This window comes from Saccopteryx leptura, chromosome 2, assembly GCF_036850995.1.
Source record: "Saccopteryx leptura isolate mSacLep1 chromosome 2, mSacLep1_pri_phased_curated, whole genome shotgun sequence".
Lineage (NCBI taxonomy): Eukaryota > Metazoa > Chordata > Mammalia > Chiroptera > Emballonuridae > Saccopteryx > Saccopteryx leptura.
In genome coordinates this window covers 249,370,069-249,441,506 of record NC_089504.1, presented here as the reverse complement: position 1 = coordinate 249,441,506, position 71,438 = coordinate 249,370,069, and the positions used below count along the sequence as shown (strand labels likewise).

The 71,438-nt window shown below is 51.8% G+C and overlaps 1 long non-coding RNA gene across 2 annotated transcripts; it reads left to right on the top strand.

The window, feature by feature from the left end:
• Positions 1-18,784: 18,784 nt before the first annotated feature.
• Positions 18,785-59,283, top strand: LOC136393374 (uncharacterized). Of its 2 annotated transcripts, XR_010749086.1 has the most exons (4): positions 18,785-18,872; positions 19,268-19,317; positions 39,961-40,073; positions 57,827-59,283. It is a non-coding gene; the product is annotated as an uncharacterized lncRNA (long non-coding RNA). The 2 variants fall into 2 exon arrangements; XR_010749085.1 differs by lacking the exon at positions 19,268-19,317.
• Positions 59,284-71,438: the final 12,155 nt, after the last annotated feature.

Here is a 71,438-nt window from a genome sequence, read left to right as displayed (position 1 = left end):
CGGCAGAGGGGCTTTGCAGACGTGACCGGGATCATGGCCCCTGAGATGGGGAGGTTATCTTAGACAGTCTGAGCAGAACCGTGTAACCAGTGAGCCCGTCACAGCACAGAATGCTCCCTGGAAGGGAGTCAGGGTTGGGGAGGATGGGAACGCGGAGGAGAGATGCAGCAATTGCAAAGGGAAGGCCGGACCTGCCGTCACGATGGAGGGAGGAGCCCATGCCATGAACTGAGGGCTGTGTGAGGCCCCTTGAGGCTAGAAAGACCCCCCAGAAGACAGCTGTCCCATTCACAGCCTCAGGGAACTCAGTTCTGCCAACAGTATACATGAACTCCAATGCCGACTCGTGCTCTGAACTTCAAGGAGCACAGCCCGCCAACACCTCGACCATAGTCAGGTGACGTCTGCGGAGAGAGCTCTGAGATCTTGAGTTTGTGTTGTTTAAGCTTCTGCGTTTGTGGGGGTCGGTGACAACGGCCTCAGCAAACAGGGCCCTCACACCTCACAGAGCTGTCACGAGAATTCAAGAGAGCATCCGTGTGTGTGCCCACTCCACACGAGTGTGTCAGCGTGTGTGCCCACCCCACGCAACTCCTCTGCCACCATCAGCCGCAGCCGTTGGCCGTGGTGCTGGGGGGTGAGTGAGAAGGTGTCCTGGAACTCCTGAGACACAGCCTGGCACTTGGGAGGCCCCTGACCGGTGGTGACCATTACCGCAGGGAGGGGTGTTTGCACGGGAGCTATCAGAGAGCATGGGGCTCCGTGAAGATATACCCTAGGACCCTTGGCCTTGCTTCCCTGTTTTTATAGAGAGAACATCTATTGAGGAGTGCAAATTAGCTGAAATACTTTTCGGTTTAAAGAAATACCGGAAATAATTCTTGTTTGCATTTCCATGATTAGATTTTTCAGAATAGAATTTTGTTTTTTGTTTTTTAAAAAAAGGTCCCTTTCTCTTTAAGTCAAATTCAGACCTCCCCGACCTTGAGCTCCCTCCCCTGAAAGCTGCAGGCCTCTTCTCTTCCTGAGACGTTTAACTGTGCCCCCTCTCTATCAGCAATGGTGCGGTAATGGGGGCACGCAGGGCCAGCGGGGGCAGGATGAAGGCGGGGGCAGGAGTCCTGGCCTTCCACCTTGGGTGTCACTCCATAAAACCCCAGCATCAATTTCTGAATGTCAAGTCAACTAACATGTCAGACCTGGGAACATTTGCCTTATAACAGCTAGATAATTAAGCACGACAACAGCTCAGCCCCGTGCTAGGCGCTCCAATGTCAGGATGCCCGTCCTTCTACCCAGGGGCACCTTGGTCAGCAGCCATCAGCCCTCACAGTAACGGGATGTGCTGGCCGGCCCCCGTGCACACAGCGCTGAAGCCCATCAGCTCCGGGAACAAATGTGTTTAGCCAGAATGAAATGCACATCGCCAAGCGAGGATGAATCACCATTTAATGGAGCCTGAAATGACTTGGGTCTGCGGAGCGCGGTGGGAAGATGTGTTTCAGCTGCCTGCCTGTCCCCACTGTTTGTGCCGGAACTCAGAGGCCAGGCACGACCCATCTGTTACACAGCGAGCTGGTCAAGAGCCCCGGTGTTTGGTTTCTTGCTTTTGCCCATTGTTACAGGGGTCACGGGTCCAAATAACACATTATTCATGAAATTTTGTGGAGGTCACAGTCAGCAAAGAAGTGACAGGAATACGTGAAGCAGGTAGACCTAGGAGGCTGGAGGACAAGTGCCATCAGCCCATGTGATACAGCTGTCACTTGAGGTCCCACTGTCTAGGTAAATAGAAGTTCCGAAATGGGTTACCCCTGCTCTCAGAATATTGGCGTTATCATTCACACGTGTGGTCTGACAAGCGAATACCGGTCTCTAATCGGAGTTGGTAATTTCCTAAAGCAGAAAGCATGTTCTAAGGTTTGAAATATTCATGGCACGCCACACCTGTCACCCATAAGACAGTGTCAGGAGCTTTGACATCTGCTACTGTTCAGCCACCCAATGAGCAATGCTACCTATAAAATCGTGCCTGCCACCTACTGACACACACTAAGTGCAGTCTGTCACTTGTCTTTTGTTGTTCACGTGTGCAACTCACACACCGGGGATTTGTTATGTCACACCTTCAGAAAGACTGGGACAAGTCATGCCTGTGTTTTCTAGGAGTTTGCTACCTAGGAGAGAGGAAGTAGGTACTTTTAATACAAGGTAGAGAAGTCCCAAATGAAAGAACAGGAGAAATCTCCAGAAAAAGAACTTAACAAAAAGGAGGCAAACAAAACTACTAGATACAGGATTCGAAGTAATGGTTATAAGAATGCTCAGAACTTCAACAGAGAAATAATAAGCACAAAAAGGGACATGGAAACCGTAAAAAAAGAACCAGCCGGAAATGAAGGCTACACTAACTGAAACGAAGGGTAACATACAGGGAATCAACACTGGAGTACATCAAGCAGAGAATCAGAGCAGCAATTTGGAATATAAGGGAGTGAAAAACAACCCAGTCGTAACAGTGAAAAGAACAAAGAACGTATGGACGGCTCCGTGTGGTCTCCTGGTGTTGGGGAGCAGGGGTGATGGCCTGCTTAAGGAAACCTTCTGATGACACTTCAGAGCAATAGGTGACATCAGAATGGAAGAACGTGATGGATTTTAATGACCTTCCCTATGCGAGTGCTCCAGCAACAGCCATGACAGAGAGATCACCGTGCTGCTTGGAACTGGACAGTCCACTTTGCCCAGGGACACCACCGGTAGGGACCCAGGAACACAATGCTGAAGACAGAGGACTGGCCAGTCTTGTCACTATTCCTATACTTTCTAAAAGGAGCATGGATTTACATCTCATAGTCACCCCTCGCCGTCACGGCCAGAACCTCGTATTTGTGTTGGTGCCATCCCAGTGAGAAGGACAGAGGCTGCTAGACGTGCCTCTGGGCTGATTGATTTCCCCTTGCTAGCATACTCAGAAGTACACTGATCAGAAAATAGATCAGAATGGGGACAAAGCATATGGATAATTAACTTTATAAGAAACCAAGAAAGTTAAATAAGAGGCACATGCTCTGTACTTGTAATTGGGCCAACGCTCATTGAACACAGCTAGAGATAGATGGAGAAAGTAAACAAAGGAGTAATTGAAACACAGTCAAAAACAAAACCCCCGAGTCCTGGCTGGTTGGCTCAGCGATAGAGCATCAGCTGGGTGTATGGAAGTTCTGGGTTCAATTCCCTGCCAGGGCACACAGGAGAAGCACCCATCTGCTTCTCCACCCTTCCTCTCTATCTCTCTCTTCCTCTCCCACAGCCAAGGCTCCACTGGAGCAAAGTTGGTCCAGGCACTGAGGATGGCTCCATGGCCTCTGCCTCAGGTGCTAGAATGGCTCCAGCTGCAACAGAGCAACGCCCCAGATGGGCAGAGCATCGCCCCCTGGTGGGCATGCCAGGTGGATCCGGGTTGGGCGCATGTGGGAGTCTGTCTCTCTGCCTCCTCACTTCTCATTTCGGAAAAATATGAACAAACAAACAAACAAACAAAACCCCCGACTTCCACCCGTGTGCACTGCGGAGAACTAAGACGTTGGTAATAAACTCTCCAGTCCAGGCTCCCGGGCAACATAGATGGTAGGGGGAAGCACCACATTTTAGACGCCTTTCCCTGGAAGAGAATTCTGGAAAGCATGGCTGAGCATGCAGTTTTCAGCCGGGCAAGACAAGGGTCAGCGGTGAGAGTGTAGGGACTGACTTGACTGGTGTACTGAGTGTGCGCCCCGTGTTTCCCGGGGTCCCCTGGGAGAGCGCATCCTCGGGGTAAGGGGGAGCAGGAGCACTCACACTGCCATTCTGTCCCAGCTGTGACTCACACCGCCATTCTGTCCCAGCTGTGAACCCCCTCCCTACTGCTGCCGTGCTCAGAAACGAGGATGGCTCTGGCAGGTGACCGTCCCTGTCAAGCTGTCAGCAGAAGTATTTATTACCCCATTTAGTTTCATTGGTCACCATTAATTGTTTAGACTGCTTTTCCAGAGCCATTAGCTGAGATTCTCCAGTCCACTCGGCGATACTTCCAATTAATCCGCCAAAGAGTTTTTTGTATCACAACGAACATGTGCTCGTTAATGGACGATTAGGAGGTAGCATCCAATTTCCTCTTCTCCCGACAGTGCCACTAAGTGGGGCGGGGTGATTTCTACGCAACCAGAGTGGACTGTGGGAATAATAAAGGCCTTCCCAGCTGTCTTTCTATCGAAGCCTTCCTACGGTTGAGGGGAGGAAGAAGTTGGCAGAGAAGGGACACATGAATTCATTTCCCAAGCTCTCTGCAGTCGTCATGCAGGAACTTGGGGAGGAACATAATAAAACTGGACAGAAAAACAGAAATAGCCCCCATTGGCCACTTTGAAATTTCCTCACGTAGAAGTGAGATGCATCTCCTACGGACTTCTGTGCCCACCACTGATTAGTGCTCCATCAGCAGGCCCTTGTCTCTAAGGGTATTTTAGACATCAGACTCTTGACCTTCCTGAGGGTGGGCAGACAGAGCACTACAGCCTGACAAGAGTGGGGCTGAGCTGACCATGGTCAGGCATATGGGGACCGCAGCCCAGAAGCAATCCTGCAGGTGGCCACATGTGAAGCTGACCCGTGTAGCAGGGTCATTGAGCACCAGGTTCTGGAAGGAAGACACAGTCTTAATTGAATTCCTTCTTCACTCGTGTATTAGGAAGGTACTAACCTCTCTACACTGCAGCCTCTCTATTTTTATTGAGATTGTATTTTTTAGATTTTTTGAGATTTTTTAGCCACAGTCTGTGGCTTTGGACAGACGTGTAATGACATGTATCCATCGATATGGTCTCATGCAGAGTAGTTTCACTGCTCTAAACATCCTCTGTGCTCTGTCTGTTCACCCTCCTCTCATCAAACCGTGGCAATCACAGATCTTCTTACTGTCTGCCTGGTTTTACCTTTCTCCGGATACCACAGAGCTGGCACACCACCAGCCTAGGGCCTTGACAGTTTGGCTTCTTTCACTTAATGATATGCATTTAAGGTTCCTCCATGTCTTTTCATTTCTTCTTAGTGCTGAATGATATTCCATTGTCTGGACATACCACAGTTTATTGATCCATTCATGTGGCTTCTGAGGCTGGAGCTTTCTGTTTGGGAGGTTATCAATTCTGATTCAGTTTATTTTATAGATATAAGCCTATCCAGGCGGCCTGTTTCTACTTGTTTGAGCTTTGGTAAATTGTGTATTTCCAGGAATTGGTTCATTTTATCTGGGTTATCATGTTCCTCAGCATGAAGCTGTTCATAGCATTCCAGTGTTAGCCTTTTAATTCCATGAGATCTGTAGCAATACTCTCTTATTCATTTCTGATACTAGTAATTTGTGTTCTTCCTTTTTTTTTTTTTTTCATTAGCCTGGCTAAAGGCTTATCAATTTTATTGACCTTTCAAAGAACCAGCTTTTGGTTTCAATGATTTTTTTTTTTTTTTACTGATTTCCTGTTTGTGATTTCATTGATTTCTGCCCTGATTCTTATTATTTCTTTTCTTCTTCTTACTTTAGATTTAATTTGCTCTTTCTAGTTTTCTAAGGTGAAAACTTGGATTACTGGTTTTAGATATTTTTCTTCTCTAATATATACTTTTTTTTTTGTATTTTTCCAATGTTAGAAGCAGGGAGTCAGAGAGACAGACTCCCACATGTGCCCGACCGGGATCCATCCGGTATGCCCACCAAGGGGTGATGCTCTGCCCATCTGGGGCATTGCTCCATTGCAACTGGAGCCATTCTAGTGCCTGAGGTGGAGGCCATGGAGCCATCCTCAGCATTCAGGCCAACTTTGCTCCAATAGAGCCTTGGCTGTGGGAGGGGAAGAGAGAGACAGAGAGGAAGGAGAGGGAGAAGGGTGCAGAAGCAGATGGGCGCTTCTCCTGTGTGCTTTGGCTGGGAATTGAACCCAGGACTTCCACATGCCAGGCTGACACTCTACCATTGAGCCAGCTAGCCAGAGCTGAATATATACATTTTAATGCTATAAATTTTCCTCTAGGTACTGCCTCTGCTGCACTGTACAAATTTTGGTATGTGTTTTCATTTTCATTTAGTTGAAAATATTTTATTTCTCCTGCAATTTTTTTTCTTTGACCCATGTATTATTTAAAAAGTGTTTTTGTTTAATCTCTACATGTTTGGGGATTTTTCAACTATCTCTCTGTTATTGATTTCTGGTTTAATTACATCGTGGTCTGAGGATAGGTGTTGTATGATTTCTGTCCTGTTAAATTTGTTTATGTGTGTCATGGCCCAGAATGTAGTCGATCTGGGTGACTGTATGAGCTAGAGAAGGATGTGTATTCATCCCTCAATCTCTTCACCCTGAAAGAGGAGAAGAGTAACACCTGTCCCATTGAGTTCCTTGACCGACTGTGTGGGGTGATTAATGCTGCCACCCTCCCAGTCGGCCCTCTGGTCTGTGAGCATGCCTAGTCCCAACCTCGGGGCCTTTGCCCTTTGTGGCAACCACATCTGCCTAGAGCTCTCTGTGCAAGCATTTCCACATGACTTTCCCTCAGCATTGAGGTTTCTCTCCCTTGAAAGGATCTTCCTAAAACCCTTTTCTAATCTGGAAATACTGACCCAGGCCTGTATTTGTAATGACACTTTCCAGTACCTGAAATGGCAGTGTTGGTTTGTTTGCTGCAGTCTCCAAACCCCGCGAGTGAGCTGCCCTGAGGATCGGCACCGTGTTGATCCCATTCGCCTCCATGAACCCAAGTGCACGCGTGACTATATTATTTCATTTGTGCTGTTGTGAGACTGATCTGTAGGATGCAGAAGGAGGTGGGGTCAGCAGACACAAAAATGAGGAAATGGCACCAAAGGGGGCTCTTCACAGAATTTCTCTTTTCCTTTTCTTCACCATTATCTTGGAAACCTTTATTTCAGAAAGCTTCATTTTATGCTTCTGTGTCAAAACTCTTGCCTCCTCACCTGCCCAGTGGGTCCACGTGGGAAATGGCCCAGGTGGCAGGAGATGTTTGTGACAAGGACTTCGTGTCTGAACCCCGCGGCAAGGAAGGAGGCACCTGCGTAAGTGACCATGAGGAACAGGGCTCAGAGCCCACAACATGAAGGACAGTCTCTGTCTAAGACCGCGGGTCATCCAGCTTGCACGGATGCCTGGGCTCTGAGGACTGTACCCCTAACACCAGGGCGGGTGTGTTGCAACCCTTCCCTCCTGTTCCCATCATACGCGTTGAGTCTCACACCTGCAGATGGCGTCCTGGGCTCCCGGCTGGGCGATCCGTCGGGCGATCGCAGTCCGGCCGAGTTTTAATACTGCTTTTGCTGCCTCGAGACCTCAAACAGACTCTTGGCAATGTGGTACACAGTGGAACAGAACAAAAATCGAGTTTGACGTAAAGATGAATTGATTTTTCTATAAGCAGAAAGGAGGCAATTTAGTGTTTCTTTAACACAAGGTGCTGTTTTTCTCTGCCTGTTCGATTAAATGATAATGTATTCAGAAAACAGAAGTTGTGCAGTTATTCTTCCGAGGGGTCGAGTCCAGTGTGGGTGGGGCAGGGGCTGTTCCCCACAAGCAGCAGGTCGCTGCTGTTCGGACAGCGCTGCGGGCTCTCGCTATGCCTCAGAGTTAGGTTTGGGCGTCATGTCCTTTTAATCAGCTGTAGTTTGAAACCTCATGGGGCAGGCGTCTCGACCCTGTGAACTCACGTGTACTTTAGACTTGAGCACTTGCTGGAGCTCGGACGCCTGTGGCTGTTGCCAGCTCCCGGGGGTCAGTATTCTGGGGCGAAGACTGAAGACACAGTAGACAGGAGGCAAGCGGGACTCAGCGTGCGTGGCACAGAAATGACATCAGAGGGCACACGTGTCCCACCTGCACGTGTCTCACAGCGTCCGCCTGTGCAGGGCCAAGCAGCTTGGTGTCACGACTGCCCTTTCACTCTTTGTATCTCCTTTACAAATAAGGACACGCCCTCTTCTATTCCACATGTTGCTAAAAGGCCTTCTGTCCTATAAAGGGTTTAATAGACAACCTTCCCCGTGAGTCTCTCAGCCCACTCCTGCTACCTGTGCTGTTCTCACTTACTGGAAATTTCTTTCATCTAGCCTGTCGGAATAAAAGCGTTTTCAGGAAATACATCACCACCTGGTGTATCCTGTCCCCATTATTAGACATAGGGCTCTCAGTAATTTGCATGACCAGGTGTGGCCCGATGTTTGGCCCTCTTATTTCCTCTGGCCCCTGTTAGAGCTGTGGACACAATGGTTCTTCTCTCTGTCTCCTGCTGCCTCTCTCCCGTTCGGTCCACACCCAGACAGAGCCCCCATCTCAGAGCCCAGACCTGATGGTCTCTCCGCACACTTACTCTGCCCAGCACTGATCACGTCCACAATAGACATCGCATGGAGTGCATGGTGTCAGAACCTCAAAAGTCGGGAGAGGAATACAACAGGGGAGCCAATTAAAAAGACACTGAAGCCCGTGTAACAATGAGTGCAGCCAAGGCAGACGTCTCTTTCCTGCCGGATTGAATCAGCCCCTCGTCCCCCTCCTAACCTCTCTCAGAGCTAATTGGTGGCCTCTCGAGTTGTAAAATACTTTAAGCCTGTCTCCTCACCCCTGCCGCCCCCACCATCACCCATCCATGACACCTCAGCTCTTCTTGCCACTTCCAGCAAACATGCAAACAGGTCCTGCATAATTACTCCCCTCTCAGCTATGCCTTGGAGCTGTCAGCCCACTGAGAGGAGATGTGCAGGGAGGACACTTGAAATAACCTCCTTACCCGTCTGTCATCCGTCACCTTCATTCTCCGAGAATCAAAAAACAAACAGCAAGAAAGCCTAATCCACAGCCCAATACACATTCATTTCCTTCAACAAAAAGTGGTTTATAAAACTGTTACTTACAAGGAGACGCCATGACAACCTATCACTGTGATTAACTTGACATTTGCCGTTTCTTAAAGTGAACTTCTCATAGGACCAGACAAACCGTGGTGTGTTTTGAGGAGCTGTCTCAAGCACACAGTTGTTAGTAAAGCTCATTGTCAAATAAAATAAATTGAGGTGCTTATACATTTTTAAAGGGGACACATCACTTCATAGAGGTCTCGGGATGGTGACCATCTTCCATCTAATAGTCCCGTAAGGAGATTTCTGAAATTGAAAAATTAAATCGAACAGAACGAGTCATCATAATTAGATCGGACAAAAACACGTGGAAGATAAGCTTCCTTCTAAGAATGGGACTTGTCATCATGTCACATCACTGCCATGAGGGTGGCACTTCTCCGTGACAACGTGAGATCCAGGGAAACAGAAGGGTTGGCAACAGGACCTGTTGACTGTCCCCCCTGATGTGCGTTCACTGTGTTGTATGTGGAAGAAGTGAGGACAGCGTAGGCAGACGAACGCGCCGGCCTGCCTATGCATAGTACCTAGTGGCCTCTGGGCAGTGGGTGACTGCACAGAACAGGTCACCTGGTGGATGTGGACAGAGTTCAGTGCTGTGAGCAGCCGCAAGGCAGGCAGGCACACAGAAGCAGGCACCCAGGTGGTTAAAGTCAAGTGCAGTGGAAAATACGCAGAAAGCCGTGCGGGGTCATGTTTCTCGAAGGACCTCTCCCCCAGTCCGGTGGCCCAGGCAGAGTCCTAGCGGCGTCCCTGAACGGGGTCTCCAGAGGCTGGTCCCAGAAGACTTTTCTGGAACCACTTAGTTGGAGAGAAGGGAGGATGTCCCAGAAAAGGGAAAGGTTAGAAAATTAAAAGTAAAAATAAAATAATAAAAAAATAATAATAGAAGAATTTGTGGCAAGAAAGCATACTACTTAACCCGAACCCTAACCAGGCCCTAAGACAGGGATCGGGAACCTATGGCTCGCGAGCCAGATGTGGCTCTTTTGATGGCTGCATCTGGCTCGCAGACAAATCTTTAATAAAGAAAAATAATAATGTTAAAAACATAAAACATTCTCATGTATTACAATCCATTCATTTCCTACCACTCATGTTCATGGTTGCGGGTGGCTGGAGCCACCACAGCTGTCCTTCCGGACAACACCAAATTTTTATTGGATAATGTGTAATGTACACGGGTCATTGTATGGCTCTCATGGAATTACATTTTAGAATATGTGGCGTTCATGGCTCTCTCAGCCAAAAAGGTTCCCAATCCCTGCCCTAAGAGATTTCTCAGAGGCCCCTTAGAAGCCAGGAGAGACCCATGGAGTGTGTGTGTTTCAAGCTTCTGAACCGTGGACCGAGGGAAGCTGTTTGCGTGCTCCGGGCCCCTCGTGCTTCTCCTCCCACGGTTACCGTAGCATTGGTTATTCACTCCAGGAACCTCTGACGGGCTCCTATGTAGCCCAGGTGAGCATCAGGTGCCAGGTGAGCAAGAGAAAAGAGACTCTTCCCTTTTGGAACGTAGAGAAAATAGATTTTCCGAGGCGAGCATTGTTTGCAAGGCAGATTTGCACATTGGAACTGGGGAAGGCGTGCTGGGGCAAGGCCATTTCACAAAGGGGCCGACAGGGTGAGAGAGTTAGCACTGAGACCGTCCCCTCCCTGGACCCAGCCTGGCAGTCAGTGCTGACAGCCACCGTCCTCTGCGGCCACACACGTGCCCAAGCACGTCATCATGGATTCGTCACGTCCCTCCCGAAGAACAAGGATGTGGAACACGGTTTGGAAGGATACCCGTAGAAGTGGTTGAAATAAAGATTGGTTGTTCAGAGAGTGTAAGAATCTTTGGAGTGTTCCAGACTCACTGATTGCTGACAATGGGAAGCACATGGCTGGTCCCGGCTTCGCTCTGGTGTCTGCTCGGCGGTCCCGACTGGGCCAACATTCCACATCCAAGGCGTTCAGTTTCAACAGGAGCTGCTCCCTCTCCACCTGAATGGGCCAGCTACTCGGGTGTGCAGATGGGCGGGACAGGACCGACCAGTACAGCGAGGCAGCAATGAGATGTGGGAGCAGAAGAGCTCAGAGTAGAAGAACACAAGAATTCAACCCCATTTTCAGGGTGGATTTTAGGAAACAGAAGTGAAGCTTCCTGTCTGGGCCACGAACCTGCGTCTAGATAGAGGCCATGACCCAGTCACTGGTCCCTGGCTCCCTCCCCCTGGCTGTCCCCGGGTGCCCCGTGGGCTCCCCCAGGACCAGGGGAAGTACTGTGGGAAAGTTGGCATGAAGTGCGTGCCTGCTCACAATGCAGTTCCAGATGTGAGATGAATTCTGTTAACTAACGGCTTCCCTGCAGAATAAGGTTTCCAATGGAGGGCGTGCTGGGAACTGTGTCTGTGGCGGAGATGCCATCGGGACTCCAAAGTCACTAAAAGAAGTTCCACTTCCCCCCACTGCAGATTACAAAGTGCCATCTAGTTCTGTGTCATTTCTTGCTGCTGCAGAAATCCAGAAAAGTGAGCAGAGCTGGCAGCTCTCTCCGTGAGACTTGTCATATAATTTTGAATATCAACTGCAATTTAAAAATTGAAAAGTATTTTAAGTAGTGCCAAAAAACAAAAAGAATAATGGAGTCCAAGGGCAAGAATCTACATATGTGAAGAGAAATACGTCTGCTAATTATTGGTGACAGTTTTCAGGTTCTGGAATCATTTTAGGATTTTTCCACAGGCCATTAATAAGATAACTAGCAATATCACTTAAGAAAAGAAGCCCCTCGAGCAACACTCAGACCTCCCAGTGCGAGAACACGCTTGGGTGCCCCAGGGCGTGGCAGCTCGGACACTGCTCGCTCTGGCTCCCCCCCCCCCCCCGCATCCTGGGGACACTGTCCCTGTCCCCACCCCTGCACACAGTTGGAATTGTCTCCTCTGTGTGAGACTTCATTCACTTTTCTTAACTCCTTTTTCATAGGGACTGCACATAGCCGTCATTTTAAAATTTTACGAAAGGTTTGCCTTCCCAGTAAATTGTGACAGGGGACGCCTAAGACAGGGGAAGGGCAGAGTAATGGCACAAACAAAGGAGACTAAGCATTTTGAATGCTGCGGACAAGTCAGACAGCAGCTGGCTCATAACACACAGGCTTGCATTCACGGCAGCCCATTGGACCTGTTCCCTTTGATCGTTTATTTCTTCTCCTCTGTTCATAAAGAAATACTAAAGTGTATGTGAAGGAGGAGAGAGCAGAAGGGGGAGGTGGTCAAGAGAGAGGGAAGAAGGGATAGAAGGAGGGAGGGAGGGTGGGAGGGAGGAGACTCCTTATAATATATGGTTTTCCTTTTTAATTTTTAATAAACAGATTTTTAAGATTGATTTTAGAGAGAGAGAAGGGAGGGAGGGGAAGAGAGAGAGAAACACATCAAACTGTTCTTCCACTTATTTATGCCTTCTTGTATGTGCCCTGGCTGGAGATCGAACCCGCAGCCTTGGTGTATTGGAGCGATGCTCCAACCAACTGAGCTACCCAGCCAGGGCCTTTGCTTTCAGTTTTCCGTAAAGCATGTGATTCTTCCATCACTTAATATGAATCCTGCAAGTCATAATAACATTAAGTCATAACCCGCTAATGGGATGAAAAGAACAATAAAGAGAAAAGCAGGAAAGAGAGCCAGGGTGCACAGTCATTGTATTAATACCCAAGAGAAAGTGCTCCCTCCCCCACTAGGTGAGCACAGTATCCAAACAATGCCCTGGTCTCCCTGCCACGACCTAGGGATTATGTCGGTTATCGTTGCTTGGCATTAAATCCATTCAAGAAATACATCTGTAGGATGGCAAGTGTGGATTGTGAATACATTATGAATATGTTTTTGACCTCTGTCTCTGCCTCACTGGGCCTCGGGGAGTGGAGTTGTGCAGACGCCTGGAGTGGAATGGACTTTGGGGAGATCAGGGCATGGGAGGGCACAAGACATTACACACTGAGCAGGTCCAGGCAGGAAGGAAATAAGTTAATAAGCTTTCTTTGCATTCCTGTTGTTCTTTTTTCCCTTCCCTTTTTATAAAAGCTTGATATACAAGCTGGTCCTACCAGGGCAAAAAAAAAAAAAAAAAAAAAAAGATTTTGTCGTGAACTCTCAGTGCTGAATTTCTATATATTTTGTTGGCAATCAGAAAGCACTAAAAGCTGAGAATGGGTCCTAATGGAATAAGAAAGGAATTAATTGATCATAATCATCGGGGACAGAAAATAAATTAACAGCTTGTATTCTGCAACCCGTTATAATGTTGTCTGCGCAATAGTAACTTTTTCAGAAAAAATCTTCAATTCTCAGTGAGTCAGTGTTCAATAAAAATGTGAGTTAATAGCTTCCTTTCCCACCCTGTGCCTCCCACCACTGATACATGTATGCAGTTAGCAAGACTGCGGGTGTCAGGTCCCCAAGACCCCCACCCCTACACTCCAGGCTCAGTAATTCTCGAGGAGAGCGGGCGCGACTCAGCACAGGGTCAGCTCATGGCTCTGGGTGGTTATGATGGAACTAGCAAGTCAAAAATGAGCGGGAAGTTTGTGAGCCAACAAATGGCTTGTATTATTATTATTATTATTGTCTAGAGCTGATGCAATTTTATTTTCACATGCCAAAGAAAAAGACATGATCCTGTAGAGTCAGGACCATTTAAATGTATTGCAGCCTCCTGTGGTCCTTAGAAAGTGCAGAAGACACTGAAGAAAGGTCAGAAGAAAGAAAGGTTGGAAGGGAGGGAGGACTCAGGAGGAACTGGGGGATGGAGGCAAGAGAGCATGGAATTGGAGTCTTAGCTGCATCTCAGAAACTGGCAGAGGTGGGGGGGCAGTGAGAGGGTGAAAGGGCAGCCAAAAAATTTCCATGGAAATCTTATCTTATTCTTCCGCCTCAAAGGACGCCAGCCAGTCCATAAAATGCGCCGTCACCTACGCTGATGTATCTGAAGCTGACACACCACCTTCAAAATATCATTAGTATGAAAGAAAGGAATTTTAATTGGATTGCAGATGATACAAAGCAGTGAGTTTTGATAAAGAAGCCTGTCCTGGGCCGATACCCGAGGGAAATAATTTCTAAAAACAATAATGAATTAGATTTTATGCTTCAAGAGAACCCTTAATGGAGGTCTCATATTGAATCTGGGGCGGTACCTATTTATAACCTTAATACGGATGATCACCTATTCATTAGACACTGGGCCTGGCTGTTTTGGTTTTGTTTATTTGTTTGTCTTTCTTTTCTTTTCTTTCCTTTTCTTTTCTTTTCTGCCTCGTCACACAAGAGACAGCGGAAGAAGGAGCAGAATGGGCCTGGGTCCCCGCCGCACGCTCTTAGAAACACCCCAAACAGGTCAGTCGCTCCCTGCTCCTCAGTGGGTCAGCGTTCAGGGGCGCAGGTGTGGGAAGGGGAGCGGCGGGCTTCCTGTTTCCCGAACTCGAGCGCCATTAGGCTCTTTGTAAAAAGTAAATAATAATGATAATAATAATATCCAAGAATAATCCTCAAATTGTGTAGAAAATCCTGAATTAGTAGTAATCCACTGTCAGTCTGTGGCAGGTGTCACAAAGTCAAAAGAGAGAGAGGTGCCCGCAAGTGAGCGTCACCTCCAGTCACTATCTGAGCTGAACAGTGCTGTACCTGTCACGGAGCTCATACTCTGTGTGATGTCTGTGGAATTAATTTTTTTTTTTTTTTTAACTAATCCAAAATCTCTGTTACATTGTGCTGACTGTGGTTGGGGCCGTGATCTGAGAGGGGCCGTGATCCGAGAGGGGCCGTGATCCGCGGGGCTACTGCGCAGGAGAAGCCGTGGGAGTGGGCGTAGCCCGGAAGTAGGCGGGGACCACGGCGGCTGTGAGTGGCGCCTGGGAGGCCAACGCTTCCCTCGTTGACCCAAGAAACATACTGCACGCTCGCCACCCACGTCCGTGACAGAAATGCCCTGTGCCAGCCCTCTCTATCCTAATGTAGCTCCCGTATCCATAGCTCACACCCATGTCACAGGCCTGCACGCTTGTGACAGTGAGACCAGAAGACTGGCCTCCGGGGGTTCCATTCTGTGTGGGGAAGCCGCGCTCACACTAAAGTGACCCCTCAGAGGGCACAGTGTGCGGGCTTCGCGGCTCTGCGTCTGATCTTCCTTCCTCCTGGACGCACAGCTAGACTCCGGTGCCCCGCCTCTGTGCAGCACGCCGGGTGTGCAACAGTCCTGGCTCATGCCATGTGGGCAGAGTCCCAACGTGGTGCTTCCAGGGTGACCTGTGATGTCCTCCGTGTCATCTTCCTGCTGCTCTCTGTCCTCACTGTTGGCCGAGGGCAAGGAAGCCGGCCAGGGTCTCTGAGGTCCTCGGGGGTGGCGTCATCACCAGCGGGAAGACGCCCAGATCCCTGAGTGATGGCGTGAGGCACAGCCCCTCATACCCTACAGCTAATGACACTTAGCATACGCTTTCTCAGCGTGGACTGATACTGTGGTTTTATCTGCTCCTGTTGCTAAATTGCTTTAATCAATACAGGGGACAATGATTAAGGCTTGTAATACACAATTTAAGCTATAATCTCCGAAGAATGAAGAAAAATGACGGCATCATTGAGGAGAGCCTCCGTTACCCTCCAGTTCCATCAGTTTCCTCGAGTGGACGGGCTCAGGCTGTGCCACACGCCCTGCCACACCTCGGACACTGGTCACCCCGCAGCCCTGTGCATCACCGGGAGCACAGGTTGTAGAGTGTGATGGAGCAGATGGAATCCATTCTCAGTAACCCGACCCCTATGAAAGCTGAGCACAACTTCTATGGAGAAAATGCTGTGAACTCCTTTTTTCTGCATGCTTTCCTAGGTGTTACATTGTTTGCAAGTTTGTAACCTTTTTGATGGAAAATCAGTATATATTTGTTTTCTTTTTTCTCTGTGGGTCATTTATGTGACTGTGTTAGACTAAGAAACAGAAGGGATGTCTAAGGTGCCATTCACTCTCATCTCTTACCTGGTGCAATGTGTGTGACCTGTGAGCGACCTGCCTCCTCAGTGAAGTAGGTGTGAGCTCCAAACTCTTTCTTTCCTCCGGGTCCGGGAGGGGTCCTTTGGATAGTTGGATGGTTGCCCTTTTGCGCTGACTGACATTTCCCACTCCGTTGTTCCGTTGTTCTCTAGATGCTCGCTGCCTGCCACCCTCTGATGCATCAGAGAATGTCACAGGAGGTGGCAGATCTGTGGAATGTCACCCAGGCCGGCGATAGGAACCTTTCCTAAGATATGAACCTCTACTGTAAACCACTGAACCTGAATGTCCCTGGACTTTGACGTCTCAACCCATTTGTACTTGTGGTACTGCAAGGAGACAATCTGGAATGATGTTAATTGAGATCCAGCTCCAATATAGCCAAGTCAAGTCCTGGATTTAGACGGCGTGGGTGTGATTGGGAGGTACCAGCCGTTGTTTACATGGTGAGGGGTGGCAACGGTGATGTGACCACTTCCATCTAACATGGGTGTGAGAGCCGACTGTCACCCCTATGCACTCCTCCTCCGGTGACCAGCCTGAGCGAGTGCGCAGGACAGGCCTGCCTGTGAGAGGCCGCGTGTGAGCCTCCCAGCTGCTCAGAGGGTCTGCCCCGTGCAGTTACTACCCCACCCGGCTGGTCAGGGAGGAGAGCTGAACACCACTGCTCTCCAGTTCCGAGCCTGGCGGGGTCGAGACGTTCCTTATTATCCAAGTGGTTTCACACACGCAACATCCTCAGGCTTCCACAGTCAGGTAACGGCATCTACGATGATGAAGCTGATGAAATAAGTAAGTCCCAGGTACGGGCCGCCCCACTTCACCTCCCCCCCATGGGTTGAGGTCAAGTTTGACTTTAAATCAGTCTGATGAAACCAATGAGAAAACTCCACTCAGAACAAACTATTCCACAGAGAGATTGTTAGGTTGGCCCCAACCAGCCGGGGACCGCAAGTCCAGCAGTGACAGTTCATCTGGAACGTATGTGCATTTCCCTGTGGCCTGGTGGGGTGGTTTGTGTGGCCTCACTTAGAGCTGCGGGCCTGCAGTTCCGGGTGTCCCCTCCTCCTCCACGGAAGCCATGCTCTTTCCCCCGGCAGCAGCAGACACGTCTGAGGTCGGAGGCAGGAGCACGGGAAACCATCTGAGTGTGCCTGTGGCTGACAGTCACGGGGGGGGGGGTGTGGGAGGGGGTGTAGGCCCCGGAGAGAGTGCCTCTCTTGTTAACCCAAGCTGTGCAGTTTGGGGTCATGTCCCTGAGTGTAAACTCCCATCTACCTGGAACACTAGTGTGCTGAGCTCTGAGAAAAGTTTCAGCCAAGTTCATTCCCTATTGCTTTAGGGGACAGGGTGACCCTTTCAGGGTACTTTGTAGGCTGAGACCCAAAGGCCTGTCCCACTTACGTCACGTCCCAGGAGAGGAGAGCCCCTCGCAGACCGTGCAGAGCAGTGCGGTGTGAGTGGGGGTCTCAGCCTGGTGTCAGGGTACAGCCTGGGTTACCCCACTCCCACCGGCCTCCATGACTGGGTGAGCCAGGCAGCCCGAGCTGATCAGACCCAGCCTTGCCCTGGCCGTGGGGACTGGGTCAGGGTGTGAGGAGCCCAGACTGGGTCAGTCAAGTCCCACGCACTCTGTTGTCACACCCTCTAAGGGCCAGCCCGACCCGGCACTCGGTGACACGTGTTTCGTCATTGCTGTTACCTGAACACCCCAATCCTGTGGCACTGATCCCCAAGCACGACTCTGTCCTCTAAACATTATCACTGTCTCTAGCCTGACCAGCTGCCTGGTGGGACAGGGGCCGGGTGGCTGTGCACCGCAAGCTGGGCGTTCTCAGACCACACTGTCCGTGTCAGAGGTTCCTAGGCCTTTGAGGCGCCGACTGTTTCTTCACTGAGCCTTGTTGCAGCTCTGATTCTGCCTTGAAATTTAGTTGTTCACAGTCCTGGCCAGGTTGCTTGATGGTTAGAGCGTCACCCTGACAAGCCGAGGTTGTGGGTTCCATCCGTGGTCAGGGCTTGTACAAGAATCAACCAATGAGGCATGAATGAGTGGAGCGATAAGTCGATGTCTCTCTCAAAATCAATTTTAAATTTTTTTGAAAAGAAACAAAGGAAATCAGACATTCACCCAAGCAGGCATATGTCCATTTCTTTTCTCAGGCCATAGGCTGGGGGCTCTCCCTTCACTGACAACAGGGGATTTCTTGAGCCGAGAACTGTTTCTAAAGCCTGGGCAAAAACAGTCACTAATCACTCATTTCTCCATGGGGTTGAGGGAAGTTTTTATTTTTTATTATTACTTTTATTTTCTTCCACTGTGTACAAAATGTACCTCTCTTTCCTAGTCTCTCTGAAATAGTAGTTGTGGAAATATTACTATAAAAGTGGGTTGCTGATGTTGGAAAAAGGTCACGGCGCAGTAAGAAAGCAAGCAGTCGCCAGCGCACAGCAAGCGCACCTCAGAGTGGCCGGGGAGCCTGCTGCACCCCACAGAGTCGTGTCGTGGTCGTATAGCCCTGGGGAGGGCGGATGGTACCAGCCTGGCGACACCGCAGTGGCAGGGGCCAGGGGCGGGCTCCATGTTCTCCCCTGGTGGCAGGTGGTGCTGAGGAGGAAGTCAAGGTGGGAGTGTGCTTGGTGCCTGTTGCCTGGCAGCATCTGGTCACCACCTGTGTCCATACAAGCCTGGGGCATGGGAGAGAGTCCAGGTGTCCTGCTCCTGCTCCACGCCCTGTGACCTCAGCCCCCAGTGGCTCCCGGGCACCCTGACTTGTCCGCAGGGTTTCACAAACACTAGGCAGAGCAGGTCAGGACAGCCGAACCTCCCTTGTAGAAGTACACGGGACATCCCTCTGTCACACTTACTGCCGTCTGACCGGTGAAGGTACCGTGACCTTTCATAAACAGTGTCTTATTTCATCTTTCCAAACTCTGCAGGAGAATTGTGTCATGGATGCGTCTAACAGAAATGACAGTTCAGTTCTGTGGGCTCATTAAAAAGAAACAGAGAGACCCCTAACTCATCCTCCGATGCCTCCCACACCTCCTTTAAAAGTGGGTCTCAGCTTCGACTGCCCCGGGCAACTTGGCCACAGCTGGAAGGCCAAGGAAAAATGAGGGAAGTTAATTTTTGGCATTCTGAGCTCCTTAGAGTCCAGCTCCTGGTGACCTAATGGTATTTAAAGGATTTTCAAAGGTTATTTTGAAAATTGGTAATTTTGCTTCAAAACCTGATTATTCTTATGATCTCATTCCACTGTTGTTATTCCCAATTTATAGAGAAGGAACCAACACTCAGAGAAGACAAGTAATGTTCCCCAGGCCAGCAGGTGAGGACGTGGTTGGGGGGAGGTTGAACCAAGACCCATCTAAACTCAGAGCCTGGGGGCGGGGCCTTGAATTACAGCTTTTTCTTTACAAGAGTGGCACATGCTTTGCGCTCTATTCTGAATTCCTCTCTCCGTCTTCATAGCAGACCTGTCCCCTTTCCCACACGGTGGGACTTCCAGTGCATGTAGAGACGCCTGCCACCTAGCCTGGCTCGTGTCCGCCCCACACCCGAGCAAACTGCCACCCCTCCTCTGTCCCTTCTACCGCTCGGCCCCATGGGTCACCCACCGCCTGGCGGGCCATCGGCTCAGCACACGCTGCGGCGTCACATTGGCCCCTCTGCGCATACCCGCACGTGCAGACCCAGGCAAGGTCCCCAGATGTCTGAGCACCCTGTGACTCACTGAAGAGGACACACTGCAGTGGCCATCACAGCAGCCAGGCAGGAGCCAGGCAGCAGGGGGACAGAGCCACCGTGAGGCCGGCTGCCTCTCTCAGGGGTCAGTGAGGACGCCACCGCCGGCGGCTCCACACCTGCCTGTGGGCGGGTGGGCAAAAGCCCAGCGAACACATGCCATTCAGCATTGTCACCAGGGGCTTATAACTGGTACAAGCACCATTATCTAATATGCAATCATTATTTTATTTCCTCATTTCAATCTGGGAAGAGCATTATGTGGACGATTTTATCAAGCAGCGTTTTAAATGAGCTTTCGGTGTTCCTCGTCAATGTAAATGGATGAGAACCAGCAAGGGGAGGCTCTCGGGAGGAGGTGTGAGCTTCTCCGTCACGTGGGGAGAAAGACACCAGAAGGGACCTTTCCACGAGGATGATCTCAGAGTCCACGCTGAGCTCCAGTCACCCAAAAACGTCACCGGCAGATGCCATTGGTTCAAATATAAAACGTTTACCATTAAACCCCCTGTGAAAACGCTGCAGTGCTGTTTCTGGCGTCAGGCCTAAACATTTACAGTACACAGAGCATGCGCAAGAATTTGTTTTTTTGAAAGCACTGTTTTTAGTTTGAAATGTCTAATTCCCTAAGTACTCCTTGCCTGGCATTAAAGCCTGGACTCCTGGGAGTGCCCTTCACGCCTCCCACGTTCCTGTCTCAGCAGATGCTGGTGCCACCTTCCAGACAAGCACGCCCAAGCCAGCACCGCCGTGGGCTGCCTGCGAGAGCGGGGTGCTGCCCGCGAGAGCGGGATGCTGCCTGTGAGAGCGGGGTGCTGCCTGCACTCCCCTTGGGGACCCAGAACCAGAGCTATGCTCACCGCCACCTGTCACCACCGTCCCCATTCACTACTCCGTGGCTAAAAGTGGTTTGTGGGCAGATGATAGAGAAAGGGAGCAGCCCTGTGTCCACCGGCTCCAAACCCCCTGCTCTCCCGGGGCAGCTGGCAGTGACAGACTGAGCCCCGCTCCTGCGGTGCCCAGAGCCGGGAGGCGGCACACAGGGCATCGCCAGCCCTAACCAAGGAGACTGACCTTGGCATCTCCCGGCAGCTGGTCCAGCAGACTGCTTGTTATCACAGCTAGTGTTTTCTAAAGACCCGCCGTGATCAGCAGTATGTCACAGCAGCTGCCAGTCTCCCCGGTGCACAGGCTCGGAGTGGCTCTTCTCAGTTCCCTGGGGCTCCCCGTTTCCTGTGGGTTGAAGGCGACATTAAGGTATGCCCGTGAACAGAAATGTAATGGACCATTGGTGCTTTATTTCTCATTCACGGCCCAGCCCAGAACACACACGGGCTTGGTTCTCACATCAGCCCACATGACGGGGGACTCAGGGGTCACAGGCTTCCCCTGAGAGGCGACCAGGCATTTGCTCTTGCTGGCACTTCACTGTGTCCTCCTAGGACAGGTCACCCTCCCTCCTGTCAGGGAGATGACAGGAGCCACCCGCGTTCAGTCCGTTCCCCGCACGCCCACCTGACGCCATGCTCAGCTCCTCTCTGTGATGTGAGGAGCCTGGTCCGGGAGAACTGTTACTTTGGGAGCCCTGCCCTGTGGCGCTGTCAGCATTCGACCCTCTCTGGACCTGCCGTCAGGACGCTTAGGACACGGAAGGCCAAACGAAAGCACAAGTGGAGGACAGAAACTGGGCAGCCACATGCTTCACTATTTGAGTTTTCTGGTTTCTTCACACATGAAAAAGTCAGATCGATGTTCTTCCTCTCAGGAAATGCTTCTCACTACACCATGCAGCAGTCAGCCACCACCTCGTAACAAAGATGCTGCAGATCAGCCATGGCCGGTGGCCAAATGCTCCCTCATTCCTAAATGCTCCCTCATTCCTGAGCTTTGCTCCAGGAGGACATCTGGTGAATAGAAAATGGAACAGTCTCTGTTTATCAGACCCAGTATCCCCCTGACCCCCCGCTAACAGAAGCCTTTTGTGCACATGACTCTCAGCTGTGGACTGTGAGTAGCCCATGGGGACCCTTCCAGGGAGAGTCAGATGTGGCTGTACAACCCCAGGGAGGCTGCCCAGAGCTCCCGGGAGTCAGGCTGTGTTCCCCCCCACCAGGTCTCCCACGGCCGGACAGCTCGTATGCCCAGTCACTGCCTGGAGAGAGCAGGACTTGGTCACCTGTCTCCATTCACGGCTGGCCTCGTCGGCTGGAGGTAGTGGCGTTTCTGGAGAAATGGGAGAGATAGGCAAGTCAGCCCTGAGACCCACAGCAGCATGTCTCTTCTTCCTGTTCTGTATTCCGGAAGGGACCAGCATGTCTGCCCCAGACGCTAAGTAAATGAAGGCACGGCTACTCCCGGAGGGCATCGGTCTTTAATTATGGGATAAACCTTCATTTCTCATTAGAGAAATTTCTGCCAGAGACTGGGAGAAGTCTGTCACTGGGCACAACACCTTTCCCAGGGCCTCCGTGAGCTCACCGGTGCCGACAGCTGAACATCAGGCATTCCTCTTGCCTCAGCTACAACCCCAGGGCCTGGCACACGGGCCGTCGGTCGCGATTATTGAGCAGATGATTGGATGGGAATCCCTTATGATTACACAGCATCCTGCTTTTTAAAACCAGTTTGAGATTTCTATAGCAATACAGTAGCTTGAACACCCAGTCTGACCTCCTTTTTGCCCCCGAGATCACACAGGGATGACGGCGAGGGCATGAAGTGATGAGAGACCCTCTGACAGTCATTTGAAGGGACTTAGTTGTGTAAGTTGTGTAACGACTGCACTTCACACCCTTCTTGGGGACAGGACGCAGATGGAGCCCCAGTCAGCAGTGAAGTGGGCAGGTCACCTGTACCCAGGACCAAGCTTTAATGAGCGTGGGGACTGGAATTCAGCGTGGTTGTACATGGTGCGCACTCTAACAAGTGAGGAAGGAACGGAGGGTGGCCGACTGACAGCCTGCTCCCCGTCCTGCTCTGGAGGTGACAGAGCATTCCACATGGCTGTTGTAGGGAGGAGCGGCCACAGACGCACGGCCGTGCTCCAACAGAAGTTCCTTCACAGAAACAAGGACTGAGCAGATGTGCTACCAACAGCTGCTTCTTCAAACATGTCGTAAAAATGGGCGCTGTTGAGGGAACCTTGAAAACAGTGTCACGTCCCGTTCCAGCCACAGCAAAGGCCAGCACCGGCCCCTGGCTGGACTGAGCGGCAACTACCAGTCTCTCTCCTGAGCACGGTGAGCTGGCCGTCTATCCCTCTACTTTCCCAAGCAGCAGTGGGCTGGCCCAGATCGGTCTGCGTTCAGGCAGGTCAGCACGACCTGACAGCTTCGTGGTTTCCGTCATGGTCTCTTCTGCTTTGTCAGATCCAGTCCACAGAGTGGACGAGAAACCCATTTGTGTGTTTGTGTTCTGATGTGTACTAGCAGTGAGAAAACATCTCCGACCCGACTGTGTGCACAGTGGTGTCACAGATACACTGAACGGAATGTCCGGTCTCCGTGACCGAGCAGTGCTTAGCTGTGGGCAGCTGAGTCGCGTTGGAAAATCTGAAGTGTGGCCACCTACTCTTGAGCAGTGGCATAAAAGGACGTTTAGAGAGTACACAGTATTTTATCCGGTCAGACAAAGCTGGTGTTTCTGGTCATTTGCACAGTGTACCCAGTAGACATACATTCTCCTTGACATTTTACAATTGCTCCTTTCACTTGAGAAATCGCTTTTATGTAACAGAGATAGCAGCTGTTTGCAGAACACCTCGCTCACTCTGCTTTATAAGAGAACATAAAAGTGCCATCTGCCTGAAGCGTGTCCTGGAAACCCACCGCCAAACAGCGGGCAGACCGCGCAGCGGTGTACGGCCTCAGAACGTCGCAGACAGGTTGCTTGGGGGGGAAAGGGAGGCACAGGCGGGGTCTCTGTGGTCTCCTGGAGTGAGGCTCAAACGGAAATCAATTTTGCATTATTACAGCCCACTTGTTGTGTAAGAAACACAAGCAGTCAGGCCACTCTAACTCTCTACTTGTCCCGGGTGGTCACTGGCTGGGCACCGGCTGCAGGTCTGACGGCCTGTGGAGTCGTGATTCAGAATGTGAGTTCCCACTGGATGTGGGCCATTCCCACGGCATGGGGCAGGCACAGCCTGCAGACACAGGGCACATGGGCCTGGTCACCCTGCCGCTGAGGTCGGCACCGTGCCCATCCTTGCGTCCTCTGCTGGGAGCCCTTTCTGCCCCTGTACTTCAGGGCCCGCCGATCAGCAAGCTCCCATCCCCGCACACAGGGCTTCCCGTGACTGCAGTGTAGCCGCAGGACTGCAGTGGGGACAGCCTGACCCTCAGCTGGAGCGCAGGTTGTGCACCGCACGTGAGCTAGCACGCCGCAGGTGACTGTGCGGCAGAGCGGGGACCCTGATGAGGAAGTTGTCAATAATGCATCTTTTCCTGCAAATAATAATTCACGTGGAGTATTGTGTTCTATTTTTAAAATGCCCATACATATGCACAGGCATAGGCACATACGTATACCTATGTTAATTCCAGTCTTCACAGGCACATACATGTACCTATGTTAATTCCAGTCTTGGCACATATGCCCCTGCTCAGACTGTGCCACCGCCTTACCTACAGTAGTAAGCCCTGCACCTCCCTCTCTGTCCCCTGTCTCAGCACTGTTCCTTCAGAGGTCTTACCACTGTCAGAACCAGGTTCTCCATTCACTCATATACTTGTTGTTCATGGGCCCTAAAAGAATACACTCTCCACAATATAGGAGCTTTCTTCTGTTCATCCTTAAATCCCTGGCACCAAGACTGATTCCTGATACATAGAAAGCACTCAGTAAGCACTAATTGAAGGACTTCAAACAGGAAAGTGCACCCAGGAGAGGGAGTAACCAGGACGCTCCCATGGCGTGTCAGTGCCAAGACACAGTGGCAACTTGGTGTGGTTGAGAGCCAGAGGTCCTCCCTGTGGTCCTGGCCCCATGGCCCCGGCCGGTAGACTCACACCCCTTCTCATTTTCTCTGGGTGCTCACAACTGCCACTCAAGCAGCAGGGGCCTCCTTTAGAGACCCTCTCAGAGCGCTTCAGAGCCCATGGGGAGTGGAGGCTCTAGCTAAGCACAGGGCGGACTCTCCGCCTAGTGGGAATCTGTCCGTGGGAGATGAGCGTTAGGGGATCACATGTGTCTCATTTAAACCTGGATCTCTCAGAGGATTTACAAAAGAGCTCCTAGGAGGGAAATAATATTGTAGGGCAGCACCCTTCTGCCCTAAAACCCACAAGATTCTTTCCTGCTGTCGTGGATTCTCCAAAACCAGCGTGCGGATCTCTGCTGATAGGGCAGCCTCTCTCAGTCCCCAAGAAGTAAGTGTGCCTGGAACTTTAGATTAAAGCAAGAGATCCATCCATCCGTCCATCCATCTCTCTGTCCGTCCATCCATCCATCCATTCTTCAACGAGGATTAACAGCCAGCTTGCCGATGCCAGGCACTGTCCGTGGTGCTGAAGACGTACTGGGGCACAAAACAGAAGTCCCTGCCCTGAGTGATTGTACCTTCTGGGACGAAGACCTATCAGAAACAAATTACTTACGGTAGTTAACTGTGAAGAACCGCCCTATGTTTGAGACTCACCAGAATGTCTCAGAGTCACCAGCCTGTAGTTTTCACGTGTAAGACTTATGGCAATGACCAGGAAGACCATGCAGCCAGGGTTAAGGGGGAAGACACAGAAGGGGCTGGGGGAACCCGTGTGCTCTTTCCTCTGCAGCAGAGGCTTCCGGTCTGTGACCAGAGACTCTGCCCCCGCAGTGGAACAGGGGCCCAACCGGGACAACCCGCAGGGGCTCTGCGTGGGTCACTGTTTTCACCGCCCGGAAGCAGGGAGGTAAACACAAACATGCCTGAGCTCTCCTCATGACAGGCCTGGCTGCACCCTCTGAAACTCGTCCATGATGGAGCCAACCTCAGCCTGGCTGCCACCAGTCAAGAGCGGAGGGGGCCGACCTCCATCCTATTCTTGAGCCCCAGAAGCACTGCCCTTCTCTCCTGGGTGGGGAGTCAGCTCTCTGCATCTCCAGGTAGACTGGCCTCTGACTTCCAGATCCTGACTCAAGGTGGGGATCCTGGTTCTGAAGGTTATCTTTCAGATTCAAACCACCCTAAAAATAGTCCATAATAGCCTCACTTTGACTTTCCCCCACAGACCACGAACACAACTCAGAAGCAGGCCCCGTTTATCCACAGTGTGGTTCTGCGTCACTGTGAAATCCGACAGACATTTCCTGAAGTCAGGATGAAATAACGCTGACTCCATATCGTTCAGGAGGTCGGGTGCTCTAGGCCTTCAGTTCCTACTCAAAGGGATCCTTGTAATTGATGACTCGAGCACATGGAGAGAAAAATACAATAGTTACACAAGAAGCTTAGTGACTTAATTCCACCCTGCAGCAGTGCAAGTGTCCGACAGCAGCCACCACACCAGGACACTGGGACGCCAGCAGCACCTCTTCTCAAGACTATGGGTCCCCTGTCAACTATACACTCAGCTTCCTCAGCACAGATGGACTCAGAGTTGGGTCCTCACTCAGCACGGATGGACTCAGGTGGGTCCTCACTCAGCACGGATGCACTGAGACTTTTTAGAACTAGTCCCTGGAGTACAGTCCCCAAGGGTCTTGAACAAATGTCTTCCGAGAACACTCTTGTCTCCTGATGGAATTGTGCTCGGAACCCTCTGTTGTCACGTCTACGTTGCTCTCTCGCAGCTGGGTAGGTTCCCCAAGCTGGAGTCACAAGACACTACATAATTACTGCCTAATTGCAGCCATTTCTTTGCCAGGAAGTCATATATTGACTTTCTAAGATGCTGTGATCAGCTTGTTCACACGGGATTAGACACTCGCAGCCCCAGTGCCTATTGTGCTCGCGACCCGATCAGCGAGCGGGGGATCGCCATGCACGAGCCGTGTAAATGGATGCGGTAATTACACGCGTATCTGGAATTGAGACACACTTTTCTTTTCCCAGTGGAATGGGTTGTGCCACCATACGCAGTGGGATTTCTAATGGGTGGCGCTTCTCAGAGGGGAGGCAGGTTGCAGCCTGTAATGCTCTCCCTCACAGGAAGTCCTCCCTTCATGCTTTCTACCTGTCCTCCCAGCTGTACGGCCACCACACGCTCCTTCACCATGGAGGACGGCCGTCTTTATGTCAACTGAGGATGCACCGGTTCTTCAGGGAAAAGCACGGAGCTCAGGGTGCAGGCAAAGGGCCTTCTGCTCAGGCTGGAGTCTGGGTCTGCCATGTTCATGCTGATGAGGGCTCCCTCCTCCAGCGCACGGTGGTCAGCCTGCCCCGTGGGGAGTCCGCGTGCCTCTCCTTTGCACGGACTCCACGTGACCTGTGTCACCCCGCCTGCTCATCAGTTTACCGGGGTTCCCCCCCCCCCGCCCCTTGACTTCTCTCTCAGTCTGCTCAGGATGCCAGAACAAAAATACAACAGACTTGGTAGCTTGGACAATAGAAATTTCTTTGTTATGCTTCTGGGGGCTGGCAGTCCAAGGTCAAGGCTCCGGTCTGACAAGGGTCCATTTCCTGGTCCACAGACACCGTCCTCTCCCTGCGTTCTCACGTGGAGGGTGAGGGAACCCTCTGGTGACCTTTATGAGGGCATCCATCCCATCAGGAGGGCTCCCCGTGCCTGACCATGTCACCTCCTGAAGACCCCATCTCCCAACACCATCACCTCGAGGGCTAAGATCTCAGGACATGAGTTCTGGGCATGGGTGTTCTGAGAGCTGGTGATTGTTCTCCTTGGGGAACATATTCTTCGGGCAGATACATCAAGGACAGCCTGAGTGAGAGATCAGGGGACTGAGAAGTGGTTTGGGGAAGGCCGTTTCCCGTGAGGCGGAGTCGGGTTTCATCCTGCAGCCCTGGGAGCGCTCCGCCTGCCCGGTCCACCGTCGTCAGGATAACATTTCCTCCATTTCCGGAAAGCCGGGTCTCTGGCCTGCTCGTCTCAGCCCCCCAAGTGTTCCTGGAATCAGGGCCGGTCGCCCCGCTCTGTGATCACTTAGTAGAAATATATTGTTGTTGTATTTTTTTTACCATGGTAGAAGGGTATTTAAAAGGCCACCATTCACTGGAATTCAAAATGTTCTCAGATCTTTAGATTACAGATTGTTTTTCTTGCTGCCAAATGAATTATCCCTGGCTTTTTATCTTCAATTAAGATGGGCAAAGATGCAAGATTCCGATCGGAGCGGACTCTTCCCAGTGGAAGCATTCTAGAGGATGATTGTAAACACCCCACATGGCGAGGGCTGGTCTCGGTGAGAATGTGAAGAATGGTGTTGGACAGTTCCCCGTCTCACCACGTACCTCACCCCACACTGTCAGACGGTCCTCAGGAAAACAGAAGTGGGGCACATGTGCTGTTCTCTCAAGTAAACATTTGATATTTGGGGGGAAAATGCCACCAGCCAGGCTCTCTGCAGGTCAGTGCAAGAGGCAGAAAGGCCTTCCCGGGCTCTAACGCATATAGGTTCAGCTGAAGGTCACGGGGAAAGTGCAAGGTCACGTCTGTTGCATTCATGATGCCCGGGAGCCATCAGCCCAGGGCTCGTGGGCCCCCAGCCACATCAGAGACCTGTGCCCCAGCTGTCTGTCGGGAGGGAGAAGTCGTCCTGGCCTGGAGGTCCACTGTGCACGGCTTCCATTCCCGAGAGCACCTCGTGGTCCAAGAGAGTTCTGGGAGCCCCTGCTGTGAGGTCTGGATTCCAGCCACCACCATGGAGGGACAGAGAAGGGCGTGTTCCTCCACCTCCACTGAAGGTTGCTCCCTGGAAGTCACGGGTTCCATTCCCTTTAACACAGCAACACTTAGGACCCCGTGGCGGGGCCACACCCCCCAGCAGGAGACGTGGAGGAGGCAGTGGTCGTTCTGGGTGGTCGCGTGTCCAGCTAACCCCCAGAGCTCTCTCCTGAGGGAGACAGGGGAGGAGGGCTACAGAGCCCTGTCCCTTGTGCAGCACATGCGGCCATCGCCCCATCTTCTCCCCTCTGCTCCAGCCACAGGGCCTCCCTGCTGTGCCTCCAACCCCAAGCTCACCCCAGCGTCTGGGCCGTAGCACTAACTGTGCCCTCGGCCTGGACAGCTCCTCCGCACTCCATTCAGGTCTGTGCTCCATAGTTAACCTCCTGGGGGACACTTTCTTGTTGGCCCCACCCACCGTGGTGACCCGATCACTGTCTGCCTGCTCACGCCACTTCACTCTGCACCCTGATTCTGGTGACCTGTTCTAAGGAAAAAGAAAGTGCTCCCACCCACACATCTGTCTCTGCCTGCCTGGAAGGCTTGCAAGACAGGGCATTGTTTTAAAACAGTAGAAAATATTTAAAAAAAAAAAAAAAGAAGAAGAAGAAAAAGAAAAGATCCAGTTAGGCCGCTGGGAACCTGCAGCCTCGAGGAAGGTGTGTGTGTCTCCCTAGAACTTGAGACTGGGCCTCAGTTTTGAGAAGTAACCACTACTTTTAAAGCAGAATGGGCAGCATGCCCCTCCTAAGAAGTTTCCAGTGGAGCTGTTTGAGCTGAACTGTAAGAGCTTTAAACACAAGAAGTGGGAGGGGGAGAGAGGGCCGGTCTGCCTCCTCTGGGTGATCCTGGGCTCTGAGAGCGGAGACCAGAAGCAGAGACAGGGGATACAGACCTGGAGCAGAGACAGGGGATAGAGACCGGGAGCAGAGACAGGGAATAGAGACCGGGAGCAGAGACAGGGGACAGAGACCGGGAGCAGAGACAGGGGACAGAGACCGGGAGCAGAGACAGGGGACAGAGACCGGGAGCAGAGACAGGGGATACAGACCTGGAGCAGAGACAGGGGATAGATACCAGGAGCAGAGACAGGGGATAGAGACCGGGAGCAGAGACAGGGGACAGAGACCGGGAGCAGAGACAGGGGACAGAGACCGGGAGCAGAGACAGGGGACAGAGACCGGGAGCAGAGACAGGGGATACAGACCTGGAGCAGAGACAGGGGATAGAGACCGGGAGCAGAGACAGGGAATAGATACCAGGAGCAGAGACAGGGGATAGAGACCGGGAGCAGAGACAGGGGATAGAGACCGGGAGCAGAGACAGGGGATAGAGACCGGGAGCAGAGACAGGGGACAGAGACCGGGAGCAGAGACAGGGGATAGAGACCGGGAGCAGAGACAGGGAATAGAGATGGGAGCAGAGACAGGGAATAGAGACCTGGAGCAGAGACAGGGAATAGAGATGGGAGCAGAGACAGGGGATAGAGACCGGGAGCAGAGACAGGGGATAGAGATGGGAGCAGAGACAGGGAATAGAGACCGGGAGCAGAGACAGGGGATAGAGATGGGAGCAGAGACAGGGAATAGATACCAGGAGCAGAGACAGAGAATAGAGACCGGGAACAGAGACAGGGAATAGAGATGGGAGCAGAGACAGGGGACAGAGACCGGGAGCAGAGACAGGGAACAGAGACCGGGAGCAGAGACAGGGAATAGAGATGGGAGCAGAGACAGGGGATAGAGACCGGGAGCAGAGACAGGGGATAGAAACCGGGAGCAGACCAGGTAAGGCTGCACCCTGCCGGGAACCAGGTTCCCCTCCAGGGCTTCCCACAGCGATCAGAGTCCAGCCCAGCACGGGCAGCACGAAAGGGTGGTTCTCACCCCATTCCCCGTCGCCACCACCACGTGCAGCTGGGACCCAGACCACCACTGTGCGCACCGCTACAATGCTAGGTCACCTGACCAGTGCTGGGTGCAGGCACACCTGGAGGTGGCTCCTCGACATGGCATCTGCTGCACCCATGCTGGTCTGGGCCGTCTCTGCTCCAGCCCTACAACTCCTGTGCACCATAGACACGGTTGAAGATGAAGAACCGCTTCTGATTGGGAGACTCGCTACCTTGGCCCGCAGATGTGGGTACTGCTGAACCCTGTGACCCTGACCAGCAACCTCAGAGCCACGAAGACTCACGACCCGGGTTGCTGACCGCGGGATAATCCCGTATCTGCGTCAAGAGGGGCTCCTCATGGGCTACACGATGAACGCATCCCTCCGTGGGCCAGGGGACCCCATGGCTGGGAGAAGACGGTACAGGGACCGGCTAAGACATCAGATCCACAGTTCCAGTTGGACTGAACCTGGGTGACAGATCGATGGGGTCACAGGCTTTGGGAAAAGAGAGTTCAATGAAGGGGGCTCCCCACTCCCACCGTCCCTCAGAGCATTGTGCTTCAGGACAAATAACCACCACAGCCCTTTACTCTTTGTCTGCCAAGGATCAGCGCAGGGTCTGCGGATGGTCTCAGGTAGGGGGGGGCTGGGTACGTGGAGCCCAGCAGGGTCTGCTCATCCAAGAAGGGAGCACCCAGCAGCGGTGCTTGCTAGATCCTCCAGGTGGACCCCAAGTTACAGTTCCCTCCTCCTGGCCACTCCTGGAAGCCTGTGGGATGCCCCCCACCCCCAGCCTGACCTTCCTCGGAGCACATCCCGAGACCCCGAGGATCTTGTCTTTCTGCTGACCCCGCGGGGAGGCGACGTGGTGCCCAGCACCCCATCCCAGCGGCGCCTCCGATGCCGGTCCCCGCCCTGCGGGGTTCTCGCAGCACGGTCCTTTTTCCAGCCTCCACGCGCGCTCTAACACCAGCAGCTCTCCTCCGACTGCATCCTGGAGTCAGACCCCCGTTCCCCACTGGTGGCTGCAGGACTTTCCCCCCCCTCAGCCGGGCCCCAGTCCGCAACCATCCCCATGGACCCTGAGTGGGCGCAAAAGTAGGTGCACGCCCACAGGCATGGAAAGCGCCCTGCGCAGGGCAGCAGGTGGAAGAGGAGGGAGCCCGGTGGGCTGGTGGCTCTCGTGGGCGGAGCAGTGGATCCTCTAGAGCCCGCTTCCCCTGGAGGAAACTGTGTTGGCAGACTCCAGCCTCCGCTCTTGCTGTGCTGCCCTGGGCACTGCTGCTGGGTGCCCCGCTGGGTGGGCAGGCACAAACAGGGGATCCTTCTCCACCTGCCCGCCTCACCACAGGTGGTCCCACCTCCCACTTGTCAGTTGCTCTGTTTTTATTGGACACTTGCCCCATTTGTTTGATTCAGAAGCATGAACTAAACACTAAGAGGAAAGAAGGTGCCCAACAGTGTGAACACATCTGCATTCACACAGAGGGACTTGGGCCGTGTTTATAGGTGTGCACATGCAAGACTCAGAATTCACCTGCAAAAACATGCCTGAATCTAGTAACAGGAGAAAGGTGAATTTGTTTGCTGCTTATCCTTATTTTCTCCTTAATCTTTCAACTGTGTCCTCCATCTCTTCCCTCCCTCCCACCTCCAAACACACACACATACACACACGCGCGTGTGCGCGCACAAACCCTGAGCTTACCCAGGAGCCCATCATTCTTGGCTGACATATTGGGCCCTGGTTCACCTTATCCTCCTCCTACAAGATCACAGGAACAAGAAAACCATAAAGATGTGCCCACAGTCCCCATTCTATCCTCCTCTTTCTGGGTTCATCCTCTGCAAGCTCCCTCTCGCCATTTCGACTTCCCTTTTTTTTTTCAAAAATTTATTCATTTTCTTTTATAAATAAATTTTTATTTTAATGGGGTGACATCAATAAATCAGGGTACATATATTCAAAGAAAACATTTCCAGGTTATCTTGTCATTTAGTTCTGTTGCATACCCATCCCCCAAAGAGAGATCGTCCTCCGTCACCCTCTATCCAGTTTTCTTTGTACCTCTCCCCTCCCCTTCCCCCTCTCCCCCCTTCCCTCCCCCCACCCCCCGCAACCACCACACTCCTGTCCATGTCTCTTAGTCTCACCCTTATGTCCCACCAATGTATGGACTCCTGCAGTTCCTGTTTTTTTCTGATTCACTTATTTCACTCCGCATAATGTTATCAAGGTTCCACCATTCTGCTGTAAGTGATCCGATGTCATTATTTCTTCTAGCTGAATAGTATACCATGGTGTATATGTGCCCCATCTTCTTTATCCAGTCTTCTATTTTTTTTTACAGTGATTAAAAGCCTTTAAGCAAACTCTTGGCCAATACAGCAAGAATCCATAAAAGAGTAGTGTCCTTAACATGTTCACCAAGTCCAAATTGGCCCCATCACCATGCCAAATCCCTGAAAAATGCAACCCAACCACAGTTCAGTCTGTTAGGAGCTGTCACAGGGAATTCATTTTTTTTTTTAGAGAAAAGAGAGAGAGACAGAGAGAAAGAAGGGAGGAGGAGCTGGAAGCATCAACTGCCATATGTGCCTTGACCAGGCAAGCCCAGGGTTTCGAACCGGAGACCTCAGCATTTCCAGGTCGACGCTTTATCCACTGAGCCACCACAGGTCAGGCCCCGACTTCCCTTCAGCACGGATAGCACCCCTCCAGGTCGCAGAGTTAGTGCACATCCTGGCCCACACACAGAGTTAGTGCACGTCCTGGCCCTCATACCGTGGGGCAGTGAGACGGTCTCTGCCCTTCTGCTGCCAGGAGAGAGGGAGTGAGCTGCAGAAGCACCCTGCTCGTCTTCCTTCCCTCCGGAGCCCTGCGCCCTCTGCTGCTGTCTCTCTGGGTAGACTTATTTCCGTCCCACAAAAAAGTCTCCAGGTGTTGCCAATATTACAGCTCACGGACTCCCACTGAGCCGGACCCACCACACTGCTTGGCACCCTCTGTGTCTTTTTGATGGGCTGTTGGGACAAGGGAGGTTTCACAGGAGATGTATTTTGAGTGTGTGGTTTCTGTGCCTGTGAGGAGTCCCTCCGGCTTCTCTCCTCTGTAAGTTACCGAGTCCCTGTAAGCCGCGCCTCACCAGCAGTGGTCTCAGTGCAAGCGGGGCCCCTCGGGAGCATCAGCTGGCACGCAGGGCTGGCAGAGATAGAATAATCCCAGTTCCTCTTCTGAGGTCTAGGTCAAGGATGAGGGCCAAGTCTGGGTCCTTGAGTGGCAGAGAAGTGAGCCTCCGCTTGTACTGCTGTGTCTCAGAGTTCCACGGGCACTCTGTGTCTGACTTGTGAGTGAAGGGCATGGCTGCCCCCTCCGGTGATCTGTCTACAGAGAGGAGACGGGATGGGGCCTCGGAGACTGGTGTTTTGTCCCGGTGGGGCCCAAGGCTCACCTGCGGGCTGCAGAGCCTGAGAGGTTGAGCCCCAGGCCGGTTGACACTGGAACGGAGTTGGGAGAGGCCATCCCCCACTCCCACGCCGTGTGCCTCTGTGCACCCTGACATCCCTTCTTTCCTCAGGCGCTGAGCGCAGCCACAGCCCCTGGGGCTGCAGAGATCAGGGAACCCAGTTTGCAGGGTCCAACCCGGGTTCTGTAGATGCGTGGTTGGGAGAGAGGACTCTCCCTCAGGCCTGGAAGGAGGAGTCCCAGGTTGGCCACTTTTGTACCATGTGGCCTTGGGCCAGCCAGGCCACGGCCCTGAGCTCCACTTCTTTATCTACAGAGAGGAGGTGACAGCACACACGCCTCAGAGTGGGGCGAGGGTGTCTGCTGAGCTCCTACAGGGACCACGCTCCGTCACGGTCACCTCAAAGCACGCCACGGTCACTAGGGCATGGCCGACACAACACTCATCTCTGCTGCATGGACACGTTTGGGGGAAACACTGTGTCCATTATTAAGCTGTGCCTCAGTTCAGCCCCGATGTGCTGTACTTTGTGATGGGGGCAGGGCTCTGCAGGCCGCCTCTCCGCTCGCCAGGTCCCCCTGTCTGTCTCTGCCAGCAGGAGCCGCTAGAGCAGACCCTGACTGTGGAGGAGGGGGAGGGGGCTTGCTCCTTCATGGTGCACCTGATGGCCCCTCCCTCCATCAGGGACAACAGGGTCTAGTTGGCAGCTTCTTCCCACTCCCAGAACCAGCCTCCCCGTTGACAGCAGAGATGTGGTCACTCGACAGGGCACCCCCCTCGTGGCTCTGGTCTCAACTCCCAGGGAGCACCAGCCAGACAAGGGCTGCTCTGGGGCTGCGCCCCCAGTTGGCAGCCCTGACTCCAAGCATCTAGGTTCCAACATCACCTCAGGTGTTGGGAAATTAAATAAAGCGTTTCACTCCAAGAGGCACCTGTGTCCAGCAGACGCGGGCTCCGTCTCACTCACTCAGGGTTCCTTCAAGAGTCAGCGGGGACACTATTTGCCAACATTTAAAGATGTATCAGAATATAAGACATTCTTATTTCATGTGGGATATTTGTAGGAGTGTCTGAGCGATTTTTATAGCGAATTTGCCGAAAGTGATATGAAGTCGGTTTGGAGAGAAAATACATTATTCTGCCCATGCAAATATATCACAATCCATATGAGAATGTAGCAGGAAACTGATTGGAATGTGGAATAATAGTCCATTAGCTCTGAAAAAATATACATGAAGCCGCATAAATAAAAGAAATATGCGGGCTTAAGCGAACGCTGGCACAAAGCAAGAGGAGAAATGCCCCAGAAAATCCCGGCAAATGGGCCCTTATTTCTTATTCGCGCCGTTATGACAGCGCCGCGTCTCGGAAAATATCGGGGGCTCAAACGCAGCTCACAATGTGAAATTAAATGAAATAAGAACAAATGTCTGTATTTGCAAGCAAAGAAATTAAACAAGAAAACAAATTTGACTTGCATTCCCACACAGGTTGCTAGAGTGCAGGTTGACGAGCCATTATTTCTGCATAAATCAGGACACACCATGCAGTAAAAGAAATGCAGGCGAAGAAAGTCCAAGGTCACTGTCATGCATGTGGTGAAAGCTGGGGAAGAACCCCGAATTCTGGTAGAGACGAGTGGTCACCAAGTGGACCGTCTCTTGGAAAGGGGAGCAGACAAGGACCGCCTCTGCTCCGGCGACCCCCACCCTCCCTCTGCTGGCCGGGACCGAGGGTGGCGACTCAGCCAGGTCTCCTCGTTCCACACAAGCCACCTTTGCATGAAAGGTATACTTGGGGGGGCCAGTGTGGTTTGGGATACTCAATGCAAGGTTGGAAAAGATGCTGACCAACTCAGTGCAAAATGTTCCTAACATTTCAGTGGACGGGACTCAAAGCCATGCATTGTTCTGGGTTTCCTGCTGTCATTGCTTTGGGGACCCGCCCTGGCTCAGGACACTTAGAGCAGGTCAGTCACTCTCTGGGGAGCTCTGCCTTTAGAGCAGGCTCATACCTCCCACCCTTGACGACACACAGTCCATCAAGCAGGAGTGCCTGTGGGAGCCCGGGCCGGTGTGGTGTTTTTGTTTCTTTCACAAACAGAAGCCAGGGGAGTGGTTCCAAGTCCAGGGGACTGGGAGGAGCTCTTGCCCTTGCCTTTCGGTGTCACCCACCCTGGAACTTGGCGATAGGGTTCCATGTGCACTACAGGTGTGAAGCCACCGTCCTTTGACTCGTCTGACTTTTACTTGGCAGATGTTTCCACATGTCAGCTCTCCCGCCAGGCCCTCCGTGACGTGTGAACAAGAGACCGGGTCATGGCCCAGGTGGGATCTGCTGCTGTCACTCAGAGGCAAGTCTCAAACAATGGGTTTCAAATGAGTCATTGAATTACGTTTGAGATGACTCGCCCTGGTAGAATCGTATCCTGCTTTTCAAACACCTGACTCGGGAACCTATTTTATTTTCAATGTGTATTTTTTTTTTATTTTAATTGTGCATCATGCTAATAGAACAAAGATGCAATTTGGGGAGTATTTTGTGCCAAGATGACAGAACCACTGAATGAAGACGATGGAGATGAACGACGTGAATGGGCCGTGCTGGGCTCAGCCACCAGCGCGGTTGTGTTGGGGCACGAAACCGTCACGGCCACAGAGCCAGCCTCCCTGGCTGTCTTCCCGTGGCTGCGCGGCCACTGTTCCAGGTGGCATCCCAGGCGGACAGTGTGGAGACGGGAGAAACGGGACCTGGGCCTCACGGCGTTGCCTTTGCCGAGATCCTTCCAAGAAGCCACAACGAATTCTCAAGACATGTCACAGGCCCGGACTGGCCAAGAGACTTACTCCAAGACCAAGCACAGGACACCAGGGCTGTGTGGCCGCGCCTGGCCCAGACCAGTTACAGGTCACCTTCGCACCTTTGCACTGACCCCTCCCAAAGCCTTGTGTCTGCGCAGTTGGGTTTTGGATGAGGATAGTCCCCTCGATGAGGAAGAAGCAGGCAGTGCGACCCTATACCTGAGGATGAGAGATATAAACAGCAGTTTGCCTCCCTGCGACCACTCAGTAAATGTTTGAGGAACACAGGCTCTGTCAGTGAAGGTCACAGAAGGCCCATTTTCATTTCCCCCCATTCCAAAACCGCCGGGCTCCACAGCTGCTTGTTTAAAGCTCGGAACCTACGGGTCAGCAGGTCCTCTCTTTATCAATAAATACCAAAGTGAAAAGGAGCTGCTGCCACTGCCCCACAGGGCCACACGGTGTCACTGTTACAGAGTGGTACCAGCCTGGGATGGTTAAATGGTGTCTCGATGCCAAGATTCATTCAGGCCATGGTTGGGCGCTCAGGAAATCTAAGAGCCGTGCGGGCGTTTACGTGGTCACAAAGGCCAGGAGTCAGAATCCAGAGGCTCTCCGATTCCAAAGGCCGGGCTGATTAACCTGGTGCATTCTAGCCAGTTATTTGTCTGACTGTCTTTCAAAATATGGAATGTAACATCCATAATGAAACGTCTGTGTTCCTGCATCCTGTCGGCTATAGATTGTCCCTGGGTCACTCTCAACAGAAAAGATTCTCTCTCCTGTGAGCACCCCACAATGTTACAGTGATAGCACCACCTGCGAGTGTGGCGGGATGGGGGCAGGGGAGAGACACTCCCGGCTGGGGAGGACAGGAGAGTGACACCCCACCTCCCCCCACTTCCAGAGCAGTGTCAGGGAGACCAGATTAAATTAGGGAGCGGGATCCATTTTCCTCGGCACCTCCGCCAGCTACCGAGGTAGAGCAGGCAGGGATTTATGACCAAGTCCTGGCCGGGAATAAAGGTTTGCAGAGAGGCAGTGTGCCAGGCGACTTCAGAATGTAAAGTGAGGCTTGGCAGGAGGTGAGACCAACAGGGCATGGACCATAAATAACGTACATTATTTATTTATTTTTTGGCAGCCACACAGTAATTGACTCCTATTATCGCGAGCTGAATTGTCTTCCCAGACACCGATGCCTTCTCTGTGTCTGCAGCAGCCTGGCCTGGCCCCCGTTTTCTACCATATGTCTTAGGAGTAGCTGCCATGAGAAACATTCCGCAGAGGCTTGCTGCCTTCCTTTCCACCTTGCATGTTCACACCTGAGCGCGAATCCTGGCCCGTGCACATAGGCCCGGGCTGCGGGGAGCCCCCGAGAGCTGGGGCGGCGGCCGTGGTCACAGAGAAACACGTGGGCTTCCAATCTTTGCCAGAGGGACCCACGCGCAGTTTCCCAGCCCTCACAGTATCTATCATAGGAGTTCACATGAATGGCAATGAAAGATACTGTAAGAGAATGCTGGCTGAAGATACTGTAACAGAACACCCAAATGAAAAATACTGTAACAGAACGCCTGCTGTAACGGTGTTGCCACTCCCTGACAGAAGCATGCACAAGCCACAGGCGTAGAGTCCTCATGCTCTTAAATGGCCACAGACACAGTGTGTGTCCCACCCGTGACATCTCTCTCTCTCTCTCCCTCTCCCCGTTTATTTATTAATTCGTGCATTTATTTCTGCTTTCGCCATGAGGTAATTTTCTTGTGTTGATGCAACTAAATCAAAGCGAGGGCCGTAACGAATGCACTGCAGATGCAAACAAGACTTTTTCGGGTGAGACATTGATGATGTGAGTCGTTCATGCTGGTGGGGGTCTCTTCTCCTTGACCATTCGTGGGAGGGGCTGCCAAGGAGGAAAGTAAATGGTATAAACCAGAAAAAAGAGAGAGTGCATCTCACAGTCCTTGAAGCCAGCTGGGTCGCCCAGCTGGAGGGTCAACAGAATATTTGGTGGCGGTCACTACATCTGGTTGTGCCCAAGTCACAGGAAGTCTCCGGTTTCTCTGTCTTTTTATGAGCCTGAACGTCAGTGGCTCAGCCAGGCAGAGCTGGCAGCCCCGCGTGTCCCCCGGGCCGCGTCTGAATCCCTGGGCCCTGGAACCATGCTGCGTGCACTGTGCTTCAGTCCGCATCCCACAGGTTAAAAATAGAGGGAGCTTCCCTGAGTGCAGCCGCTGTCTGGTCTCACGTCTCCCGGCGTGAACCAAATTGTTTTATAATTCCTCATTAAGCAGCAGTGAAATGAAAACACACAATTAGGACCAATTTTAATTATAAGCTGCCCTCCCAAAGAGGACTTAAATTACAGTTAAAACATAGACAAACGAATAAAACCCAGAGAAACGAGGAGGGGAGAGAAAACCCAGAATGCTCTTGTGCAGAGAGCAGGTTGTGGGGAAGAGGTAGGGACAGGGTTGGAAATTCAACTACTTGGGTTGACTTGTAAGCAGCTGATATTTATTTTAAAATGTAAGTATGATTTTTAAAAGGAATCAATACATTGGTATGTTGACGGGAAGATACTAAAATAGTACATTATACTTAAATATCAAAATGCAAAAAGTGGTTTCATGCCCACACAAAGAGCGTCGGACAGCAGGACCACACCTGGCTCTGCATATTGCCAACCTGCTGTCCAGTAAGCCCTGCTGCGGGAAGCGGCCAGTGAACGCACAGCTAAGCGGAACAGTGAATGAATGCGTCTCTCTCCCCCCACCCCCATCCTGTGTCCCTCTCAAAGCAATAAATAATAAAAAAAAACCCTTCACCACAGAACTTCATTCATTTTAACTTTATGAAATAGGCAATATTATAATATTGTTAAAAAAAAAAGTAGGCTAAGGAATCCAACATTTGCATATAGATAGAAAAGAACTCAGATTCGGGTTACTAGTGAAAAATAATTATATTTCGTGTTCCCATCTAACTTTCAGTAAATTATCATTTAGTAATGTCACGGTCATGTTATTTAAATATGTGGCTTGATTCTTTTTCTAATGTATCATGTACAAACTGCGAAGGACGCTGCTTCCGAGAAATGGCTACACAATGCGGTTGCGTCCTGTGATGACATCTTTCAGGTTTGCCAAGTGGTAGCCAAAACGAAACAAGATATATAAAACGTTTGTTTGTTTTTTCCCCTTCACTTAATTTTGCTCCTTTTGATCCAAATCCATAGATTCCTGCCTTCATCTCCTTTACAATCTCAACATGAAATCAAAGAATCTGGTGACCCACGCCGTCCTCCTGAGGGGCTGACCATCACCTGTGCTATTTTGAAGGCTCTCAGAGGTAAGCTGCCGCCTTAATCTTAAATACCATGTCCAGTTCAAATTGCACTTCTTCCTCTTAGGACGGCTTCCTCCTTCCTCCTCCTCCACGTCCTCCTGTGAAGCCTCGTTAGAGCTTGCTCACTCCCTCTTCCTCACACCCATGAAAGCCCAGCTTAAGCCCCGCGTGCGCAGAGCTCCAGGTGAAACGCATGACCGGTCCTTCCGTATTCCCAGGGTTCACCCCGTCTGGCTGAGTCCCCGCCCACGGGGATGGCGGGAAAGGCAGTCAGGGAATTCCAATGGAAAACTTCTGGGCAGAGGGCTCTCCGGGACTTCCGCAGAGGGTTGTCTATTGCAAGAAAGGAAGGGTCCTCACATGGCTCTGAAAATGCAAGTACTTGTCTGTCTGTCGATGGCTCAAGTGGACGGTGCCAGGTACAGAGATTGTCCCTAGACATGGAGACTAGTGTTAATAACTACAGGCTTTATTCTGTGCATAGCACAGAGATTCCAGTGCACGAAGAAGCCTGGCCCCCGTGTCGGACTTGGGGTCTTGGGGATATGTGTGACACTGACATCTGTCTACTGAGCAGTGCTGTTCACACTGTTGAACGAGGCGTTTCCATATAATGAGAGAGAGAGACACATCTGGAAAGCACCGAGACCACCAAAAGGAACAATGCAACAGAGTGCGACCACTGCCATGTCCCACACTTACAGTACGCCCCGGGCCTACAGCCCCAAGGACCACCCTGTGTGCCGGAAAGAACATGAGACCGAGTGAGCTTTGCCCATTCCGCTGAGCTGAGGACTCCGGTCTGCCTTGTGCAGCGCCGACTGGTCTGCTGCATCTAACAGTGAAATTCTTGTCCCCTCGGTCTCCTCCTGAACGAGCACTCCTACTCTGCAGTACACAGTGGGGCTAAGCCACATGGCTTTCCGTGTCAGAGGAGGCAAAATGCCGTCTCCCTCTCCTCTTCCTTCCTCTTCCTCTCCCTGCCCCTCCCTCCCTGCCAGTTTACTGGTCAGCCATGAATTATTCATTCAGGTAGCCTTGCTCAATGTCCCAGAAAATGCAGTGTGCTTTGCCTTGTTATTTCTAACTTGGCAAAAAGGTTTGACAAATTACAACAAGGCCCCGTAATTATCTTCCACAGGACGGGGAAATGAATTCACTGCCTCGGCAGTGGGTCATCAGCAGGTATCAGAAACAAACAGAAAGAACCCCGTATTTATGCGGAGAAGTTTTGGCAATGTTTTGCCTTAGGAACACTAGGATAATGAATATATCAATTTTGGAAGATGTGTAATACATATTTGAAAACCTCAAAAGTATTACATAACAGTCTTCTCACTCATTTTACCTCAAGACTTTGACTACATTGGGTTCTGTAACATGGGGAGAGGATGCTAACATAGATAGGCGCTTCACACGGGGGGCTGACTGGCAGACCCCTTCATGGGTTCTGGGCTGAAGGGGCTCCCACCGCCGTCCCTCCCCACAACTCATCTAGACTTCGATTATCAACACGTATTTCCCTTTTAATTCACTGCCCCCGCCATCCTGCTTCGTAATCACTGCTCCTCTCCTCTGAAGGATTTTAGACCTGGATTTGGCTTCTTTGGCCCCAGGCAGCCTGGCAGCTGTGTCCACGTGATCACAGGTCAGTGCGCTGACCACCGCTCCAAAGTCAGGCCCCGACTCCTTCTCGAATGCCTCACAGCAGTCACGCAATGACATACTCACAGTCACCTGGACAGCTTGTTTAGATGGCTGGCATTTCCTATGGGGCACAGAAAGACTTGATAGAAACTAGATGTATCTACCACATTTTATTGATTTATCTCATTTTATTGATTTCTGTTGTGAATGCCAACTATAGAGTGATTCAAGTTCCTAAGGGGTGAGGGAGGAAAATAGGAAGGAAAAAAATTTAAAACCCTAAGTGTGTCTTATGGTCAGATGTGTCTTATGGAGCGAAAAATACTGTCCATTGTTAGTAAGCATACAGACTAGGTTGTGTTGACAATCTGGGTGGGATTAAACTCAATCGCTGTGGAGACCAGGCCTCTAAGGACAGGAGTCAGGGCGACAGCTCCTCCATTAGACGGGCTCAGGGGGATTCTGCTTTTAGACCAGGGAGGCTGGAGCCTGGACCCTGGGTGGAGGGGTGGGCGTTGCCCCAGCCTGGTGACCTCGGGGCCCTGGTGTGTCCCTCTCCCTCAGTCCCCATGCAGGGGGAGGTGAGTCAGCAGGTTGCTAGCCATTGCATCCACTCTGTTAAAGGCCAAGGACACAGACCTGGCCTTCCTATGCACCAACTTCAACACCATCCAATAGGTGTCACCGTCACCCCTCTGTTTTTGTGTGGCTGTCCCCTGCCGAGGTGACCCGTGGTGACCAAGTTGTTGACCATGGATTCTCACGACTATATTAATGCACTTGGTCTGATGTGCATCAATGGGCTACATTGTTTCTTTGTCTGTGGCTTTTTGTTCTTAGCATTTTTTCATAGAACGTATTTCATTTTCTATCTGGAAGAGTGAGAGGAGGGGCCAGTGTCCCCAGACTCTGGGCTAGACTTCCGGGAGGGGGAAGGGACGGTGCTCTGAAAGCTGCAGTTCTGGATGGCACGGCTACTGCCTGAGTCAGAGCCCGAGATTCCTCCCCTCCTGTGCTCCTGGGTCCAGGCAGTGCTGCCCATCGGCCAAGCCCGCTGGAAGGCAGGAGGTCAAGGTCAGCTTTCTAAGGCTCAGCCCAGAGCTGAGAGCATGGGGCATTTTCCACTGGGGGGCAGTGCGGCTGGTTCAGGGCCTGTTGTGGCACTCGGGTTTCTGCTGCGTGTGCCCACAGGCCCTCAGCCTCTCTGGTCTCGCTCCCCCAGGACGCGACGGGGGTCCCCGGGCACTGTGCTCCCCGCAGCCGTGAACGTGAGTGCGCCTCGCTCACAGTGAAGGGCCCTGTCCGGAGGGGAGGAGCGGCACCCCCACCAGTGCCGTGGCTCCTGGGTTCACGTCAGTCAGATGCAGACATTAACAAGCCGCTCCTGGCGTCTCACTTTACATTTCTGATCTCTGCAACGTGGTTCAGTGCGTTGATTGAATTTAACTGAAAATTCATTAAAATGTATTTGCTCTAAGTAAATATTTAAATGAATATTACACACACTAGGGAAGGAGGAGAGGCCTGTTTAATTTTGTCTGCTCCCTGGGAGCCGTCTTGCTTTCCTCCATGTAGGGTGGTTCCTGTGTTCACCACACACACGACCTCCCACCACGAGGAAGCCCCTCCCCAGAAAGAAACCAGGCCCCACACAGACAGAGAGCGCTGGGTTTGGAGCAGGGAGCACACGTGGGAGCTGGCGGCCTCCCAGCGTCCGTGGTCCTGCGGTCACACAGCTACACCTGTGTCAGGATGGCAGGGACTATCAGAGGCATGCGTTTGCCCACCTCCCTCTGTACCTGGTGTGTAACCAGGCGGCTAGGGCATCTCTGGCTTATTGCCCAAATGGACACAGGGAAGACGGGAGCATACAACGTGGACAAGTCTCAGGTCAGCCTCTGGGGCTCATCAGAGGGACTTCAAACCGCAGGCAGAGCCAGTGCCTTTGGGAGAACAGAAGGAGGGCTCTGAGTTATGGAGCCACACTCTCTTGAATGTGAGGTATTAATTATGACCTGAACCACGGGCCAGGAAGGCAGGGTGGTTTGTCTCCTGTTCCCCTGGAAGAAAGACTCCACGTCTGTGGGGGCAGGGAAGGGAGGGCCCAGGAGAAAGGCATGCAAGGGTACGTTGAGTCCTAAGTGAAGGGTGGTTGGGTGGCAAGCCCCCCAAATAGTTTGAGGATCTGAACCTGGAAGCAGCCCAAGACATACTCCCGCTGAGGTGCCAGTCCTGTGTGGGGTCCCCAGGCCTGCTGGGCTCAGGAGAGGAGAGGAGCAGTGTCCACATGCAGGTCCCCGGCAGTGGCGCATGTGGGTAACCTGGCCCAGTGGGAACCGTCCCTCGGAGGGACGTCCCTGACGAGGCGGCACAGGCTGTCGGGACGCATCACACTTCTTCTTCCTCGATGACACTGCGTGGAATAGACTTTATCAGGAGACATAGATCAGGAAGCAAATAGAAGATATGTCACAAGCATTAGACCTCGTAAATATCCATAATAAAAAAGGCAGAGGAACAGTTTTTTGTTTTTTTTTATTATTTCATTCCAGAAGAATTGCATTTCAGAGTCACTGTCACATAAATAAGCTTCCCAGGAGCACTCAGCTCGGCGTGCAGGGCAGTGTTACCCGCGTGCGTCGGCCGCTGCACGTCGGCAGTGTGGCCTTTGTTCCTGGAAACCCCGTGACAGTCATCAGCTGTTTAAAATGTGTAACCTCTTGTGATTTATTTTCTCATCCTTATTAAATATTCACATCCATACCTGATTTTGATATATTTTTTTTATTATTTTTCATAAAAAGGGCTCCTAAAATTGTTTAATCTTCAAGTCCCACAGACCTAAAACCCATCCCTTGCTCTGTCTGTACTTTTGAGCCACAAGGTAGAGAGACAGGCACTGGGTGAGCTCGGGCCGGGTGGTCTGGCTTAGGGCCCAGCCTTCTGTCATATGTTTAAGGTTTTCTTGAAATTCTAAGGTATGATCACAGTTGAAAATAACCGGTCTAAGTGGAGACACCATTAATAACACCAGCCCATTCTTGCACTTTAAACATAAAAACATAACCTTAGACCCCCATGAAATGAGAGCCTGGGTGAACAGAGAAGGAAGCAGGGGGTCCATCTGTGAGACCACAGAAATGGACTCTGTCACACCTGGGACAGGGCAGAGCTGACGTTGAGTGTCCACCAGTCCGTTGTGATGAAGACTTCAATGAGAAAGTCAATGGGATGTTAGAACTGAAAGTGGATTCTGTTTCCTGTCCATCTTCACCTGTAGATTTATATGTGCGCCCCTTCCTTCCCCAAACTGAGGTCCTGTCTCTAGTCAGAGGAGCCCCACCATTTCATCTGAAAGGTTTGGAGCTCACTTTTTTTCAAAAGAGATCACACTCTAATGTCCGGCTGCTGTTGATTTGGATCCGTGTGCCGCTCTCACTTCCTGGTCATCAAAGCCAGAGTGCTGAGACTAGATAGAGGCACACCAACAGGTGGTGTATGCTCAGCCATGTTCATTTGGGGATTGTTATCACTTTGCACAAGTGTGCCCTTGCTGACTGCTACAGTCCCTGGCCTCACTCAACCTCGTGAAGTACGCCTGGCTGACCTATGTGACTACTTAGAGTTGAGCTGGAACGTAAAGTAATGAGTTTGCTGCCAGATAGTTAGAACGCACAGAAATAAGAGTCGCTGATAGAGCTGTGTGGCTTAGAATAATGTAATAAGCTAACCTCAGAGTTCATAAGGATTGCTGTAAAGAGGCTGAGGTGTCCATTTTTACCTCTGTCACTGCCCGGGGTAGTCTAGAGATGACACAGTCTCTGCCCCTGATACCAGGTTCTCCCTGGTCAAGTGGGTATCTCCCTTCCAGCAGCTCCAGTGCCCTTCGAGAGCATCTCACTGTTTAAATAAGCAGCCTTCATCCTTTTGGAGAGCAGATTTCTGTGCCAGAAATCCAGCGATGCCCATGCATAAACATCACAGAACTCACAAAGGGGACCTTGCAAGCTTTTGTCAAGCCCGGCCAGGCACATTTTCCTAACGGCGCCCCAGAATAAAAGTTTGCATCGCCTATTTTAGCATTGAGTCTCCAAACAGTTGACAGAATAATCTGTCGTAAACACAGCATATGTATATTGTGCACTCCCGATTACTTATCTTTTTAAATTCAAGTATGCAGCACTCAAACTGTCCAAAAAGAAGATAACTAAGTGACTTTCTGCCGGCGTGGATCAGCTCCTCTCCCGGAAAGACGGGAATTCCAATGTGCCGGTTATTCCCCTGGAGAACTGCCAGTGGGCGCCTTTGACGTGCCAGGGACCACGGGACAGTGGCCCCAGCCATAACCTACCTGGTCCACTGAAGGAGGGCTTTTAAACCCAAGCGTTTGTATTTATTCAAAGCTGCAGGCTTTCTCATCTGGAATTTAAAGGATCAGGGTGGGGAAGCCCGAGAAGAGAGGTAGCACAGTGTGCGTTTCCTGCTTTGGCCCCAAGATAGGGAGCCGGGGAAGCGGGAAGGTCACGGATAAAACACGGGAAGTCTCGTGCTCATGAGACTATAGGGGACTGTTTTCCTTTTCTACCTTTCTGTTGTTCTTAGCTTCTCAGAAACGAACACGGTTTACATCCATAGTTTAAACAAAGAGCAAAAAGTCTTTTGGGGCAGGTCCTGTAGGGTGTGTATCCCGTAATGCCAGAGAAGCAGAAGCAGTGGGCAGGATGCAGGAACAGGGACGGCCCTCACAGGCCGGGCGGGGGTGCAGGCGCCGTGCCACCCCGGCCTCTCTGGGGTGCCACACGGCCCGCTTCTCTCCCTGCTGTCACACTCTGAGCTGGATTTCCCTGCTCACACCGTCCCCATGTGCTGACAAGGTGACGAAGCTGCACGTGTCACTTTCCAGTGCTCGTGCCGCAGCGAGGAGGACGTGTGCTCTTAGGTGGGATGGGGTCTCAGCCACTGGCCACTGTGTCTTCTCGGGTCACCTGACCACTCTGCCTGCAGGAAGGACAGGAAAATGAACGTCCAGCAGAGGACACCTGAAGGGCAGGGCTAACTGCGGTCAGGATCTGCACAAGGAGACCCCGCGACTGGACACATTGCTGCTCTATCGCTAGTGAGAGGCACGGGGGGATGACAGGAGGACATCTCGGGGCCGGCGATGTTGTCACCTCCCTTCACCAGACACCAGAGAGGACCTTGGGCTCCCAACCCTAGTCTAGGGTTCTGCCTCACATGCCGAGCCCCATGGGACCTGAGACCTTGGACTTGGGATTCACTGTCCTGGCTTTGACGCGTCACACAGATGCTCCGGACCCACCTCACGGTGGCTGGGGGAGGGGACAATCAGAAGTGACTCCCAAGGCTCTGTCCTGCTGAATTATCTGTTATGTCTCTGCCAGCGTGATACCTGCTGGTGGACCTCGGAGGTTTGAACAAGTGCAATGTTCATGCCAGGGTGGCCCTGGCATTCTTTAGTAAAAGAGCAACTCTCGGGGAGAAGGGAGAACTTTCTGAGGAAACGAGCAGTGTTTCTCTTCCCCACGGCGCTCAGCAGGCTGAGCCCTGCCTCAGGACAGGGGGAGAGGACAGCCCTCCCGCCCTGCCTCCCCGTCTCCTCTGTGGACAGCAGAGCAGTTCTGCCTGGACCAGGACACCCCACCATGCGTCCGCGGGTGGGACTGGGGTGCTGTCCTCCCCCTGCGAGAGGTGAGCAGAGAAAGCATCCTGGACAATGGCAGAAGAGTGAAGTGACAGCAGAAGCGAGGTTTGGGTCATAAAGAGCCCAGAAAGCTAAAAACCATGTCTAGTCAGCATAACAAGATAAACCCAGCAGAGTGGGGTTCCCGCTGGGCTCTAAATGGGTCCCCCCGCCGATGGCGTAGCAGGCTCTGTCACTGTGGGGGCTCACATTGTGTGAAAAAGTGCGGGTCTTTTAAACATCAAGAGTGCACTCTGCACAAAGACGGCCCCTTCCACGCTGCCTCCCTACAGAAGCTAACGGCCCAGGGAAGGCACGTGTCTGCGAAGTGCGGAGGACCCCGCTCCCCAGGCAGGGAGCCCACTGGGGCTGCATTTCTAATCACTTCTAATTGGTTAGCAATAACAGCCCTAACGAGGGAAGTTCACAGGCCTTACCGCCCTCTGCAGTTCAGTCTCCACACTTAATTCTTTATACAAAGAGGCATTTGTTCATGAAACAGATCACATTTGGGGAGTAGGTGTCTTGTGATGTGATACTTACAGTTTAATAGCAATAATTAGCATTCTTATTCTCTGGCCTGCACTTGGTTGTGGGGGCAGGACTATTAAGTTAAAAAAAAAAAAAAAGGAATGCATCACTTCATAACATAAAGAAAATTTGAATTGTCCTGTAGTGACGTTTTCAGGGCTAAGATAACTTCAGGAAGTGACCTAAATATTTCTTTATGGCATAGGAGAATTTTTTCCCCCACAGTGCAACTTTGAGAAGCCCGGGCTGGACTCACAGATGCAGCGGACTGAGGAACTCCGGCAGCGAACAGAGCACCGAGATGCATCCCAGCCGCTGAGCAAGGGTGGTATTAGGTGGTGCCCACCGAACACCTTGTGGGGGGAAGCGTAACGCCCGCCTTTCTTCCCCACGTGGTTTAAAGGGAGTCACACCATAGATTAAAGATTAGTATATGTGTGTGCTTGGACACAGAATAGAAACTGACAGCACACGGCAGATGTGTGGGAAATTGCGCCAGGCTCACCCGGGCCGCGTAGAGGGGGTCGTGAAGAAACGTGGTAACCCTCACTCTGGGCAACAGGGTCCCCCCCAGAAGCCGTGCTCGCACAGAACGTCGCCAGCAGGAAGCAGGCGGGGCCTGGTCAGGAAGGGGCGCATCCGGCAGCTGCAGGCTTTTCTCCCCGCTGACGTCCCCACCGGGCTCTGGGTCTGAGAACCCACAGGGGCTGAGAATGGGAAGACCTTCCTGAGCTCGAGGGACCCAACACCGGCCACCGGCCACCACGGCACCACCCTTTCTCCATCGAGATTTCTCATACTCAAATGCCTGGAGGGTTCAGACCCAAAATATAAGTAAATGAGCCCAAACAGGGAAGATCCAGTACTACCAGCAGAACACACACCATCTCCGGGGCAGAGAGGAGGACGACCCAGCCGTGCCCGCTGTCTCATGAGAGTACAGACTCGGGTCCACATGCTACACCTGCAACAGCACCTAGACACCTAGATTTCCGTGTGAACTTTCCCCCTTTTCCATTTTGGTAGCTGACAACGTTAAGCCTGCGAGTTGGAGCCGGACCTTGAGTGATGTTTCGTGCTGCCTTAAGGTAGAAGGCATGTGTCTTAAAGGCTGAGAAAGAAAGGCTGTACCTGTGTTTTCACGGGGAGGTTGAGGGTCACAGGCACTACCGTGCACCCCACCGTGGGTCGCTCTGCCCGTTCCGATGGTGAGTGTTCCTTCGGCCCCAGGCTACCCACGGGCTGTCCTCCGGGGGCAGACGCAGCTCTGGGCTGCTTCCCTGTCTCCCGAGGCTGCCCGTGTTCTCATTCCTGCCCCGTGTTCCCACGAAGGGCGACCTCGCCATGGCTGTCCGTCTTCTCTGTGCCCTGGGGTGGCCCTGGGAAATAGGACAGACGTCTGTCCCAGGAAGATGCTTGTTGGTGATATTTGCCTCTCTGGGAAATACCACAGATGCTTGCTGAAGCCACCCAAAACAAGAGGGCTGCACTCACCACCTTCAGCGGGAGGTTTGTAAAAGCCGCCATCCTATGTTTGGTGACGACCATGCTCTTGCCCAGCCCACACAGTGAAGGCTGAGGTCAGAGCAGCATAAAGACAGTCACGGCCTGGACATTATGGGGGCAAAAAAAAACCCCATTTCCTCTGTGTTTTGAAACTGCAGCACCGGTCACCTTGAACTGATCCATCCACACGTGCCCTTCACCTGCCGCCTGGAGAGGAGGCGGCCCTCATCTATTTTAAGAAGAGTGCATTTAAGAGAGTGCATCTCCACTGAGCTCCGACAGGGCTGCAGGATAATCCTGCCAATTTCAGCAACTGCACAGTCCCTCTAAGTGCCGGGCCCTGTAAGAGAGTCTCGTAATTGCAGAAGATATTGCAATCAGCTTTCAATTTTGGAGCTGCGGAAGAAACGTCCTCGGGGGGCCTAGGAGGAGTTTATCAGCTTGTTTATTTTGCTAATGGATTTTCATCCCTGACCACCTTCCCTGGTAAGGGATCCCCCCCCTCTCTTGATCAAAGGAAGAGCCGGCTGGGTGGTCTGACAGACACCATCGCTCAGAGGGCCATCCGGGGATTGCAGGGCGTCTAGACCCAAGCTTTTGATGAGGTCAGCTGACCTCGGAAAACTTTAGGAGAGCAAACTGTTCATGGTGGCCTCCCAGGGGCCTCGGAGGGGGTCACCTGTGCTGCTGTGCTGGAGAAGTTCAGGCTCCCTGCTGCTAAGAGGTGGGATGAGTGAAACCAGTCCTGTTGACACAAACAACACAACACGTTAGAGTACAACCTCAGAGTCGGCCTTGACAGAGTCTGCCGCATCCCTGTGGTAGGGCCCAGGGGGCTTTGTCACTTCCGTTGGTGATAATATGGACAACAGTGACAGCAGCAGCCAATATGACTTGACCACCATTTAAAAGTACTTTTCTACTAGTTTCTGTAAGGTGTTTTTCCCCACCGAGAAAGAAAGAAGGGGCTGGAGCCACGAAGTGTGGAATAATAAAAGGCTTTATTGAATACAGAATGCTTCCCGCCCGATGAGGTTCCCTGGCCCCGAGGAAAGATGGGAGGCCAAGGAAGTTGCAAGGGGTGACCCGCATGAGAAATATTTAAAGGGTCCCTAGGGTGGTTGAGCTAATATGACGCGGTGAAATCTCACTGGCTGACAGTCAGTCGTTTTTTCCCCAAGGACTCCTGGGAAGTTTCTTTTGGCGCGCTTGGTTGTGGACAGTCCTAGCCAAAATTCCTGGGCCTGACCTTTTCGCATTATCCACCAAGCTTACTTTCTGACCTTTTGTGTTAAATAGAATAAGGGTGCCGTTTATTCGTCTGGCTACTTCCTGCTGATAAGGGGCGTTGTGGGGAGGGGAGATTGGCTGGTGGTGGTTTTGAATGGTATCAGGAGGAACATCTGTTTGGCCATGAGTTGAGAAACTTCACGGATGCAGTCCTGTAAGGATTTAAAAAAAAAAAAAAAAGAGGAGTAATAGGAGGATTTATAGGGTCCAGCCTTTTGGTGAGCCGGAGATGGGTAGAGTCCAGTGGTTCCGACTGCCAGCGATCCTGCATGGGAGCAAGCTTGAGGCAAAACTGCATGTCAAGAGTGATGTACAAAGGGGGAAAGAAGGGGTCCCATCCACTCCCATAACCAAGACCCGTGAGGGAACTAGAGGTCCAGAGTGGATGGCAAAACAGAGAAGGTAGCCCCTATGTCCACAAGAAATGAGATGGACTTACCCACTAGTTGCAGCATACCCTGAGTTCTCTGAGTCCAGGCCATCAGTCCCAGGAGTTTGAGTGATGCACCCACCTGGCTGGATTGGCCTTCCCATTTGGGTGGCTTGTCCTCCACGTAGAGGCGCTGAGGAAAAACCTGTTGCCCAAAGGGGCAATAGCTCCGCCAGTGACCTGGCTGCTTGTAGTTAGGGCAGGGCTCAGAGGATAGCCGTGGGTAGGGGTACTGTCGGGCACAGTGGTCCTGCTTGCCACACTTAAAGCAAGCTGCTGGTGGGATTTCTCTCTGTGGCTTGGACTTGGGTCGGGTACTTCCTGTGCCTTGCCCCTGTTGTTCTACGAGCCTCAGGGCTGCCACAAGAGCCTGGGTTTGGAGTGTTACCTTCTGCTGCATGCGGGCCTGGTGAACAGCCTTGGCCTGTTTCTACTAGTTAGTACCATTAAAAACTTTAAATGCCATGTTCACAGGTCCCAGATAGGGGTTTAAGGGTTGAGAATAAGAGGAGCCCAGCATCCAGATCCGGCAGGAAACGCTGGAGCCAAAGGCAGGACAGGGCCAGAACTTCCTGCAAGAAAATTGGGGTTAGGCCTTTGGATCCTGCAAACCAGTGTAAGAGCCAATAGTAGGTGGAGAATGGCCTGATGGAGGAGGGACTTAAGAACACAGTGGAGAAGGGAGGGGCCCCTGGCCTGCAGGGGAGGAGGAAGAGAGACTGGTAGTGGTGAATAAGAAACAGGACTTTGCAAAGGGTGGGGAGGGGGCTCTCAGAGGGAAGAGACTGAGCAAAAGAGGGACCAGAGAGAAGTCCTGAGAGAGGGGTGCCCCCGGGGGGTCAGGCAGGAGGGAAAGAGAGTTGGGAGTCCGTGGAGAAGGAAAGATCAGGAGTGGAGGTTTTAGGTGAGGTTTCTCTGGCCAGAAAAAGGCCTGCATGGTGGAACAGGCAGCAGAGATTAAGGATGGGCATGTGAATAATTAGAAGATGTAAATGTAAGAGATCTCCAATCAGTTCCCAGCTTTTTTGATGATAGTTAAATTGGTGAGGGTGTTAACATCGAAAATCCCTTCAGGAGGCTAATTCAGTGGATTCTGTGGCCTGGCCACAGCAGAGAAGAAGAACAGTTTCTTCTTCTTTAGGAAGGGAGATTCCTGTGTCCCCATAGCCACCCTCAGTCCTCGGAGTGGTCAGAGTTGAGAATTGGCATCCCAAAACTCAAGGTCTGGTCACAAGTGGATAAGGTAAAGTGGATGTGCTCAGGATGTCTCCACGGGCACACGCACCCGGAACAGAAAGACTTCCCTGACGTAGCCACGGTTTCAGACAGGGAGTCTCCGCGGAAAGAACTCAAGGGTGGCTGGAGGCAGGGGACTTACCGCACAGTGTGCTGAAGTGGGTGGAAGGTCGGAGATTCTGGTTCTTTCTCGAACGGGAATGAAAGAGGAGCAGTCTTTGTGGACTTCTAACTCCTCCCGGGTTTTTGGCACCAAAATGTAAGGTATTTTTCCCTGCCAAGAAGGAAGGAAGGGGACCGGAGCCACAAAGTGTGGGATAATAAAAGGCTTTATTGAGTACAGAGTGCATCCCGCCCGGTGAGGTTCCCTGGCCCCGAAGAAAGATGGAGGCCAGGGAAGTCACAAGGATTAAACCGCATGAGGGATATTTAAAGGGTCCCTAGGGTGGGCGAGCTAATATGACGTAGTAAAATCTCACTGGCAACTGCTCTTTTCCAAAGGGCTCCTGGGAAGTTTCTTTTGGTGTGCTGGGTTGTGGGTAGTCCTAGCCAAAGTTCCCAGGTATGACCATCCCCCATTATCCACTGACCTTACAGTTTCCATGGACACTCATTTAATTTTCTCAATCGTATCTGAAGGATAGAACTGGATTATAGAAACCAGGGAGCAGACATTGCATGACATCACCTTGTCACCTTGCCCAAGATCTCACAGCTAATGGGAGTTAAAGTGAGAGTTTGAACCAGAGCTCTACAGTTTACACAATCCACCCCCCCCCCATAGCCAAAGACTCTTACACCTCATTGCCTCCCCAGAGCTCATGGAAACCCATGTCCTTGGTTACTAATTCAAGGTTCATAGTGCCTGATGCTTCCAAACACCAGAGTTTGGAGTAAGGAAAGGTTTACTGATGGAGATGGCACCATCTGGAGAAGGTGGAGTGGGGTGGGGGGGCTTAATGCTTCTTCAAATCTGTTGTGAGGGAGCCCGGAATTCAGGCTTCTGTTATGACGAGGGAAGAGAGAACGGACTGTCAAGAAGTATGTGGTCCTAGTGCCGGCATGGCTCCAAGGAAGAGAGGAAATCTCTTTGTTCACTGCTGTTGACCCCTGCTGATCTGCAGATCTTAGCCAAAACCTCAAGCTTCTGGCTAAATTCTCTAATAATTAGCATATCTATAGTGGGAACTATCTGTGTGGAGGCCCTGGGAAGGCACAAATGCAAGCTAGAGTGAGGATAGAATGGAGAGTAACAGGATGTGGGTGTGTCCAGTTTTGTTGGTGCATGGAGGGGTCAGGATGAAGCAAGGGCTGGACATCCGGGTCCTTCCCCACTTGCGCAGGTCTGGCCATGGCCCAAGCAACCACTAAGAATGATTCCCAGTTCCTTCTTAGTATGACGTTTGTTAGTGGGCCCTCTACATCCCCATCTCCTGGGGCCTGACGGTGTTGGTCCAAAAGTGACAGTGCGATTTCACCATAAACAGCCAAGAAAAGATGTAGCGATTCCATCAGAATCATACCGTGGGCTTTTCACTTTCCACAGATACCTCTTAACTCATGTTTGGAAGCTGATCCACCCTTTGATGCAGGGAGCTTCAGCAATTTGTCCTATTCAGATAAATGTCAACACCATGACCCACCTCGGGTGTCACTAACAGTAAATGTGGATGGCTTCGATGAGGATGAGATCCCGACTGAGGAGAAAGTGGGTTACAAGGTACTCGGGAAGTTTGAGCAGCCGTGTGATCTCCACTTAGCAGAGATTAAAGCTCAGACTCCAAATAACCAACGCGCATAGCATGGGACTGGTGCACTTGAGTCCTCTCAAGTCCATTCAAGCACGGTGGTATTTTGACTTCCCTCCTCCATATCTGTACTTGCAGCATTTATAGAAGCATGCCCAGGGACACTAGATTAGCATTGGCTAATAAAGGAACGATGAGCCCTTCTGTAGCTTGTTCTTAGGGAGAGTACCTCCCACCATAAAACACAAGTGGGCAGACATAAACACAAGCCGACTCCATCCCCAAGACCCCCCTCCAGGGGACGTGTGAATGGCGGAGACGTGTGAATGGCGGGGACGTGCACTCAGGGGCTTCCACCACTCCTGGTTTCAGGTAGGAAGATGCCTCTCGTGTTCAGTCACAAGGCTTCTGCATTCTGGGGGCTGTAAGATGCTCCCTCTGTCCTTTAAGAGGCAAAGGCTGTTCCTCCCCCCCTCCCTGCCTCCCTTCTACACAGCTCCAGTCTACTCAGGGAGTCCTGAGTGATGACACCACACTGGCCCTGGATGTCGGGGGATGAGCCACAGACAGAGCACCATCCTGGCAGAGATGCCAGCGTTAGTGCTGATACAATCAGCCCACAGTGTGCTGGAAGGTTGGACCCTCTGAGTCCCTCACTCACTCAATCCATTCATTCAATGGAATCAGCTGAGCACCTGCTGCACGTGCATTGGCTCACGGGGCAATGGGATGTCCAGTGAGAGGACCCAAGGCATGGAGGCACCCACAGCTTTAAGGGGCATTCCCACACAAGAGCAGTCCCCGTGCCGTATGGTGCAAGAGGTAAAAACCCTGATAAATAGATAAGTGGTAGTTAAGATGACCACGTTCAAGGTCCTGATGGAGTCCTCACTGTCCACCATAATCATCTCTTCACTCATCTTTGCCCCAGTACCTTATGAATTAGGAAACCCAACCCAGGGATGATTCTAGACTCCCAATAAGTATTTAAAGAATGGGTGAATGGCCCTGGTCAGTTGGCTCAGCGGTACAGTATCAGCCCGGCGTGTGGATGTCCCGGGTTCAATTCCCAGTCAGAGTACATAGGACAGGCAACCTCCCACAAAGCTCTCTGTCTCTCTCCCTCTCCCTCTCCTGCAGCCATGGCTTGATTGATTTGAGCACGTTGGCCCCTGGCACTGAGGATACCTCCATTGAACCTCTGCCTCAGGAGCTTAAAATAGCTTGGTTGTGAGTGGCCCCAAATGGGCACAGTGTCTGCCCCAGACAGGTTTGCCAGGTGGATTCAGGTCAGGGTACATGCTGAATCTCTGTATCCTCTACTCCCACTTAAAAAAAAGAAGAGTGAATGAATGAATGAGATTGTTTCAGGGGGGCCTCTGAGCAAAGATACAGTTTTGTTAAGATTGGATGGGCGGCAGGTCTCCTTCCTTCCTGGGGTGCAAGACAATGAGGCCCCTCTTAGATGTGTTCTTCACGTCAACGCCCAGACATCCCGTTCCTCCCAGTCCTTAGTGCCCTTGCGCCACACCCCTCCCCCTTTCCCAGAGCTCACATCGGTGAGCACTCTGCTCTGGATGTTGACTCTCTGGATAGCACCCTCAGTACTCCTCGCTTCTTGGATGCAAAATTAATTAAAGCCTTTCATTATGGCACAGTGTTTCCTAACGTTGGCCTCACTCTCTCACAGCTGGGTTGCATTCTGCGAACGAATGAACAAAGTTCAATAGCAATCTCTAAGACTTGCAGAAACATTTAATAAAGTTGGCTCTTTTTCCCAATGTATCTTTTCAAAAATGAAACAATGCAGGCAATGGCCTTTTTGCTCCCATTTGGAGGCGTTTCCCTGAACTGTATGTTGTTGTTGTTTTTATTGAGGAAAGATCTCAGTTGCCCATCTGTGTCTGCGGGAGGTGTGGGGGGTGGGGGACAGCAGCTCAGAGCGCCTGCATCTAAGAGGAAGAGACACGCACAGGTTTTTAAAGGACGCGACGTCCAGTGGAGTGAGGAGTCCCGCACAGCCTGGCGAGCCCCCGGGTTGGCTCTGGAGTCTGAATTAAAAGACAAAGTATAAGTGGTTGCCTTGGTAGACAGTTTTCAGTCCTGAGTGAGCGTGCTTCTGAGCGGCAGTCCACGCTGCCCCCACGGGTGCCAGGCTGGCCCGCTCCGCGCCACACAGTGGCAGGTGTGACCATGAATTTTCGCGCTTCCTCTCAGAGAGGGTTCTCTCCAGGTCTGGGGAGAACACCGCAGTGCTCAGCGTCCCTCCCCAGCAGAAACCCGGTGTCATTTAGCTGGACTGGAACTTGTCAGAAGCTGGTGGGAAATCCGAGCAGAAACCTGACCTCCCGTGGACTGAGTTGGGGCACCTCATAGAGTCTGCAGATGCGGAAAACATGTCACCTGCATCGTCAGACCCCGTTCTGTTCCATCTACTGCACAATCCTACTAAGTACAGCTGCCAACTCCTGGGCTTCAGCCTCCCACACCCGCCTCCCAGAAGTAGGGAGGAGGCCAGAACCGGCTACATTCCCTTGGGGCGCGGAGCCAGACGCGAATCCACAGTAAATTACTTCGGAGAGGAGCTGCCGTTCTGCTCTGCAGAGGCAAGCGCTTGCGAGCCCACAGCCGGTCTGGAGATGCTCCAGCTGGCTCTGCGGGAGCCGCCCCCAGGACTGGCCTGACTCTGTGCAGTCACAACGGCAAAGGGTGTGCTCCCGGCATCTCGTAGGTCGAGGCCAGGGACGCTGGGAAACACCCTACAACGCACAGGACAGTCCTGTAGCACAGAATTACCAGCCCCAAATGACAATATTGTCAAACTGTCATTTAGTCACTTTACTGAGGACATCCGGAGTTGTGGAAAAGAGTCGTGTCACTCAGCCACCTGCCACCCCACCGGCCCCTGCCCTACCTCTCCGCACCCTCATCTCTCCCCGTCCCCCTTGACCTCATGAGAGGTGGGCTCTTAGCTGTATCTCTTCACTGAGCATCATCTGTCCCGGGCTGAAATCTTCCCCAGAACAGGCCTCGTGTAAACCAATACGGGGACAGACGCCCCCCACTCCTGTAAATACATGTCGAGGTTGTATTTCATTCAGATATGGAACGCGTCCAATTAGCCGTTGGGTGGTGTAAAGTGCTAATTCAATATTACTGTATTTGAATAATCTAGAATAATAGATCCCACCCAAATGAGTCATAAATCGTCAAGAACTACATTATGTCACAGCTGGTTGGCTGAGTAGATTATAAACTTAGACGATGATATTGCTCCATTACGATGTTAATTTAGCCAGGAAATAAAAAATACCAGTGGGGTTCAGCTAATTGGCCCCGACACCCGGACAGGGGTCTGAACCAGAGGCCGGGGGTGTTGTGTTCAAGCCTGTTTAACAAACGGTGACCTCGGGGTGCCCTTACGCCATTTCTCTGTCATGGATATCGGTGTAATCCTTAATTTGCAGACAGTTTAACACAGGCTCAGAATAGGGAAATCACAGTTTGTGTAGCAGTTCATAAGATGTCACCGGCATAAAATGAAATATTTTTAAAAAGTTTAAAAACAGATAGGGAGAATATATTTCACATGAAAAAAAAAAAAGACTGAGTTTATGACTTGAATCTGGAGTCACCCTGGAATGACCGGCGTTTTTCTTTCCACTAGCTGGACTGGCACCTCCCTGACACATCCAGTCGTCCTTGTGACGCCCTTGAAAGACAGCGAGCTGAACTCCGCAGCCTCATCCCGGCCTGGGGTGTCCCCGGCTGTCCCCGTGGTCTGGACTGAAGCCCCGTCCCACCTGCGATGTCACCACTGAGACGTCGCAGTGTGGTGACTCGCATCTTGGGTCACACCCTCTGCAGGCAGCCACAGTCCCATGCCCTGGCTGCATCTGCCCTCACACATCTCCTGGCCCCCTCTCTCTGAGCCCCCCGCCTTCCTCCCTGCCCATGAGCCCCTCTGTGCGGAACTTCCTGCCCGGGGTCTCGCAGGCAGTCCTCTTCATTATCCCGCACCAAGACCACCGAGACCACACAGGCTCTCCAGCGCCCGCCCCGCTGGGGACACAGGCCCGCTGGATGCAGACACCACACCGAGTGGAGCCACGCCCATGCCGTCAGGGCAGGAGGGTCACCTCTCAGGACGTTCCCAATTCTCTGTCGGTTCCTGGTGTCCGTCCCAGGCCTGACCCTCCAGGCCACTCACCTGTCCTGAGGCGTGAATGCAGGCCCCTCCCTCATCCTCCATTCAGTCCCCACGGTCTGCGCGCTGTCAGGAAAGCACCTGCCTCTCAGTTCCCCGGAGAAGCAGAGGCGTCAGAGAGGACTTCACTCCGTCTGTTGCCTTGCCGGCGCCCCGTGGACTCTGCCTCCCCAAAGTTGTATCTTCCCTGGCCTCAGTGGACCCCATCTTGCCTCCACATCCCATCCTCTTCTCCATCCCTGATTACACCGCACTCAGTCCCACCCAGACGTCCTCCTGCAGTTCCCTGGGGAAGGTCTTGGCCAACTCCCCCCTGGTGAGCGCCACACCTCCTACTTCCTCTCTGTCCTCCAGACCACTCATTCTTGAGAGGGTCCGGGCTCAGACTCGGAGGTCAGACTACCTGTCTTCAAACCCAGCTCAACGATTCTCCCACCTGGTGACTTTGGGCAAGTTGCTGACCCTCCCAGAGCTGTAAGGAGCTCACCCAGTAAACAGCTGGTGACAGCAGCAGCACAGCCCCACAAGTGCTGTGAATGTTGAATGCCGGAGGCCCTGGTCGGTCGGCTCAGTGGTAGAGTGTCAGCCTAGTGTATGGAAGTCGTGGATTGGATTCCTGGTCAGGGCACACAGGAGAAGCGCCCATCTGCTTCTCCACCCCTCCCCATCTCCTTCCTCTCTGTCTCTCTCTTCCCCTCCTGCAGCCAAGGTTCCATGAGAGCAAAGTTGGCCCCAAGCGCTGAGGATGGCTCCATGGCCTCTGCCTCAGGCACTAGAATGGCTCCAGTTGCAACAGAGCAACACCCTAGACAGGCAGAGCATCACCTTCTGGTGGGCATCCCGGGTGGGTCCCGGTTGGGTGCGTGCGGGAGTCTGTCTGCCTCCCCGCTTCTCACTTTGGAAAAATACAAAAATAAAAATAAAAAATTGAATGCCGGACCTTGGACAGCTCCAGCCAGGATTTATTTAATGAGCACTCAGTGCGTGTCCATTATGCACCCCCCACAGGGGAGGCTGCGGGGTGGGGTGGGGGGGACAGTCTCCACCTTCAAAAGAACTTCCTGTCATTAGTCTGTTTAAAAGCCTGGCTGATAAGCAGCATCCTCGATGTTTCCTTCCTTCAGAAAAGCCTTCATCCTCTGCTTTCCAGATCTTCAAAGTCTCGCTCCATTTTCTGTTCTGAACAGAATGGGGGTTCTCCACGTTTTCAAAGGTGCATTTGATCTCTTTTTTTTTAATTCTTTTCAAATGCACATTAAATTTTTATCTTCAAGTCAGTTTCCTGATGAACAAAGGGCTCCTCCTCCCCCGAGGAGGACGGAGAATATCTGGGGACGATCGGGGTCCTGGGGAGAGTCGGGGGAGCGCTCAGGCGCAGAAGAGACCCAGCCCTGTTGACATCCCAGGGAATTCGAGTGCAGTGGGGACTCGGCCACCAGGTGGTGACAGGTCCTGCCCCCTTCCGTGGGGGGAGTGGAGCGTGTGCCGGGAAGAGGGCTGGCTTTCATTCTGCACCCACGGGAATATAAATGCGGTTGTTATATTGCCCGGTGTTCCTTCACGTGTGACCGTCTCAGACACGTCCTCTCTGCTGCTGCACCCCTCCTTCCGTCACCGTGGCTCTTTCCCACCTTTTCCAGGTCCTCTCGTTGTGTTTGTTTCTCCGGTCCCCCCTGACGGGCGGGAGTGCTCACCTAACGGTCCAGGGGCGCCCGGGAAGAGCGGGGCTGGCGCTGGCTGCCGCCCGGCTCCAAACCAAGGACCCCAACTGCCGCTGCCCACCATGCTTCCTGAGGCCACGCTCCACCCCGCCGGCATCACTCGTCAGACACCTGGTCCCCCTTCTCGGGGCACCACGGTCCTCATGCGCTGGCCTCCCTCTGACAAGGGTGCAGTTATTCATCCCACATTTTAAAAAAAATGGTTAGGAAGATGAAGTCCGTTAGGTCCCGGTCCAGACAGACCGCATTGATTTCATGTTTGAGATCCCTGAGGGTGTGCAACATGAAGAAATACCAGAAAACATGACCAAAAAATGTTTTAAAGACTGACATTTTAATAATCCACACTTCCTGATAAGTTAGCCCTAAAATGCAACGTACGCATGCTCTTTATGAGATATATTCGAGTTGCACATTTAACAGACCAGCAGGTGCCCACCGTCTCTGTCCAGCAGGCACCAGCGACCTTTGTTTGAGGGGTTCCTCAGACACAGACCCCGTCTGTGCTTGGACCACTTCCTCGTGGGAGAAGAGGGAAGAGAAGTGCGTCTCGTGCCCAGAAGAGAGGCGGCCTGGCAGGGCCACTGTGCTTGGCAGCAGCAGGTCCTAGGGCAAGTGGTCGGCCAACTGATTAGTCAACAGAGCCAAATATCAACAGTACAACGACTGAAATTTCTTTTGAGAGCCAAATTTTTTAAACTTAAACTATATAGGCAGGTACATTTCTTATCGAGGTAGTGACTGCACGTGGTATTTTGTGGAAGAGCCACACTCAAGAGGCCAAAGAGCTGCATGTGGCTCGTGAGCTGCAGTTTGCCGACCAGGGTCCTAAGGCACGGCTGACCTCCCTGGCTGTGATGGAGGCATGTTCCAGCCCTCGCCTCCACCCAGGCGCTTCTGCCATGGGCTGAGGGTCCCACGCCTGTGCCCGCCAGGTGGACGCAGGTGCCCTCTCTCCTCCCTCCATTGTCTTTGTGTTTCCTACCAACACCCCTTCTTCTCCATCGCAATTCAACAGGCAGATGTGCATTTTGCCAGCTGTAGATTGGGGAGAGGTGGAGAGGAGATTTAAACACATCTATTTTTCTCATAAAACATCATTTCAAAAATCCCATTAAAACCCCAAATAAAGAAGCCACGTCGCATGATCATAATTCCAAACATTCACCCAGATCTAATTATTTGTCAAGCCCTGCGTTAGGAGACCATCGTGTGGTGTCTCATTTACCTCTGTCCACTGTCCCGAGAGGTGGGGGTGATGGTGCCCTTCACCATCAGGAGACTGAGGCTCGGAAGCACGTCCAAGGTCACGTGGACAGTCGGTGGGAGGGCAACGTTAGGACACTGGTCACTGGTAGACGGCCAGAGAGTTTCCTGCAAGGATGCTTGAAATTTCTTTGTTTCTTCTCATTTCCACAAGGGTCGCTCTCTTGAGCTCAAACCCGACTACGGCCCTGTGGGAGCCGGGCCCTCCACCTTGTCCCCCTCCCTCTGCAATGTCACACGTGTGTGACTTGTGCTGGGCACCCGGGATCTGTCTTTACTGCAGACACACAGCAACGCCAAGGCCGGGCACAGGCTCAGGAGCACAAGGCTTGCCCACAGGCGAGTCCTCTCACCCTCACTACGGCCGAGTCGTTGGATGTCACTTATTTCTGAGCCCAGGCACGCTTGTCTGTGAAACGTAGCTGCAAGGCGCATTAACTGCATAACCTCGTGCTTGCAACCGTGCTAACAGACGGGACACTGGCTTACAGACACTGGTCACTGTCAGCGGGAAGTGCCATTAGTGTACACCCAGCCTCGAGCTGGACACTGTGTGGATGAGACTGCAGCCCATCCCCACAGCTGACCTGGAAGAGGTCATCACCACACCTGTGTCTACAAGTGAGACAAGTGTCATCAGAGTGGGAGAAGTGCCTGCTTGCCCTGCAGACCTGTGCCGGCCGCGGCCACATCTGAGTCAGGGCCACCCCACACCGAAGGCCGAGCTCATCACCAGGCTCACCTGAGTGATTGGGAACGGCAGGAAGCTCTGTTGTTCCTTTCAAGCCGCATTGTGACCTAGGGCCCATTGAGGGCACAGGTCGTGGTTCCTATTGCAGGGAAGTCCCAGGAAAAGAAACTCCACTACCTCTTCCTGCCGAGACAGCTCAGGACTCAGGGGCGCCCCCTTTACCAAGTGACAGGGAGGTGGGTGGTGAGGCTGGACCCGCCTCTCCGCTGCCCCACAAAGGCCTCTCCTGTCTGCTGCAGGCGGCACCAGGAGGGCCGGGGACAGAGCCCACACAGCACGCGGTGGCTGCTCAGGTCACCGGGACTGGACTGCCCACGGTTACAAAGCTGGACAAACCTGACTTACCACTTTCAAAGATTCTATCATATTCTCTCATATTCTGTCAATTCTCTTAGCTGCTATATTTTCTAGATCTGCCCTAATAGCTGAAGCCCTAAGTCTGTAGACTTCTGCAAATGTGTTTATCTCCACATGCAAACACAGCCCTCGTTTTGTTCACAAAGGCCAAGTGCAGCCCGGAGAGAGGGATTTATGAGGACTTTGATAACAAGCAGGGAAACTTCTAATGTGGTTTTCAATGAAATCTGATATGGTACGTCTGAATTTATGCCAGTTGAAAATACTAGATATGAAAAAAAAAAACAAAAAACACATGTCTTTGAAGTAAAATACCTTTTATCTCTGGGTTCAGTTGAAAGCCTAATAGAAAATAATAAAAAAGAAGAAAAGAGAAGAACGTGCCAAATGTGGGGCTGGTGCACCTCATTAGATTGAACACCAGGGCTGTGTTGGCAGCGTGAAATAATCAGCTTCATCGGGAGGAGGCGGGAAGGCACCGGGAGAGCTGTGTGCGTGAGTTCCGGATATCTTCCAGGTGAACCTCGGTCTTCACACATTTCTCTATCCCTTCTGCGGGTGCCGACCTGATCTCCTCTTTCTTTAGATTGCTTTGAAGTGCCCTGAGCAACGGAAAGGTCGCCCGCCTCCGAAGATGGTGACCTGGTCACCTGTGACCTCCGGACCCTGCTTACCCTGCTGAGATGGCGTTCTCAGCGCCACTTGGCCTTTCCCAGCCATCCCGCAGCGCGCCCACATGCAGCTGTTTCACGGCTCCCACACGTGTGTGCCTGTGGAGTGTGTGGCATGCAGAGATATCTACAGATGTGTGATCTTAGACCCTTTGTATCTGGGCCACCAATGGGATCCAGCCTGCAGCCTCCAAGTACTCCTGATAAAATAGCTGCTTCTGACAAAAGGCCGGCAATTCAATAGCCAAAAAAACAAATACACACAAACACACAAAATAAATAAATAACTCAGACAATGGGCAGAGCACCTGAGCGGACATTTCATCAATGGAGATACACAGGTGACCACCAGGTACATGAAATAACGCCCCTGCCCGATGCTGGTGCATGTCATCGGCTGCGAGAAAATCAGCGTCACACAGGAAGGACCAGAGCATTTTCACTGTGGAAGGGAAAAAAAAAAGCGCAAATCCTAGGACCATGACTTGCAAGCCTGTTTGTGATAGTTAAGTGTATTCAGGCATCCTTAATTCGTCCTCAACTCCAGATGATGTCCTAAAAGCGCCTGTGAGTTATGACTCAGCAGAGGTGCCTTCCCATCCCGCCTGCGTGCCACGTCACCCGTCGAGGGGACGCACGCACGCCTGGCTTCTTCCCCATCCCTCCCTCTCTGAGCCGGCCTCACATGGGCACAGACTCCCCAAAGACACCTCGTTGCCTGTAGTATTAACACTAAACATGCAAAATGAGTGATGTTAAGCACAGCTTTCCAAAAAGCCCTTCTTCGCACCCAATTCTGCTCTAACCGTAAAATGCAAAATAGCATTTAACCGCTTTACGAGCTGCATGAGCCAAACAGATTTAAAGGCCGGCGTAACCCTCTTATAGGGGGCCCACCTGGGGGCTCCGGTTCCCGCACACTGGATTTACTACACTCCTTCACACAAGGCGCAGTTTCTGATACCAGCTGTGTTTCCCCGTGTAGCTGCGAGTCTGGCTGTGTTCAACATTCCAAAGACCCGAACACAGACTACCTTGGAAATCACTCTTTCAGCCTCGAGGAATGGAAGTGGGGACTCCCCACCCAGTGTCACCCCTTGCTCTAAAAGAGACAACAGCTTTCTCGAGGATTATCAACATGTGGGTCAGAGATTGGAGACTGGCAGTTTTCCGATAAACTGCCCCCTGCTGCTGCTCCCTCGAAGGTGCGCCGTGCTTAGACCTAATCTTAGATAGCTACTGGCATTTTTAAAGATGACATTTCAGATAAACAGCCATCTTTCAGCCCCTCCACTGTTGTTAGAAGATTTGCTCACCCTTGGCCTGAATTTCTATTTGGCCACAATTAAATGGGCCTGAGTAGTACCCTCCCCACCCTACAGGGACCCCCCACTAACCAGTCCAGAGGGTTTCCCACACCTCACACCCCCTCCCTTGCTTCTCACTCAGGTATTGGACCTCACTACCCCGCTACAATTTTAAGTGATTTTTTTCCCTGAGCAAGTAAAAGCGTTATCTCAATACATGAAGATTGCAGGTTCAATCCCTGGTCACAGAACATACAAGAATCAACCAATAAATGCATAAATAAGTGAACCAACAAGTTGATGTGTCTCTCTCTTTCTCTCCCCTTTCCTCTTTCTCTAAAATCAATAAATAAAAAAGAAATAAAAATAAGCCAATACCAGATTTTCAGTGACTGTGCCAGAACTGAGATGTAAGCTCACTTAGCGCCAAGCCCAGTACAGCCGTTGCCTATAGAGCGATGCCCTCTGAGGAAGGCCTTGCACTCGGGCACCCCGAAGAGAGTGTGGTCTGAGGGGAGAGGGCGTGCGAACGTGAAAAGACTCGGGAAGCGCTAGCCCAAACCCCACAAGGTCTCGTCATGGCCCTTAGTGTCCTTTTAACACGTGGTCATTGGAGTTGATGTGCCTGGCCGAGGGTCCATCCAAAACATCTGTGCGGAGTGCAGGAGTGCACAGTTGTCATCGTGCAGCCAAACAAGAGGTCTTGAGTCCTGCTCCTGTGTCATAGGAAGCTCCTGCCTCCCGAGTTCAAAGGCAGAGGCCCGATGTCAGTTCCCCCTGGGAGAGACGAGCTCACCGCCCACTGGGCTCCCGCTCCTGGCAGGTGTTGACAATGAGGTGAACACAACAGACCAGACATGCCCAGCTCCCTCAGGGAGGGCCTGGTCGCTAAAGGACCCGTCAATAAGTGAGTATTGTTCTTGCCTTCAGGGAACTGGAAAACGTCATGGCAGGAGGTGATCCCTAAACCGCTGAACCGGGACAGTGACACAGTAAGATTCAGCCATGAAAACTTTTGAGTGGCGTCCACCGGGTGCTGGTCACGAGAGGACGGCGGTGAGCGAGGAAGGAAGGCCGGTGTGGCGTGGTGAGGTTTGGAGGGACAGCCCCATGACAGCAGGTAGCAGCCACTGATAACCAACGGTCACACTGCTCTGTGTAAACGAATGTTGACAAAAGAAACCATCAAAGTCGTGCTCCATCAGTAGTCAGGTATTCACGGCAATGTCTAAGAAGAGACGAAGTCCGTTTCACTGAAATTACACTCTAGGCATTTTCGTTCACTCCTTTGTGGTCGTGGGAGCGTTGCTTGTCTCACTGTGGGACTCACTGTCCTTTGGGAGACCCTTGGCATTGGCCACCCACCCCAAAGCCATCCTGCTCCTTCCCTGCCTTTCTTTCCTAGAGAGACCAGAAAGCAAAACAACTTCCCCGCTGCCCTTGTGTCTGAGGGCAGGGGACCCAGTTTGAACCAATGTGACATCGCTGGCATTATCTTAGGGGAGGCAGCCCCATAACAGACGGAAAGCAAAGCCGGGGGTGAAGAGGTCTGTGGGCACAATCCCCGTTTTGCCTCCTTGGAATAGAGGTGTGAAGTGTGGGGCTGCAGCAGCCACTGGGGGACCATGTGACCGGAGTCGCCTGCTGTGGCCTTGTAGTCAGTCCAGAGATTGACCCGCCAACTCAATCCTCCCTCTTCAAGACTGTTGGCCGTTCTGGATCTTTTGAATTTCTGTATAAATCTTAACAACCAGCTTGTCCATTTCCACAGAGACACCAGCCAGGGCTGTGAAAAGGATCATGTTCAATGTTTACATCAGGTTGGGGGTATTATCATCATAATGTCAGTGAGTCTTTCTCTCCAGGAGCTCAGCACATCTCTCCACTGACTTAGGTCTTCCTTCAGTTTCTTCAGCCAAGTTCTCTCGTCGTCTCCATACTATTTGTTTGTCTGCTTTTTAAAAAAATTATTTCTGTTTTCTGTTTTCACTGCTGTTGTAAATATATACAATGTCTCCCTCCTTCCATTTGAAGTTTACTTGTGGCTACTGTCGAGAAACACAATGGGTTTTTGTTTCTTAATCTTCCCTTCTGAATCCTCGCTGAACTCCCGTATCATTCATAATAGCCTTACACGCGTTCCTCGGGATTCCGTGCCCCCGAGCTTGTGACATCCGCGTGTGGCTAGAGCTCTGCCTCTTCCTTTCCTGTCTTGATGTCTTCTGTTCCCTTTTCCCGACTAATTACCCTGGCAAGAGAATTAATTCCTCTCAACACTGTTTTGTGGTTTGCACAGGACGAGTTTTATGCTTCCTTTGTCACGTTTGCCTTGAGTGTTTGATTCTTTTCAGTGCCTTTGCAGTTGAACTGTTTGCTTAATTTAATTCATATATTATTCATTCTCGGTGTAGAGAAATACGACGGATTATTTATTTTTTTTTTTGGTATATTCATCTTATCTCCTGCAAGCTGGCCGCGTTACGAACTCTTTTATTAGTTCTGAGAGGTTTTTGTCTTTTTGAAATGAATTTCTTAGCGTTTTCTAAACACAAGATCAGGCCATCTGCAGCAGCGGCGCCCGCCTCCTCCTTTTGAATCTGGACGCCTCGTGTTTCATTTTCTCGCCTAATTGCCTGAGCTGAGCCCCCCAGTACGGCGCTGAGAGGAGCTCGTCAGGAGGGGGACATCTGTGTCTTTCATGGCGTCCAGAAGAAGCAGCACGCAAGCGCTCTACCGAGCTAGATCGTTGACGGTGTGGGGTATTTGCAGATTCCGTTTCTCGGGCCTCAGAAACTCACTTGTATTCTTATTTCGTTAATTCTGGGGGGTTTTTTGTTTTGTTTTGTTTTTTTCATCATGCTAGGGTGTGGAATTTCATGAACTGTTTTCTGAGTCTACTGAGGTCATCGCCTTTGCTCTGTCGATACAGGGTACCATCTCCACTGGGCTGCGTCGCGGAGGTCAGGTCCACTTGGTCACGTGTGTGTTCCTTCTTTCCCATGTGTCCCCTTTATCAGCTGGCTGGGATGCCCCAGAGGGTCCCTGTGTCCCCACTAATGAGAGATGCCGGTCTGTGGCTTGCCTTCCGGGTAAAAGACGTGCACAGTGAACCCTGGGCCCTGATGAATGAATGGATGGGGAAGTGCTTCCTCCTTCGGCAACTGGTTGGAAAGGTGGGTGTTAATTCTTCTGGAATATTTTGGGGAATTCTGTGAAGCCCTGTGGCCCAGGCTTCACTCTAGGAGAGATTTCGAAATGTGCAGTTCGGTCTCTGTAACCGACGTGGACAGGGGTAGGGGGTGTCTGCCCTGCCCGGTCCCCCCTTCTCAATGTGCTGTCCCAGCACATGGACAGCGTCCCTGGGCTCAGCTGTCGCCTCTTCCGAGTGCAGCTTGTGAAGAACAATGCCTAGGAGGTTCCCAAGACCTCTGGCGGGTGTGTCTTCATGCGCCACCGAGTCCCTGGACTCACTGGCCTTTCCACACGTCATCTCTAGCTTGTCGTCCCCTCCTACCCAGGACGCTCACCTGGGGAAACAGGTGACATGCTGTCATTTTAGTAGTGGATTTGTTTTAAAGAATGACCTAGAAACCAGACCCAGCATCACACTGGCATTGTGCCACCTGTCTTGACTGTGACACATGTTATTATTAAACACCCCTCATCAGGGCCCTGGCCGGGTTGCTCAGTGGGTAAAGTGTCGACCCACTGCAGTAGAGGTTATGGGTTTGACCTCCAGTCAGAGCACGCACGAGAAGCAGCCAATGACATACAACTACATGGAGCAACTACGTGGGACAGCGGGTGGATGCTTCTGTGTCCCTCCCTCCCTCCCTCCCTTCCACTCTCTCTAATCCATGGGGGAAATATCCCTCAGCAGGTGGCTCAGCCAGGATGAAAGGGACATCCTTGCTCTCAGACTTGGCTTTGTGCTCACCAGCAGAGGTGGGTGCTGCCCCACCCCAGCCTGTCGGCTCTGAGGAGAAGGTGACGGTTGCAGCACTGACCCCTCCCTCCTCCTCTTCCTCCTCCTCCTCCTCTTCCTCCTCCTCCTCCTCCTACTCCACCTCCTCCACCTCCTCCTCCTCCACCTCCTCCTCCACCTCCTCTTCCTCCTCCTCTTCCTCCTCCTCCTCCTCGTCCACCTCTTCCTCCTCCTCCTCCTCCTCCTCCTCTTCCTCCTCCTCCTCATTCATGGACAGCTGAGGAGGGCTCGTCCTGTATTCCTAGGCCCTGCCATGCTCGTGGGTGAAGCAAAGAACCAGTCCCCAAAGGAAAAGGAAGCGGCCCGTTAAGTTCCAAGCTTAGTTAAATGCATTTTGGGCAACCGTTCGCGGAGCTCAGTTGTGGGGGAAACTTGGAAATTTCCAACTAACAAGACAATGTTCAAAACCAACATATGAGACATTTGCAGAAAATTGGAAAGAATGCTCCCCAGCATGGGAAAGTCGTGAGCTGGCTTTAGTTAGTGCCTGGCAAGAAAAGCACCTGTACACCTGTTTCTTCTCTCCAGGTCATCAGTGTGAGAAGTATGACGTACATGCAGCGAACGCACCCATTTCAAGTCCAGGTGGCTGAGTCTGATGCCCCCGGGCCTGGGACTTGGGGTGCAGGTGTCCCCAGTGAATTACAGGACCCCCTTTTTCTCCCACCTCCTCCCTTATAGACTGAGCTGCCACACTTCAGAGAGAATACAGGAACCAGGAATAACAGGGAGAAACCACCAAAGCAAGAGCTGACGCTTGGTCTCCCGGCTGGCCAGGCAGTGGGAGCTCCAAGCCTTGACTTAGTAGCTTGAGCGGGGTCGTAATAAAGCCCTGACCTGCTCCGTCACATCAGACGGCTCAGAGTTTCCGAAGAGTGACACTGGTGAGAGCGGATGAAGCCATTGTCCTCATTAATCCTGTCCAAGCTCAAGGCAGTAGTTTCAAACACCTGCCGTTGAAGAGGGCAGCACCGTGGACGCGTCGTCAGCCCGATGCCAGAAGCGTGGCCCCTCAGATCCCATCCCCGCCACTCACCCTGTGGACCCGAAACCAGAAGTGTCTTCAGGGAGGCAGTAAAAGCCGTACTCTAGAAATAGAATAAAGTGCATTCTAGTATTTTAACATGTACCCATGTTTGAAATGCAAATATAAAAGTAGCAAAGAATTCGTGCTGATAAATGACAGACAGTAATTTACAATAGCCCTGTATCATTACAACGTCAACGTTCACCAGCTTCCCAGTCTTCAGAAGGCGGGAGCCAATTTCTATGAACGGAAATAACAAAGCCTTTCGAAGTATTTTTGGGTTTGAGAGAAATTTTTTTTTTTACTTTGCTCCCATTTCTTTGTGCACAAAATTTCGTCCCCTGATGATTAAGGCCTTTTGTGATGTGTGCATTAGCCCCACACTGGAATCCTTCTTTCATGCACACTATTATACTCATTTCAGGGGTACAGCATAGCGATTAGACTTTTATATAACTTACCAAGTGATCACCCCAGTAAGTCTAGGACCCGTCCGTTATTAACAATATTATCCACTAGATGCCAACACTGTTACGAAACACTGAATGGAAAATATACATGCATCCCTCCATTCATTCCAGCACTGCATACAGTAGCAAAGATATGAAAGCAATCTAGGCCTAAGTGTCCCCCAGTAGACAACTGGATAAAGACGAGGTGGTACATGGATACAATGGAATACTACTTGGCCATTAAAAAAGATTGAAATCTCACCATTTGCAACCAGCATGGATGGACCTAGAGGGTATTGTGCTCAGTGAAATGAGTCAGACGGAGAAAAACAAGTACCATATGATTCCACCTGTACATGCAATCTAAAAACTAAACTACGATAAACAAAACAGAAACCGACCCTTGCAAGTCAAGTCGGCCTTGTTGGACACACAGTCTGGGTCTGTGCCGCCCAAGCTGAGAGCTAGACTGCACAGCAAACACCGTGTCTTCCCTTTCCTCAGAGGCCTGTGGTCCGTTTCCAGAGTGGACACCTGTCAGCGCCCCGATGGGTACCCTGGAAACCAATACAAGATAGCACTGAGAGGAAACTGTAGGTGAAAAATTAAATCCCCCCTCCATGCATATGTATATGTATATGTATATGTATATGTATATGTATATGTATATGTATATGTATATGTATATGTATATGTATATGTATATATAGATAAATACGTATAAAAGTCCGAGTGGGGTGTGCCGAATGAGGAAGAGATATCCTTCAGGCGATGAGCCCGCGGGGTTGGGATCAGATAGGTCAGGAGAGGTTCTGTTTATTGCCACTTGTTATTTAGGAGACTTTGAGTGAGGTCTCAACTCTCCAAGACCTCAGGTGTCCACATTAGCAGAAGGGACATCGAAATGTCAACAATGACCTGCCTAATTCAGTCAAATCAGAGTAAAAAGTCAAATCAGAGTAAAAAATAGCAGTGCCTGATTGAGAATTTCTCCAAGTGCTAATTCCCTCTCCAGTCATCCTTTCTCTCCAGAGGATGGAACTTGCTTCCTAAGAAATGGCCCGTTTACACCTCCTCTGTGTCACCCCTAAAGGCACTTTCTCCCTTCCTGGCTCTCCGGAGGATGGGCCCACGTCAGGGGTCCCTGTGAGCCTGCTTCGCCTCATTTCCACACCTCAAAGCCTGGGGTATTGTCCCCCAGAGGATGCTCCCTCAAGGTGGACAGAAGTGTGGACTGTCTGGGCAGCCACAGATCTCACTGCGTCAGAACGATTATGCTTCGGGACACATGACTCGCTGACTCCAATGTCGTCAGCCTCTGGGCTTGGCTCTGCAATATCTGTTAGAAATGTGTGTGTTTGCTGCTCGTACCCTTGACGCTACCCTGGCAGGTGAGAGCCCATACCTAGAAAAACACAGCAGGGACGGGACAGTGTTCGCAAGAGGACTCAGTGCATGATGCCAGCAACACTGATACAGCCTGCCCTGTCGGGGCACCGGGTCCTCCCTTGGGGACAGGTTTTGCGTGCGAAGCA